The 72,089-nt window shown below is 30.5% G+C and overlaps 1 protein-coding gene across 1 annotated transcript; it reads left to right on the top strand.

Moving 5' to 3' along the window:
• Positions 1-25,275: 25,275 nt before the first annotated feature.
• LOC134690980 (uncharacterized) lies at positions 25,276-37,491 on the top strand. Its single transcript, XM_063551167.1, has 2 exons — positions 25,276-25,373; positions 33,261-37,491. Exon 2 carries the CDS (start codon positions 33,992-33,994, stop codon positions 34,751-34,753), a length of 762 nt encoding a protein of 253 aa, XP_063407237.1. The 5' UTR covers positions 25,276-25,373; positions 33,261-33,991; the 3' UTR covers positions 34,754-37,491.
• The last annotated feature ends 34,598 nt before the right edge of the window (positions 37,492-72,089 follow it).

Raw genomic sequence — 72,089 nt, 5'->3', positions numbered from 1 at the left:
ATATATCTATCCATATTTTCAGGAGTCATGCACGTCTGAATATATTGTTCAAGGTATATGGGTAATCGTGGCGTTTGAGCAGACCTGGTATCCCGGATTGGTCAAACACATTGACAAGGAGAAGGACAGTATAACAATAACGTTCATGCATCCGAGTGGCAAAAACAAGTTTAAATGGCCGGTTAAAGAAGACAGAATAGACGTTGAGAGGAAGTTTGTAATTTTTGTATGTTTACCTCCTTGTGCCTGCCCGGAAGGAGAAAACATGTATGTTCTACCTGGAACTGACTATATAAAAAATATATATATTGCATTTCAGAACAAGTATTTTACTCAATAGATGGGGAGCTGCTCTGTTAAATATTAAGTACTAAATGTTGGCCCCATTGCTGTCAATTCTATCTCATTAAATGGCGTTTTTAATACACCATTATGGAAAAAAACTGGCGTTGTCTAATTTGAGATCGATATCTACACGTGATTATTACGAAATAAAAACGACATGCTTAAACTTATTTTCCTTTATAAGACAGTCATTAGAACCGAGGACGGGAGACCTAAAACAATAAATTGAACTGATACATTTTGTTTTTTAAAATGTTATTGTTTATTTTGATATATATGTAATTTTTGTCAAAGCTCATGTTGATGATTTTTATGGCAATAAAAGTATTTGATTTGATTTGATTAATTTATGTATCCACCAATGATCAAATCAGAATCAGGTTAATAAAACATGTGGTTTCTGTCAACTAACACATTTTTATTGAAATGACAGTTTAATTTGTATTCATGGTATTTTCTTAGTGATGCAAATGCTAATTCCAACATCATTTTGATGTGTTTCTCTGTCTTTGATGCAAGAGTGTATTCCGTAAGCAACTAACATTTTGCATTTACAGCTCATGAATTAGAAAAACCAAAATGTGCCTATTATTATAAAATTTTCACAAATGCAACCGTTAATGAAATCATGTTTTGTTAAATAAAATGTCAAGAAACTGTCAGAAATTCTCCAATTTTATAGTTTCAAATTGTTGGCCTTCAAAGAGCTATTACATGTACATGTGTACCGCCAATACGAACTATTACAATATAGAGGAAAACATACGGTATATGATATTAAAAAGAAGATTTGGTTTGAATGCCAATGAGACAACTCTCCAAAAGAGAACAAAATGACACAGAAATTAACAACTATATGTCACCGTACGGCCTTCAGCAATTAGCAAAGCCAATACCACATAGTCAGCTATAAAAGGCTCCGAAATTACAATGTAAAACAATTCAAACGAGTAAACTTACAGCCTTATTTATATGAAAAAAATGAACTAAAACAACTAGTATGTAACATATAAACAAACGTCAACCACTGAAATACAGACTCTTGATTTGGGACAGTCACATAAATACTTAATCTGACGGGGTTAAACATGTTAGCGTAATCCAACCCCCTTTTTACCTGGGACAGTGGTATAACAGTACAACATAAGAACGAACCATAAAAATCAGTTGATAAACGCTTAACTCATAAGATGGACAAAATACAAATGAGCATTTATAAAAAGCGTTTTCATTAACCAAATGAGACCTGTTTATTTTCTGACAGATCGATTAATCGATAACTTTACTAATTGACCCTATTTTCTTGGTTGCTGCCTCCTTAAAGCCAAAAAACAAAATAATAACATTCACCATCTATATATATAACTGTAATCTAAATCTTAGGTATATAATCGTTCCCGTAAAGACGTTGCATTGATTTGAATTATTACATTAATTACCTAAAAATCTATACACTACATAGATACAATTTGTTTATATTTATTTTTCACATCTCTTAAATGATTATTAAGGTTTGCATGCAGTTGTATTCCGAAAATTTGAGATATCCTTTAAATATTCAAGCGGCAGTGATGTAAGAGGTGTCGAATATGAATTAAAATTGAGTACACTATATAATAAAATGTTCTTATCCAAATGATGTGGTTTTATTGCCAATTAGACAAATCTGCAAGCGATCAAATGCTACAGCAGCTAACAACTATAACATTAAAACGCATAAAAACGTTAAAAAACGCTGCACTTATTTACACCTGTCCGAAGCCAGGACAATATTGTTCGGTGGTTGTCGTTTGTTCGTTAATGGGGGGGGGGGGGGGGGGGCGGAAGATACCAAAGTCACAGTCAAACTAACAGAGTGAAAATAAACTGACAACACCATGGCAAAAATATAACGACAAATAGACAAATAATAGTACAGAACACACAACGTATATAGAAAACTTAAGACAAAGCAACACGAACCCCACTAAAAACAGGGGTGATCTCAGGTACTCCGGAAGGGTAAGAAGATCCTGTTCCACATGTGACACCCGTTGTTGCTTATGTTATTACAAATCTGGTAAATAGTATAATTTGATAGGTCACATTCGTAAAAGTGCTTTCGTTCTTTATATAAATAAGACTGTTGGTTTTCCGATTGGAATTATTTTAGGCTAGTCGTTTTTTCTGGCTCTTTAAAGCTTGCTGTTCGGTGTGAGCCTTGGCTCCGTGTTGAAGGCTATACTTTGACCTAGTGCTTTTAATGGAGAGTTTTCTCAATGTCACTCATTCTGTACGTCATCTTCTTATATCTACAATAATGTCTAATGTCTATCTACATACGACCTTCAACTATGAGTAAAACTCGTACAGCATAGTCTGTTATTAAAGGACCCAAAATGACAAATGATGAACAATACAAACAAGATGGGCCAAGTAAGCTTTTCTCATTAACTGGCGTCTGTCGTCCACTTACTTTAAAAAAAAATCTTCTCCTCTGAAAGTGCTGGGCCAAATAAAACAAAACTTGGCCCTAATCAGCCTAAAACATGAATTCGATGACCCCGCCCATCCAACAAGATGACTGTCATGGCAAAAATTAGAACATGGGGATAAAATGCAGTTTTTGGCATATACATGTATCTCTGACACTATAGCAAAACTTTATATAGCAAATATAATGTGCATTATGCTGCCGCAAAAATTTCGAATAAAAAGGTCCTCCTTTTCAATGCAAATAAATCATTTGACAAGAAAAGTGTTACTAAAACATACATATAATTTAAAAAAACAAAAAAACATAAAGGAACAATTAAAAACGAAAAGACAATGATATAATAGAAAAATCCAAAGCTCAGACTTTGTAAACACGAAAGGAAAACATTTTAAGAATTCATGACTTGGTACAGGCATTATGTAGAAAATAGTAAATGTCCTGAGACAAAATAGACTTCTCAGGAACAAACCACTAACTAAAATAATAAATAAATGATATAATACTACATGAAGCTAACTTATATTCGGTTACTACAGCTGTTCCTCTTTAAAGCCGATATCGAGAAAACTTTACATACATTACTCCTATCACGTGTGTGTGATGGAGTGAACATGCTTTGTGTTGCTTGACAAGAAACAATTAAGAAATCATGATATACTATCATAATAAAGAAACCATGTTGTTTGTTGAAGTACTACACTTAATCGGAAATATATATGTGTGAGAGTGCAGTATTTAAGACTACAGATCATCGCATTAGCAGGAAACAAAGACTACGGCATATCTATTTATGAAACACAATCAGTACATGCACAGCTTAAAACACAAAAAAACACATAAACGTAATAAAAAAGTCGTCTTTAACTGATTTTTTACTACAGGAACATTACTTTACTTTACTTTAAAAAGATGAACTTGTCTACCGAAATATTAGAATTATATGAATATGCAAAAACTCCTAAAAAAGTTAAATACATGTATAGAACATATAAACGATACTGTGAAACTGTTAAAAAAGATTAAAATGAATGTATTGCAATTGAATGTATCATTTTTTTTTAAACCGACCCGTCAGATATTCATGCTTGCATATGTGTCTTTAATAAGGCTTATTATTTTTCCTGGTAAAATAATAAATAGGTGTCAGAGGAAAGACTTGTACTCGAGGGGTCATATTAAAATGTTCGGATTATTTTGTGGACTATTGAAATGTACCCGTACATTATCACGTAACCAAAATACAGCTCAGCTTCTCAGTTTAGTTGACTTTCAAATAAAATTTAGATAAACCTGAGATAAACCTGAGAAAAAAAAGATTTGTTTTAATATTTCATAAGTTTATAGCATTTATTCGTCAATTTTTTAACTTTATAAAGTCCGGAAAATTAGTACATACGAAAAAAAAACTTTAATGAAAAGTGAAACGTTAAAGAAATTAGAAATTACAAGTATCCTTTTATATTTTAAAAATAGTTTGTTCAAATCGTAGTTCTCACTGCAAAACTCCAAGCATTGAACTATCATCTAGTTAGATATGAAAAACATAATACCAATTGGAATTAAAAGTGTCGCTGCTCGAAAATGAATCAAAATAAACTCATACAGTCCTACATTTATTGTGTTTTTGTATTATATAAACTTTTTCAACTGATTAACTTAGTTTTATTTTATCTTGCGCTGTAAGATCATTATCCCGTGTTTCACCCGTCGAATACTTTGTTTTTCTATAGAAGCATTTATTTACAATAAAAAAGTGTAATACGCTTGTGTTTTGTGTTGCCTTGTCAGTTTTACAGTTGGCGATTTATCTCTAAACTTTTATCTCAAACGATTATATATATATTAAAGAGGCAAGTGCAATTTGAGGGACCAATTTAACCTCTGTTTTTAACTTAAGTACTTAACATATCTCTGCAGATTGTAATGTATTTATAGCACACGCACGCATACGTCAATGTGTTATTTATATGTTGATACGGTAGGTATATTTGTAAATCTCTTTGATTTCGAGACCAATTTGTCAATGATTGTTATGGTACATAATAATGTCCTGCAGTTAATATATTTTTTGATAGAAATGGTAATTGGTTGGTACATTTATTAAGACTTATGTTATTGAAATAGATACTTTTGTCAATGAATATGGAATAGGAATGAAGGGTTTAATTCATTTTTCTTTTGTTTAGTATAAGATACACCTTGATTTCGTTATATTTGAAAATAATATATCGAGGGCGTATTACAAAGTCTGTCATATATTTTGTTAACGATGCGAATAGAGACAATCGAATCAATACATTATCATATCGTCTTTCATTGAAAAATTACTGACATATAGACTTTTAAGAGTATGCCTAATATCGTTGCTTTTACAAAAAGAGAACATTGAATGTAAGTATCTATAACCATGTCATATAACAGGTATTTTTCATCAGTTTGATTATGATGTCAAATGACGTACTGATGTATAATAGCCCTAGGCGGATCCAGGGGGTCTGGGGGCCCTGAGGGGCCCGGTCCCCCTCCTTTTGTGGGGAAAATTTGGTTGATTATAAAGGGAATCATTGAAGCATGACTGGAGCGCCCCCTCCCCCTTAGATCAGTCCGCCCCCCCCCCCCCCCCCTTTAGGAAAAGTTCTGGATCCGCCCGCCACTGATTACCCTGCCACGTGCTTGTCCTCTCTGTGATTTTGTTAAGTAAATTTCTTATTCGTATTCATTTGATGAGTTTATACAAAAATAAATAAGGATAATTAATGTTGTATGATTGAAAACGAGACCAACTATCAAACAGTGTTTAAATGTATTGGATGTAAGCAACTATAGGCAACCGTATAGTCTTTAATCATTAGAAAATCCTAAACCATATGGTCGCCTTTTAAAAAAAAATCAAACTGATTAAATATTCAGTTCGTTCATATTTTGTAATGTTACACCACTTTCCAGGTTAGGGGAGGGTTTGGACCCTTCAAGGTTATTTAACCCCGTCAAACTTTGTAAGTACATGGTTCAAGTTTATTTGTGTGTTATTTGGTATCTTATTACCACTATTTAAATCCATGTTTAATTTCGAAAACAATTCTACTTTTGGTTTTCTGTTTGTGGAAATGTCATATTATATACTGTATTTTCCATTGTAATTTAAGAAAATAAAACAGTAAATAAAGTTCATTTGTCTCCCTTATTTTGAGAATCAGTTTAAAAATATAGTTATCTCCCATATGAAATTTACCGTGTTAGTCTAAGGGAGACAACTTTAATTTTCCTAAAAAATTACGGAATACCATAATATTATGGAGTTCGCTAAGTGCCCCGACTGACAGAGTTAGGGAAGGTTGAATTATTAGTATACACGGAATAGCAGTCAGGTTTTGAAGTTATTATTTCCCGTCGGCCGTTGACAACGAGCATACCGAAATAAATCATTAAATCAACCATGTGAAATTCTAATGTTTAAGATTGTAAGTAGCAAGTTCAAGGTTGATTAAGATAATTATTTGTTACTTAAACTGCAATGCAATACCTGAATTAATTGTATATTCGATTAAAAAATGAACTATTTACAAATTAAAAATTACAATCCTATTTATTAACTGAATAGCCGTTTCACAGAACGAAAACGAACAAAGAATTTACACCATATTTGAAGCATAAAAACAGTCTTGTCAAGCCTACATAAGAGAAACAACCATGATGATAATAGTATATCGCTCAATATGGGTTTTCTCAATTGACACATACATGTATGATGCTGTTCAAGCCTTCAAGGCAACACAAATGACTGCTTCATCAAGAAACCATATTGTTTCAGTATAAGGAAAAAGCTTGACATTTATTAAATGCATATCGAAATCCTTATATCACATCAACATTTCAAAAGAAAATTTCATTCTGACAAGCTGTATAATATGGCTATAATGTTATCAATAAAAATACCTTTAACACTGCATACATTTAAATACAGATATAAATTATCCTATAAAGATCTCAAGCCTTCTTATTGACCCCTCAGTCATTGACCACTAGCATAACGAACTCAAAATTGACGCCATATGTAAACAATCGCAACTTATGTCTTTGTCAAGCAGACATAACAGCAGAAATTACTATGTTTATCGTTATTGGTTGATTATCATTAGTCTAAACACAAAATATATGTTGTTGTTCCAGCCGGAAATCCAAGCCAACACAAATGATTGCTTCACCAGAACATAAAATTTCTTTTGTTGCATTAATGATGCGTTTGAAGTTCATTAAAGACATATCGAAATCTTTATAACAAACATGAATAACTTATTTAATAGAATATACCGTTCTGATAAACTGTGCTATATAGCTCAATGTCAAAAATTAAATACCCATTTTGAAATTGATTACATGGCAATACATAAAAAATATAAAATAATCAATGATGCTGAAAAAGACTAATGTAACATTCGTTTTTTTTCAGTCCGTAAGTAGCAAGTTCAAGTTTGATTAGAGAAGTATTTATAATTCAAACTGCAATGCAATACACGTAATAGCTGTGAGAACAAGAAATTGGTTTTCCTTTCAAATATTACAATAACTATTATTTTCTCATTGGCCGTTGACCACGAGCAAAATGAACAAATAACTGAAACCATATTTGAAGCATAAAACCAGTCTTGTCAAGCTTACATAAGAACACCAACTTGATGTCTGTACTATATAGCTTAATATAGATTTTCTCTACTTTACACATATATGTATGTTGCTGTTTAAGTCTCCAAAGCAACATCAATGACTGCTTCATCAAAACACCACATTTTGAAAAGCTCATAGAAATAGCTTAAAGACATTTAAAGACATTTCTTAATCCTGATCACAAATCAACATTACTATTTCAAAAGAAAACTTAATTCCGATAATTGCATAATATATAAATTGTTTGAAGTTCATTAGAGACACATCGGAATCTTTACTGCAAACAAGCTTGTCCTAAGTCAGGAATCTGATGTACAGTAGTTGTCGTTTGTTTATGTAATATATACGTGTTTCTCGTTTCTCGTTTTGTTTATATAGATTAGACCGTTGGTTTTCCCGTTTGAATGGTTTTACACTAGTAATTTTGGGGCCCTTTATAGCTTGTTGTTCGGTGTGAGCCAAGGCTCCGTGTTGAAGGCCGTACTTTAACCTATAATGGTTTAATTTTTTAATTGTTATTTGGATGGAGAGTTGTCTCATTGGCACTCACACCACATCTTCCTATATCTATTAACTTATTCAATGAAATATTCAATTCTGATCTATTTTTCCATATAGCTTTAATGGTAAAATAAATGTATATCCATTTTGAAATTCATTATATGGCAATACATAAAAATTAGAAAAGAATCAATCGTGCTGAAAAAGACTAATGTAACATTCGTTTTTTTTTCAGTCAGTAAGTAGCAAGTTCAAGTTTGATTAGAGAAGTATTTATAATTCAAACTGCAATGCAATACACGTAATAGCTGTTAGAAGAAGAAATTGTTTTCCCTTTCAAATATAACAATCACTATTGTTTACTCATTGGCAGATGAGTGCAAAGACAATTAACAATAAACTGACACCTTATTTGAAGCATAAAACCAGTCTTGTCAAGCTTACATAAGAACACCAACTTGATGTCTGTACTATATAGCTTAATATAGATTTTCTCTACTTTACACATATATGTATGTTGATGTTTAAGTCTCCAAAGCAACATCAATGACTGCTTCATCAAAACACCACATTTTGAAAAGCTCATAGAAATAGCTTAAAGACATTTAAAGACATTTCTTAATCCTGATCACAAATCAACATTACTATTTCAAAAGAAAACTTAATTCCGATAATTGCATAATATATAAATTGTTTGAAGTTCATTAGAGACACATCGCAATCTTTACTGCAAACAAGCTTAACTTATTCAATGAAATATTCAATTCTGATCTATTTTTCCATATAGCTTTAATGGTAAAATAAATGTATATCCATTTTGAAATTCATTATATGGCAATACATAAAAATTAGAAAAGAATCAATCGTGCTGAAAAAGACTAATGTAACATTCGTTTTTTTTTCAGTGAGTAAGTAGCAAGTTCAAGTTTGATTAGAGAAGTATTTATAATTCAAACTGCAATGCAATACACGTAATAGCTGTTAGAAGAAGAAATTGTTTTCCCTTTCAAATATAACAATAACTATTGTTTACTCATTGGCAGATGAGTGCAAAGACAATTAACAATAAACTGACACCTTATTTGAAGCATAAAACCAGTCTTGTCAAGCTTACATAAGAACACCAACTTGATGTCTGCAGTATATAGCTTAATATGTATTTTCTCTACTTTACACTTACATGTATGTTGCTGTTAATGTCTTCAAAGCAACATCAATGACTGCTTCATCAAAACACCACATTTTGTAAAGCTAATAGAAATAGCTTATAGACATTTAAAGACATTTCTTAATCCTGATCACTCATCAACATTACTATGTCAAAAGAAAACTTAATTCCGATAATTGCAGTATATATAAATTGTTTGAAGTTCATTAGAAACATATCGGAATCTATACTGCAAACAAGCGTAACTTATTCAATGGACGATTCAATTCTGATCAATTATTCTATATAGCTTGAATGGTAAAAATAAATTAATACTCATTTTGAAATTCATGACATAGCAATACATAAAAATTATAAAATAATCAATGATGCTGAAACAGACTAATGTACCATTCTTTTTTTTTCAGTTAGTAAGTAACACGTTTAAGTTTGATTAGAGAAGTATTTATAATTCAAACTGCAATGCAATACACGTAATAGCTGTTAGAACATGAGATTGTTTTTCCTTTCAATTATTACAAAAACTATTATTTACTCATTTGCTGATATTCATGAGGACAATAAACAAATAACTTACACCATATTTGAAGTATAAAACCAGTCGTGTGAAGCCTACATAAGAACACCAATTTGATGTCTGCAGTATATAGCTTAATATAGATTTTCTCTACTTTACACATACATGTATGTTTTGCTGTTTCAGTCTTCAAAGCAACACTAATGACTGCTTCATCAAAACACCACATTTTGTAAAGCTAATAGAAATAGCTTATAGACATTTAAAGACATTTCTTAATCCTGATCACACATCACTATTATTATTTCAAAAGAAAACTTAATTCCGATAATTGCATAATATATACATTGTTTGAAGTTCATTATAGACATATCGCAATCTTTACTGCAAACAAGCGTAACTTTTTCAATGGACGATTCAATTGTCAACAATTATTCTATATAGCTTGAATGGAAAAATAAATTAATACCCATTTTGAAATTCATTACATAGCAATACATAAAAAGTATGAATTAATCAATGATCCTGAAACAGACTAATGTAAAATTCCTTTTTTTCAGTATGTAAGTAGCAAGTTCAAGTTTGATTAGAGAAGTATTTGTAATTCAAACTGCAATACAATACACGTAATAGCTGTTAGAACAGGCAATTGTTTTCCCTTTCAAATATTATAATAACTATTATTTACTATTTGGCCGATGACCACGAGGACAATAAACAAATAACTGACACCATGTTTGAAGCATAAAACCAATTTTGTCGATCTGACATAAGAACACCAACTTGATGTCTGCAGTACATAGCTCAATATAGATTTTCTCTACTTTACACATACATGTATGTTGCTGTTTAAGTCTTCAAAGCAACATCAATGACTTCTTCATCACAACACCACATTTTGTAAAGCTCATAGAAATAGCTTAAAGACATTTAAAGACATTTCTTAATCCTGATCACACATCAATATTATTATTTCAAAAGAAAACTTAATTCCGATAATTGCATAATACATACATTGTTTGAAGTTCATTAGAGACATATCGCTATCTTTACTGCAAACAAGCGTAACTTTTTCAATGGACGATTCAATTGTCAACAATTATTCTATATAGCTTGAATGGAAAAATAAATTGATACCCATTTTGAAATTCATAAAATAGCAATACATAAAAAGTATGAATTAATCAATGATCCTGAAACAGAATAATGTAAAATTCCTTTTTTTCAGTATGTAAGTAGCAAGTTCAAGTTTGATTAGAGAAGTATTTGTAATTCAAACTGCAATGCAATACACGTAATAGCTGTTAGAATAACAAATTGTTTTCCTTTGTAAATATTACAATAACTAGTATATACTCTTTGGCCGTTGACCACGAGCAAAATGATCAAGTAACTGAGACCATATGTGATGCATAAAACCAGTCTTGTCAAGCTCACATCAGAACATCAAATTTCTTTCATTGCATATATGATTTGTTTGAAATTCATTAAAGACAAATCGAAATCTTTATAACAAACATGAATAACTTATTTAATAGAATATACCATTAAAATAAACTGTGCTATATAGCTCAATTTCAAAAACTAAATAATCATTTTGAAATTCATAACATGGCAATGCATAAAAATTATAAAATTATCAATGATGCTGAAAAAGACTAATGTAACATTCGTTTTTTTTTTAGTGAGTAAGTAGTTAGTTCAAGTTTGATTAGAGAAGTATTTATAATTCAAACTGCAATGCAATACACGTAATAGCTGTTAGACCAAGCAATTGTTTTCCCTTTTAAATATTACAATAACTATTATTTACTCATTGGCCGTTGACCATGAGCAAAATGAACAAATAACTGACACCATATTTGAAGCATAAAACCAGTCTTGTCAAGCTAACATAAGAACACCAACTTGATGTCTACATGTACGTTGCTGCCCAAGCCCTAATGACAACTCAAACTACTGATACCTCAAAACACCATATTATTAAATTAATGCAAATAAAAATATTTGGACAATTATTACAGACCCTTATAAAATCCTTATTACACATCAACATTACTAATTCAAAAGAAAAAAATAAATGAGATGAACTGTATAATATGACCATAATGTAAATTTTTATTTGGGAGGCAATACCTGTAATATTGTATAGGTTTAAACAGAAATAAATTCCCCTTTAAAGATTCAAAGATTTCTTATTTACTCATTGACCGTTGATCATAGGCAAAACGAATTGAATATTGACGACATATTTGAAGCATAACACATTATCTTTTTCCAGCATACATCAGACCATTATCATGATTATTGGTTGATTATGGCGTTTCTTCACACAACACGTGTTGCTGTTTCAGTCGTCAATTCAAGCCAACCCAAATTAAATTATGGCTTCATCAAATCATCAGAGTCATGTCAATGCAAAAATAAAATGTTTGCTGTTCATTATATAAATTTTGGAATCTGTATAACTAACACGCATAATTTATACGCTAGAAAGTTCAAATCTGATAAACTGTTCTATATAGCTCTAAGTGCATATGTTAAATATCAATTTTGAAAGTTCTGACATAGCACATGTGGCAGTACACACACTTTTAAAAATGTTCAATGATGATGTAACAACACATTTTATTGATTAATTGGCCGTTACCCACAACCAAAACGAATAGAACATGGACACCGTATTTGAAGAATAACACAGTCATGTCATTTTCAAGCATATATAAAATAAATAGTCATGAAGTTCAACGTCTTTGGTTAATGATGATATTTAATTAAATGACACACATGTTGCTCTTCCAGTCGTCAATTTAAGCCAACACAAATAATTGATTCATTAATACATCATAATTTCTTAATTTGAATATATAAATTGTTTGAAGTTCTTTAAAGACGGACGAGTCTGATTAAGTATTCTATACAGATTTAATGTAAAAAATCAAATTTCGATTTTGCAAATCATGTCATTGAAATTTATAGAATTATAAAACATAGTGTAATGATAGTGAAACATTAATGTAACAACTCTTTTTTCAGTGTGTAAGTATCAGGTTCAAGTTTAATTAGAGACGTATTTATAATTAAAACTACAATGCAATACACTGAATTACTCTTAAACAGAAAAAAATCTATAGATTACAACCATTATTATTTACTCATTGACCATTGACAAAGAGCAAAACAAAGTGAAAACTGTAACCATATTTGAAACATGCAACATGTCTTTGTCAAGCAATCATGAGTCCGAAAATCGTGATTTTTTCGTCATTGATTGATTATGAGTTTGCTTCACACGACTGTATGTTGCTGTTCAAATCAAATATCCAAGCCGACACAATTGATTGCTTCATTGAAACATCATATTTCTTGTATTGCATATATTCATGTTTGAAGTTCAATAAAGACGTTTTTGAATTTTTATAACAAACAAGCATAACGTATTTATAGGAAGATTTAACTCTGATACACCATTTTATATAGCTTTAGTGTCAATAATTAGATACACATTTTGAAATTCATTTCATGGCATTACACACAATTATAGAACTCATCAAGAAGGTGTACAACTAATGTACCAAGTTTCTTCTTCAGTGTGTGAGTAGCAATTCACATATGATTGAGAGAAGCATTTATGATTTAGATGCAATGAAATGCAAAAACATAGCTGTTAAATACAGAAGTTATTTCCCACGTTAAATAGTACAATCATTATTAGTTACATAATCGCCGTTGCCCATTAGCAAAACGAACAGAAAGTTGACACCATAGTTGAAGCAGCATGAAAACCTACCTTGTCAAGCATACACATAACCAATAACTATTTAAGAAATAACTGATGCAAAAGAGAGACAAAAGATACCATAGAGACAGTCAAACTCATGAATCGAAAATAAACTGACAACACTATGGCTAAAAATGAAAAAGACAAAAGGACAAACAATAGTACACATGACACAACATAGAAAATGCAAGCTATACTTTATTGTAGTTTAAACATTGATTGGCATTATATTCGTGATAATGTGAAGGCTAAAATAACACGAATATAATGCCTACCCATGTTTAAACTACAATTAAGTATAGCTTGCATCAATTATTTCGATTCTGAAATAGGACAATTAAGGTAATTTCTATCTCCGATAAGTATAAGTTTAAAAGCGTTCGTATGAATTTCTTTCTTTTTGTGTAAAGAAGCAAATGGCTGGAACTGTTCTTTTTCAGATGAAGGAGTTTGAACAGCCTGCAATAACGATTGTCGTATCTAGGTCAAATATGTCAATTTCGGAATGCTACATGTTACATTCATAATAAATGAATTAGTAACATCATTTTTGGATTAGTTAGAGCATTGGTTTGTTAACAAGACGAAAGAAACACGTTATATTAACATTTTATGTAACTTATATTGCTCAATATGGATTGTATGTACTTAACAGAAAAAAAATGTATTTGGTTGTTCTATCAAGGCAATACAAACGATTTATCCATCAACATATCATCTATGCTAATAAAAAGTTATTCTGGACGTAGATAAAGAGCTGATTTTGTTTTCTCATTTGTGTGTCATTTTTGTGAATAAGATCTAGGATTTGAAAAACAAAAGCACAAACAACAGACCGTAGCTTTCACCAGGTCAAATTGCGTTTTCTGTATAGTAAGATGAATATGATCATGATTTAGTATTATCCTTAAAATCAATTACAAAAAAGTATCTCCATGAGAGAGTTGAGTTAAACAGATGGTGGACACAGTATTACAAAACTTAATGCTTTAAAGGTCACTTCTAATGAGATAATATTGTAAATATTTAGATCTGCCCTACAAAGGGCAGTTTCACAAAGCAAAAACAAATGGTTTGGTATCACTTGGAGTATGATGTGTTAGGTTTTTTTCTATGTTTTGTCTTCTGTACTATTTTTTGTCTGTTTGACTTTTTATTTTGAAGCCATGGCGCTGTCAGTGTATGTTTTATCTATGAGTGTGACTCTCTTGTATCTTTCGTCCCTCTTTCAAACATTCTTGTTTTAATATTTCTTTTTTTTTTCAGTGAAATCATTAAGTGCGAAATTTGCAGTGGGTAGGTACTATAGTCTTTTAATATATATAGCCAAGATTTTGCATAAAAAACAGGATTGTATTATCATATTTCATTCGTTGTGAAAATCTATCAGTTAACATTTGTTTGAACAAATGTTCTACTGAGGATCAGTGAATACCTTATAAAACTATATCAAATATAAAGAGAAATTTCATCCTTAAAATAACATTAAGTACAGAACTACAATGTTTTTGTATATCTGTAGGCATTTTTGTTTTTGCTATCAAATGAAGCCAGCATACAGTGTTCGTATTGTTTTTGTTGAGTAATACAATCTTTCACATTTCACAATAATTTCCTGAAGAATTTGCTAAACATTTATAAACGGAAAGTGCTTTATTTAATATGTTTAAACAATATAAAAAAAAAACGCAAATGTGTGTTTTTATTTTACATTTTTCAGTATGACTACAACTTACACAAAAAAACAAAATCAACTATTTCCATCATAATATAATTTTATTAAACGAGTACTATGTTAATGTATTGCAGACGCATGCCCTTTATCGGAGAGGTTTAAATGAGTCAAGAAAAATGTGTAATCTTTCTCCAAAATATAATAAAGATGTTTCCAATGCTGTTTTGAAATAGTGTAGTAACTGATGAGGAAAGTATGATTCAAATGACAACAAACTTATGTTTAAATAAATGTTACTTTTTATTGTATGTTGAACATAATAATTGTTTATCAGTTTTTTCTGTTAGTTGATACCGTTTGATTTTGTCAATCTATATAAGATAATGTTGATTCATTATTATTCGTTGGATACAAATCTTCGTGGGTTTGGTGGGTAAGGGTAGACCACTAAATTAAATGTTCAACGAATAACAAATTTTCCATAAGCGCGTATGCATACTTCTGCAAAACCGCGAAATAAAATATCAACGAACATATAAGTTTTTATGAATCAACGAAAATTGATATCATCGAAAATAAATGAATCCACAATACCTTAATATTGATATTGCGGTCAGTTGTATCTTTGTTTTGTTTAGATCTTAACATTAAACGAAATGCCATATATAAATTTCTATTCATACTACTTAAGTTATAATGTTTAGGTAGAACTGAAACATCGTTTACCCAATTCAAGAGTCTAAAAAACTCATGGAATGGCAACTCATGCCATTGCAAAGCATGTGCTTAGATTTTAATTGATTATTAATGTTACAGCTTTAAAACACAATAATGCTGATTTTTTTTGTGATTCTTGGATTAGACTTTTTTATAATTTGTGATAACTGTGCTTTAGTTTTTATGTTGCTTTTAAATTAGTGCTCATGCATGTGTATAACATATAGTATTTAAATAAGTGCAACCTAAATGTGCATGAAATGCATGTTATATGTCTTTTATATTTTAATATAATAATTGTGTATGATTATCATTTAAATGTATGTATGTGACGGTTATAAAAGCTAAGAGAACTTATGTTTATTTGTTATGTAACTAAATTGAATGTATATTTTTTGATGCTGTATATATTGATTAATTGAGTTGTTTTAATAATCTATTTTAAAACAATAGATAACTAAAATAAAAGTATTGCACGTAAAATTAACACATGTGGCTTATTTATTCTGACTTTTTACCAAATACAACAACATCTTATCATACATGTATGCTCGATGAATATAAGAAGGAATAATACATTATCATGAAAACAATACATTTTAACCGACAAAACAATTTGTTTATTATTCAATAAGGAATATGGGCGAAACTGCAGTTTATATATCCTAACATTAGCATAAAGTGTACAGGATTGCAGGTACAATGCAATGCATCTTATAACATGTTTACACATTATGTGATAAAAGTAAGTTTGTCGCATTGTAAGACCATATAATTTGATAATTTTGTGTGAGTTTATGCAGGTATAAAATTACTTTGAAGCATTTGCTTGTTGTCCTAATTGATGAGAACCAGTTTGCTTTAAAACCAGGTTTAATCCTCCATTTTTTCATATACGAAAATGCCTGTATCAAGTCAAGAATATGACATTTTTGTCCATTCGTTTGAAGTGTTTGAGCTTTTGATTTTGTAATTAGATAAAGGAATTTCCTTTTTTGAATTAATTATTTTATAGATCGGAGTTCAGTATTTTGTGATTTGGATTTTTTTTTTTGGTGAAATCGGATAATGAAATGTTATTTAATCTTTTTGAGACGCAATGACGGATAATTTCAAAAATCAGTCATAAAAAAAATGTATGTAAGACAACAAAGGGACTATCACTTTGAAAACAGATAAATTAAGCATCGAAAACATAAAACAAACTCTTAAAAAACGGGACACGAGGGGGAAATAAAAAGAAAAAGAAAATTCGTGCCAAGACATATAATATATGGTAAATACACAAATATCTGTTGTCTTTAAAATTGATACAGTTTTCTACAATAACCTTGCAAATCTCTAATGTGTCGAGGAAAACCTTTTTTTAAGGGACCGGTCAAAATTTCTTGATGCATGGGACCGGTGCAAACTGTAATGGGACAAGCACTTTTTGCAGTGTTTACAGGAATGGGACTCAATGTTTTTTCATTATTGGCAAGCATGGGACATGAACTTTTTGAAACAATGTCTGTAAATGAAAAAAAATCTCCATTTCATATGCTTTAGAAGTTTCAATAAAAAGGAATGTGGTGTATAAACCAGCCATACTTTTAAGAAAATTGACAAAATGTGTGATTTCCATGTACTTTGTATACAAATTATCTCCCTTGGATTGAAACAGAAATTTTGAAAATGGCCAAGCAATTAAAAGTGCTACTTCAACTATAATTAAACAAAATAAATTGTTTTAATGTTTCTGTTTTATTTTGTACATGTAGACCATAATTCCTTAAACAAAACAAAAATCTAACATGCTCAGAAATGATGTTCAGTGATGACCCCCTGAACTACCTTAATCATAACTGTTATTATCATGATTATGCAAATTCAACAGACATTGTAGAATGAAAACTCTTTTTTTTTATAATACAACCTGGCTGTAGAAAAAGAATGTTTGTGGAAATTTAACAAATACAGTAGCATACTACCAAAAGAAATGATTGGAATATTCCGATTCAAAGGTCACAACAAATCTGGAACCCACACCCAACAAGCTCTGAATAGCCCAGATATACATATATAATCACTCAAGCTGCATGCATGTATATGTTGAGATAGTAAATTTTACTTTTTTCCACTTTTAAAAAAATGTTTAAAATACAATATTGTTGTAAGTGGAAGTTGGAGATGTTTACTTCTTTAATTTTGATGCTATTTTCACATTCCTCTCGTTTTAAATTTGAAAATTTAACTGTCTCGAGATGTTCACTTCTTCTGGTATGACTATTCAAATAATGGGGATAGTTTTATTCTAAGCAGAAAAAAAATCATATTTTTGTAATTTTTGTTTTTGGGAAAATTTACCTACCCACTGTTAATTTAGAATAGTTAGATTCTAAATTAAGCTGCAATTTTTTTGAAAAAATGTATTCTACCATACACTTCATACATGTTAATTGTTTAATATTGCATGTATCATTTATTATAATCAATAACATATTGTCATCTGTTTGGGCTCCTGTGTTGGCAATAACATATGCTTATGTATTGTTTTGTTTACATTATAATAGCAAAATAGATACAGTTCACACATAGTAGCATTATTTTTCAGCTATCCAAATACATTGTAGCATGAAATGTATCCACAACTTGGATCACGTTTTTGTGCTTTAACATGGGACACACACTTTTTTACTAGGTAAAGTGCATGGGACAAGCATATTTTTATTCTGTCAGTAGCCATGGGATCAAGAGAATTATTTCAGACAATTTTCTTTTTGCACCGGTCCCATGCATCAAGAAATTTTGACCGGTCCCTAAGTTAACATATTGGAACAAATGATAGAAAAATACACATAAGTGAAGATTGTCAGCTTGAAACACATTTACTCTTTTTCAAAAGATCTCCAATCAACACACAAAGTAAATTGAAATATATTAGTAACGACTGACGTGGACAGTGTTTCATGATTAAGGAAGCAGTTACCAATTAACACCTTCCATAAATGATTTAAAAAACACAATCAAATAAGTTAAATTGCCCTTTAACTGTTCATACTCATCACCCGAACGTATGATACAATATTACTTGAAGTTAACGTCTAATACACAATATGGTGCCTAATCTAGGTACGATCACCATTGACTAAAAGTTGAAGTTACCTGGTGTTACCCATAATTGCAGTGCTCTTTGAATAGTAGTTTGAACAAGGTTACATAATTAAAATAAAAACATGTAATAAAAACGTCATACTAGTCACTGTTGTATTATACAAACTTTATATTTAAGAATTTCACACATCACAAATAATCAGAATACTATTTACATTGATGACACATGTGATCATAAATATAATAGTTTTATACCTTAGCTGTATTTGGAAAACTTTTAGAAATTTTGGCCCTCAATGCTCTTCATCTTCGTACTTTATTTGGCCTTTTTAACTTTTTTGGATTCGAGCGTCACTGATGAGTCTTTTGTAGACGAAACGAGCGCCTGGCGTATATACAAAATTTAGTCCTGGTACATATGCTGAGTTTATTTAAATCAATACACAGAGTAAGGATGATTGAATAGGCGACAACTCTTTATAATAGACCAACAGCTATAGATCACTGTACGCTCTTAAACAATGAGCAACACTCGTATCGCATATGCAGGTATAAAAGTTCCAGAAATGACAATAGCGGAATCTTTAAACAGGCTACAAAGCAGTCGAAGAACTCTTTAATTATATTTAAAACTATATTGAACATGCCGATATAATCATGTTAGTATTAAAAAACATATGATAACCACTTCATTGACCATATTGATTACACGATAAATCATAACAGTATTTGCAATGATAATACAAGTACTCTTTTTACTATTAGCATTGATGAAACAAAAATATTTTCAACAAGGATATGATTTTTTTTAAGTTAGCATCAACATAACATTCTTTCAGAACGTCAAATTTCCGAATGTACATATTTACTTGTATATGTTGTATGCATATTTTATATGATAAGACACATTTTAAAACTATAATATTTTCGTATTTTTTTGTATTTCATTCTAATTAAAATATTATCTGTATTGAAAAATAACAACAACAGTTGTGACAATAATTGTGTTGATCTTTACTAGATAACCATTTATTATTAATACTGAATACTTGACATGTTAAATTAACAAAACATTAACAGAATTCACAATGTACTGTTACACGAAATCACAAAATGTCTAGATAGAATATGTTTTCAAAGGCAATCATTTTTTAATGTTCATGCAACATTTAAACTTAAAATGTAGAAATACTGTTTATAGCAATCGCTCATCATTCTTAAAAAAAGAACCGCAAAGACGCTTTTACAAATGTCGTAGGTGTGGGTAAGTTATTCGAATCAACTTGTCTTTCATATTATTATACGTACAACATAAATAAAATACAAAATATCAAGATACATCCATTTGTTCAAGCTACAAATGATTGAAATGAATGAGAAATTAAACATAGCGTGCACAATAGATAATAAATTATAGTATGATATAAAACTATAGTCATTATATACCTACGTTTGACGTATCGCTTTACAGTTACTACACGTGCGAATAGTTTAAAACCGATTTTTTTTAAGACAATTTTTAGATTGTGTTTTGATCATTTTAGCCGGTTTAATGGCTGTACCATGGCAAATTTTTTAAAGTTTTAAATTGTTAATTTATAAATCTAAAGATCAATGTGTAATATTTTCTCAAAGATTGATTTTTGCGATTTTTTTTCAACCATAGACAATTTGTTAAATAGTAAAAATATGGTTGTTAACAGTATTTCAAAATATAACTAGTAAAAGACACCATGCAGAAAAAAAAATAGAACACCGTAAGCAATTATTACATAGCAATCGTTTTTTTTAATTTTTTTTTGGAGGGCGGGGAAAGGGGGTAATACCGATTTTTAAGGGATCGAAATGGTCGTCTGATTAAAATAATCGAAGAAACAAATTGAATAGAACTTAAACAAAATGTTTATTTTAATTCTTTATCAAAAGGCACACAACCTTTTATTCAAAGTTTTAAATGTTTTAAATGACTAGATATTGTTCATTACATTGCGTTACTATTGGACATGAATATTTACAAACTTATATATATATATATATATATATATATATACATACCAATAAAGGGACTTAAAATGTACAATTGTTGAAGACCTGAAAAGAACACTAAATCCCCCTCAAAGGAAAACATAAACATTTATGCACAAGGAGAAATTGGGAAGGTATTACAGTTACATATCTAAGAAGATTTGAAATGCTAAACCGATTTTTAATTGCATTAAAATTATGAAATGGATAAATATACTCATCATAGATACCAGTACTAAATTATGTATATACGGCAGACGCGCGTTTCGTCTACAAAAGACTTATCAGTGACGCTCGAATCCAAAAAAGTTAAATAGGCCAAATAAATGCTGGTGCACAAATAATGTTATAATTCTATTTTTTTCAGTGAGTAAGTAGCAAGTTAAAGTTTTATTCAGAGAAGTATTCATAATGTAATTTGCAATGTGATACAATGAATAGCTGTTAAATAGATACAAATATTCCTTTTAACATTACAATCCTTATTATTTAATCATTGGCCTATGATCATGAGCAAAAGGATTATAGAAAATTGACACCATACTTGAAACATTAAACCTTTTTGTCTAACATACATATTGCAACAACTATGATGTCTAAATTTAACGTTTGAATATGTTTTTTTCACTACATGATACATACATATATGGTGCTGTTCAAGCCGTCAAGCCAATACAAATGACTTATTCATCAAAACTACATGTGTTTTTTAATTCAAATACCAAAAGTTTTACATTTATTTAACACATTTCGTAATCCTTACTACACATCAACATTACTTTTTCAAAAGAAAACATAGATGATTAACTATACAATAGGGCGATTATGTTAAAACTTAAACTGCAAGGCAATACCTTCAAAATTGTATATGGTTAAATACAAAAATGAATTAACCTATACAGATCACAAGCCAACTCATTGACTCATTGGCTGTTGACCACAAGCAAAACGAACTGCAATTTGAGAATACATTTGAAGCATTACAAATGTATCTGTGAAGCATACATAAAACTAAAAGTCGTTATGTTAAACGTCATTGTTTGATGATGGTGTTTCTTTACAATACACATAACTCACTGTCAAACGTCATTTCAAGCCAACACAAATGATTGCTTCAGAGAAAACATCATGATGTTTTTATTGCATATATGTACATTATTTGAAGTTCATTAAAGACATTGTGGAATCTTTATAACAAACAAGCAGAAACTGTACTATGAAGCTGTTTTGTCAAACATTAGTAAGGGAACATATATTTATTCTTTCGAGCTTCCCCCAGGCATGCTTGGGGGATGCTTGGAGCCTTTTAGAAAAGCTTATTTCATTAAAACACCATTAAAACCCCATAAATGTCAATCAGATTGAGAATCCACGCTGAGTTCAATCAGTAAAAAGCTCATATGAGCCTGTAAAAGATGCTTGTTTATAAATGTGATGTTTAAAAATATATTGGCAATACGTCTTTATTCTGTGTAGTTATTAATATTTTGCAGACATTTCAATGTCTTGGTAAAATGCCTTTTTCAACTTTCTGGATTAATTTACACTGCAAGCTATCAAACTGTGCAATACATTTGGGGGGGGGGGATATAAAAGAAAACTTTCGATATGTATATGAAATTAAGAAAATTAAATCTATATATTAACTTTATTTAAACCGAATAACAGTTAACATAATTATTCTGTTTTCAATTCTACAACATTTAATGTCCCATGGAATGATGTGCATTTATATTGAGCTTTAATATATATAGGGCAAATAAACTGGTCTTATGAGCTTTTTAGAGAGCATTTGTAAATCTTATTAGAATATATCGCCATGCATGTTCTATGATATAGTATTTCGCACTTTTTCTTGAATGTATTAAAGTGTACTATGAGTGAACTCTTACCACCGGAATTGTGGTTAATTGTATTTCGGTATTTGGAAGTAGAAGATTTAGTGCGACTTCGTCAAGTTTGTATTTTTTTTAAAAGTGTAACATTAAATCAACATACACTGGGATATTTTCATTTGAGTAACATTCACATTACGGACATTGATTTGATTAATATTACAGAATCTGTTTACAGATTTTTGGACTTTGATATATTTCATTGTACATCTATAAATGGATCCTTTGCTAATGAAACAGGATTTTGTGAAAAATTCAAGAAACTAGTAAGTCTTAATATAGGCCATACTTCAGTTACTGACACTATTCTAATAAAACTTCTGGATTCTGCAATAAATTTACAATCATTGTACATAAATGATTGCTTGAATATCACTAATAGGTCTTGTTTACAAATATCATCCTTGAAATATTTGCGCAAACTGGTTATTGGATCCATAAACAACTTGATAACAAATGTAGGAATTTTGCAAATAGCAAATGGGTGTAGATTTTTAAGTATGTTAGACATATCAAATGGAATTATTATTTCTGGTGAGGACTTCATAGCAATTCTTTCATACCTGTTGAATCTTGAATACTTTGATGCATCATACTCTGTTATTTCTGATGATGTCCTTATTAATTCTTACAAGACACTGGCAAAATTGACAAACATTAGAATTATTATTTTGTGTTACACACTTGTTACTTCCAATGGAAAAAACTATATAGAAAATAAAATACAGAATGTCAAAGTTCTTATAGATCCGAATACACTTGGGTAAATAATGGATAGTGTATCAAGTGACGATGAAATTGACTGGATGTTCGATAAATCTAACCAAACGCCAGTCAAGCAGTTGGAGGAAGCTACTTCTACAGAAAAATCAACCCCATCTGCTTGGATTTTATCTAGGTCTGGTAATACACCAGACACGCCATATAATCTTAAATCAAACACTGTATCATCGCTCAAAGATCAGCGAACTGAACCTGGAAAACGTGGGAGAAAATCGCTAACTTCAATGTTTCCAAATATCGTACCAACTGCAAAAGATTTCATTGAAGAACATGGTTACCAGGCAGATTCGCGTAGACGTTGTGATACAGCCCGATCTTCCGGTGTTACATTAGATCAGATAAAAAATAAACTTGTGGATAAGATTCCAGGTTTAAAGGAAAGAGGAATCCACAAAACCACAGTTCATCATATGTTAGCTCCCCCAGATAAAAGATTAAAATCATCATCGACAGTTTATAAACAAGAGATAGATGCTATTATAAGGTAATTAAATGATGACTAAAACTTGTATCAAATAAGATAAATCTTTTCTAGTATAAGCATCAATGAGATTACAACTTTGAAGAATCATAATAGTTCCCACTATACATAATGTCTGTCATCGTGCACCTCGTTTTGACGACTTTCTTCACAGAAACAAAACTATAAATATGTCAGCCATTCTAACTTATCTTAAATCTCTTAATGTTTGTTTTGTTTATCCCAAAACTTTAGTACCATCAGGAATGAAACTGGAAGCTTGAAATTGTATTATTATGTATAAATTTATATCGTGACCCTTAAACCCATGCTTAATAAGAATAAGAATAAGACTTGTTGTTATTAAGAGTTGATGTACTGCATTATGTGCTTCACTTAGAAATGGGTAAAAAGTTACAAATTATTTGGTTAGAACCAAAAAGTGATCTTTATGTTAAGAAAAAAATCATTGACACTGTTGCTAGAGAAAGAGTTCTATCCGGTAGTACAATAGAAAAGGATGCTATTGTTAAAGTTCTATTCAGGACCAAGTATTATAATGCAAGGATTGTTTCAACAGATGGTAAGTGATTTTGATATAACATATTAGACCCATATTACTGTTGAGTATCATTTTCAGCTTTGAAACATTTTCCTAAACTTTATGCTCTTTATGTGAGTTTTCTCGAATAAAAAATAACTTAAATAATAATTTAATTTAGATATATTATTTCAAAGGTTTGAGTTAAATTTTACATTTAAGGGAGGCTATGGTTATTTTTTTCTTAGTCAGAGTACAAATTTTATTTATTTTTTCAACGCTATCAATCAAATTATTTTTTTCAAAATTTAACACTATAAGATATAGAAAAAATCTGGTATCAAAATATTTTTATTTGTCATCTGCTTGAACAGAATATTTTTTTCAACAAATTGGGAATCAGAATATTTTTTTAGAAAAAAAAAACATAGCACCCCCCCCCCCCCCCCCCCCCCCCCCCCTTTTTGAAGTTTAATGGTCGTTCCCCAAATACAACTTTTTATGCACAACAACTCAAATATCATTGTTTGGCTTTAAACTGACGGGTGAAAAAAATATTACCCATAAAAAAATTGTTGTTTGGTCGGTGTCGGGTCTGTGATTACAATTTTAGTACATTCCTGCGAACAAGACTTTTGTAACTTTGTAAGAGAAGATTAACTAAACGTGTTTATTACATTTTTGTGGGATACAAATAACAGCAGGAATACATAGTATCTACAGTTAAAACGGTATGTACAGTGAAATTCAGAATAAGTACTGGCAACCTGATGACTGATAACCATCATAGCCATAGGTACATGTATCAGGGTACCCAAATCGCCCAGTTCGGAGGGTGGTTTTCGACCATTGCAGAGAAAGAGTTGCAACATCATTGTTGATTTTTATTTTGGAACAAGTAGACTACACAATTGTTTTTCACACAAACATTTCGCATGTATACATTTATAAATTTCCTGCATTTTTTCAGGGACCTATATAAGTTATAACTTTGAGTTATACATAGGTCCCTGATTTTGTGTTTCAAAATATTAAAACTACATGTAGTCTATATATTTTTTTATATAATTAGCATGCAGATCTAACAAGTAAATTAAACAGAAGGAGTCAAATGTTTGCATCTTAAACACAATTTAAAAACAAATGAAGACTTTGATGAGGTTCTTGACTTGGGAGAAGAACATGAAATGTGAACCCACTAAAACTTTTTAGGGAATAACCATCACCATTTATAATACCAACTTTACTTCCTTACCCATACTGATTATTTTTTAACAGTTCCATGTATTTTAAATTTGAATGATTTGTTTACATTACTTGTAGGCAAGTCAGTAGAATTTTAAAGAATGCAATTTCAACATGTTCAATGTTGACTTATTTCTTTGGAGAACTTTAATTAAGCACTGATTTTGCCTTACAAACAGCTACAGCCTTTGAACCATGTCATTGATTGTTTTGCATTAGTTACACTCAGTTGGGCTATTAAAGCCTGATTAAATGTAACTAATTTTACTCCATTATACAAAAATTAATGGTTCAATCTTGATAATTTAGTAGGATGTCTTTAGCTATGCAATATAACCTTAATGCATGATACATGTACATGTAGTCTATAAATTACATTTAATGGGATCATAGTGAAAAACAAATAATTAAATGATGATAAAATGTGCCCTTCTTATAGTGTAAGACTGCTGACAAAACTACCAACAAACACAGGTGTGTTCCCAAATCATCTAAACAATTAAATAATTATTTTATAATTATTTAATATTTACAAATTGCATATTAGTGCAGTGACCATTATACTAGTTTTTTCCCCTTTAACATTTTTATATTATATACTGTTGTACAGTACAGTCTAAGAAAGCAGATGACAGGGGGATCTCATATTACTACATTGATTAGTTCCACAGTTTGAATAAAGTAGATCATTAGTCTGACTGACCCCCAGATGTGAGTCATTGATAAAATGATAATAGATGACATGGAATCATTTATACCTGCTGATAGTCTTCATATTAATTATATTTCTAAGAGAGAAAAAAAGAAAAATGTAAACATTGAAAATTTAAATAACTTGCTATAATCTAAGATAAAAAAAAACTTAAAAAGCAGAAAATGACAATAATGCAAAAACATGAAAAAAAATCAAAGAAAAACAAAGTATTCACCATGTACAAATTATAAAATGTGTGCATATTAGACAGCATAAAGCAATCTTGAAAAGCAATATTTTGCAAGTAAATGGAGAGATACAAAAAAACATAAAAAGGCAATTACCTACATGTATATATATAATAATAAAACTAAAAATAGCAATATTTGTTGTAATTATATAACTAAGGCTAACTGTATGTTCTCTTGAAAAAAAAAAAAAAAAAAGAAAAGAAGATGTCTAGTAAAATACTACATGTAAAGTTACTATCTACATCTGACTTGTCTCCCATAGGAATTGCCATGCGTCCTTTTATATTTTGAACTCCATAGAAAATTGACCCTCAGGCTCAAAATACCCCTATGGTAAATTAAACCCCCTGCCCAATGGAAAAATAAACCTTGTGATAAACTGACACTGTATTTTTTCATTCTATATTCTTACTGGAAAATTATATATTATTTAAAAGCTTACTATAGATTGATATTCAGACATCTTAAAAAGTGGTAGGGGGTATGCATGGTATGAGGTGAAAATGCCATAACGCAGAAAAGAAGTAATTCCATATACCTGTACTAATTATTGAAGCATCATACATGTACCTATTAGGGTAAAAAAGTTTAAATTTGTTTTTAAAAATGTTAAATTATTATCAGTAACCTATTTAAACAGTATTTCATGTATACTTTGTTAAACTCACTAGTTGGGGACTTTAAATAAATATACATACCACATATAGTTTGAATTTAGACAGTGAGTCCTTTACTGTTCCCATTTAAAACTTGGAAAATTACAAAGCTTGGAGAATTTGTGGCATCTTCCTTGACTAAAAACTTAAACCTGATCCTGGACAGAAGGGCTGCCCAGTAAACATAATGCCCCTGTACTATTGGAGGTGGTTCATAAAAATAGTTCATACAAAAATCTAGTTGTCTTGTGGTGTAGAACCACTAATTAGGGCCCGGTAAAAAAGAACCTACCCAAAAGTAGTACATATTTGAGAAAAAAAAGTTCCTATGCATAGCTGTAACTTTGTTAATCTGTAGAATATTTGGTAATTTCTCTGTATCAAATGAAGCTTAAAAACCTGGGATCACTACTGAACCATTTTAGACTGATTATTATGAATATTAAAAAAAAAGATATGTAAATTTTATTTAAGAGGGGTCATTTTGCCCTTTTCTCAGATCTGAAGTACCTGTTTTGGTACTTCCAATGTTCTGGGAACCAGTTCGCTCTTATATACTGTTTTTTTAAGCACCAGTCACAAAAATATACTGCTTTGACAAAAACAGACTGTCACTTTATTTGAACTTAAGATGAATGAGCCACAAAAGCATAAAGTTGACTCATTTAACATAGAGAGCAAGGGGGATTTAATTAGTGGTGTGATACAATAAAAGTAGTTTTTTTACCAAAATTCTCTTTTCTAACATAAGGAAAAAAAGGGGGATGGCAAATTTTTGATTTATTTGATATATGAACTTCCGTATATTGATAGAATAATTATTCCTTGGTATAAATATAACAAGCAGGTGGGAACAACACTTTTTAAGTATAAATTAACAAATGGGGAGTGGTCACACAAGAAAAAGTCTCATTTTCTTCACTAGAAATACCCTGCACAGATTTTATTGTACCAATCATATATTACTACAAGTTCAATTTCAGCTTCAATTTAGTAAAAATATGTTTGGACTAAGGGTTCACATGGTTTTTTATGCTAGGAAAATATCATAGAATAAAATGCACTAAAGCAAAAGTCAATATGGTGAGTTTTGTTCTGTTATATGTGTTGAACCACTAAGTAGGGCCCCGTAAAAAAGAACCTACCCAAAAGTAGTTCATATAAATTGAGAAAAAAAAGTTCCTACACATAGCTGTAACTTTGTTAATCTGAAGAATATTTGGTAATTTCTTTGAATCAAATGAAGCTTAAAGACCTGGAATCTCTACTGAACCATTTCAGACTGATTATTATGAATATTAAAAAAGATATGTAAATTTTAATTAAGAGGGGTCATTTTGCCCTTTTCTCAGTTCTGAAGTACCTGTTTTGGTACTTCCGATGTTCCGGGAACCAGTTCGCTCTTATATGTCATTAAAGGTATACTGTTTTTTTAAGCACCAGTCACAAAAAGATACTGCTTTCACAAAAACAGACTGTCACTTTATTTGAACTTAAGGTGAAAGAGCCACAAAAGCCTAAAGTTGACTAATTTAACATAGAGAGTAAGAGAGATTTAATTAGTGGTTTGCCACCTTGTGACATGAATAATAATACTGTTGTCAATTTGTTAAACAAAAAGCAATCCTCACACAGTATATGCATATGATTTTATTTTACAAAAAAAGTTTGAAAATTATACACTTTAAAAATAGTAAATTTATGTTAAAATTGCTGAAGATAAAATTTAAAAATTACTTTTTCAATATGAGTTTATTCATTTATAAATAGTTGTATATTAAATATGAAAGAAATTAGTGTCATTTGTGCAGAATTTCAAATATCAGAACAGTATTGTAGATCAAAACATAGTTTACTATGTTAAATCTTGATAATTAATCTAGAATATAAATTATCTTGTTGGGTAATCTTAATGTGTATGTTGCTGATTTTATCAGTGGTGTGTGAGACTGTAACACACAGTGAGAGAAGCACTTATCCTTATCATATAAATTACATTATTTGCATAAAATCAACAACTGTTTGAATAAATAATATATCAGTAAGTTGTAAATTGGATAATGTTCTGGCTATTTAGCTAATTATGTAACCTAGAATATGTTGTTGATTAACTGTACAGCAATTTAATTATACAAATAGTAGTTTATTACTATTAAATACACTCAGGCACACAATGTGTACAACAAGAGCATTATGATTTAGTATACAATATAAAATAATAAATATTAAAAAAAAAGTATGAAAATTAAGAGATACAAAAATGAGATATATTTAGTTTTAATACTTGATTTATAAGATCAAATTATTTCATGGGCATTATGGGGAATGCCTTTAAACAAAAGAAAGAATACATATCGACTTTTTTCTTAAAAACAAATAAGCATGCATTTATACAAATTCCAATATATATATGTATGCGTGTCTGTCAACTTTCAAATTAAAAATTGTGAATTTTTGCTGCATAATTAATTTCTCTTTAGGATATTTTTTCCTGAATCTCTCTGTTCTAGTATTAAATGTTCTATTTAATACAAACATAGGTTTATAGATGATAAAAATGTCCACATAGCAACATTTAAATCAATTTTATCCAAAACTATAACCTGGCCTGTTCCTAATTGTGTCCAACATTAATGATACCATTATCATAATGGTGATTTTGATTTGTTCTATAATTTAATACTTTTTTATTTAAACGAAGTTATCATTATGTCCTGTCCCAGTATAACATTGAAAATTAAAAGAGTGTGAATCTTTACATATTTTTTCAAGAGTTTAATTTCTAAGTATTTGCAGGGGAGGTATGAGCTAATGTTTTGTAGAGATATTATTTAAAGGGAACATATATTTATATATATATATATGAATTTCATTTTGTACTAACCCTTTTATTTGAATTAATGAATAATTATTTATGACATCTTGGTGCTCCAAATATATATGAAATCTTATATTAAAATTTTTTAGACCTTGTCGCAAATTAAAATTCAGTTCAAGAGAAGTCTGAGTCTGCTGTCAGAAGATGTAACCAAAGAAAATAAACAAAATGACAATAATACATAAATAACAACAGACTACTAGCAGTTAACTGACATGCCAGCTCCAGACTTCTATTAAACTGACTGAAAGATTATGATTTCATCATATGAACATCAGGCACAATCCTTCCCGTTAGAATATCACCACTTAAAAATTATGGCTTGAAGATGTTATCAGATTATTAATGACTTGAAATTAAAGTTGACCATTTGGAATAAAGATCTGTCTATGTAGCTACTAAAAAATCAAACGAATCTGAGGTTAACATTATTTCAGAGCTTAAATCCCCAAAAGATTCATTTAGCTCAAATTTTATGCTGATTAATAGACTCATTTTTGGTAAATACCTAAACAAATGTTATATTGACCTATAAATTTTTTCCAGTGATTACACAGCTGTGCTAAGTTACATTCCCTGCTAATTTTGTTATATAAAGATAAAATAACAACTCTCCACTCAGGATATACAAATGTAAAGCAATTAAAGGTAACCATATAGCCTTCATCCCAAAGCAAAAGCCAACTCCACAAAGTGAGCTATAAAGGGCCATAAAATAATCATGATAACCAATTTAAGATAATTAAAACAAAAAAAAAACAAACTGATAAATAACTTGAAACTGGCACATATATTATGTGGCAGATTGCAAGTCAAATCCTAACCTGGGACAGTGATGTAACAGTACAGCATGATATAAGAACCCGCTTAACTCATCAGATCAATGAATATCTAACACATACATGTAGACCAGCAAGATAACATGAAATTGTATCACAAGGTTCCATACCACAAAAGGAAGGTTGAGATAAATTCCTCCCCACCCCCTTCCTGTTTGATAAATTGTAAACGGATGAGATCCCCACCCCTAAACCATATATATTATTGTAGGGGACAATAAAACAAATCAAATGAAATATAGGGGGGGGTCACCCCCACCCCTTCCTGTTTGATAACTTGTAAACGGTTGAGATCCCCACCCCTAAACCATATATATTCTTGTAGGGGACAATAAAACAAATCAAATGAAATATAGGGGGAGTCCCCGGGGTCACCCCCACCCCTTCCTGTTTGATAACTTGTAAACGGTTGAGATCCCCACCCCTAAACCATATATATTATCGTATGGGTCAATAAAACAAATCAAATGAAATATATGGGGAGTCCCCGGGGGTCACCCTTACCCCACTCCTGTTTGAGAACTTTTAAACGGTAGAGATCCCCACCCCTAAACCATATATATATATTCTTGTATAGGACAATAAAACAAATCAAATGAAATATAAGGAGTCTCTGGGGTCACACCCTCCCCCCTTTTTTTTTTTAAGTCAAGATCCCAACAAAACTCATCAGAAAACACAATCATTTCAAATTTTCATTGTCATCAAATTCTTTATAAGCAAGTGAGATCGGACAGTTATAATGGTGAAAATTATAGGGGTAGTACCACAGGGTTTATTATCACAGGGGTTTTGTTTGGGAGACTTTGTAACAGCATCCTGTTACAATTATGTATTTTTTTTAATTTCATTTTATGCGTTTGGGATTTATGGGACTTTATTCGAAAAAGGGGGGGATTTTCAACACTTTGGACAATAACTCAAAAACGCTTTACCAATGTCCATGAAACTTTGGTGAATTGTTTATGTCTATTGATGTAAACTCTCTTTCGTTTTTTTTATTATTTCATTTTATGCGTTTAGGATTTATGGGACTTTATTAAAAAAGGGGGGGGGGATTTTTCAGTTTTCGGATAGCTCAAATTCCTTTTAACCTTTCCCCACATTTTAATAACACATCATTAGGATTGACAGAAGAAAGCTCCCTTTCAATTTAGAAAAAAAAATGGCCATGTTGTTTCAGGGTAGTAGTACTTTAACCATTTGAATTAAGGCAATTTTTCACAATTTGTATTTAAGGAAATTATTAATGCCTTCTTTTCCAATTTCTCTATGCCCAATAAGGGTGTATCATGCGCTCTAAGCCCAGCTGTTTATTGATATTTTTGACCAGTTTTCAAGTTGGTCCAAATCTGGGTCCAAATTAAATTTTGTTGATTTCAACAAAAAAATTGTATTTTTGTGGTTCTTTGATATGCTGAATCTTAACGTGTATTTGGATTTTTAATTTTGGGCCCCATTTTCAAATTGGTCCACATTGAGGTCCAAAGGGTCCAAAATTAAACTTTGTTTGATTTCATCAACAATTGAATTCTTTGTGTTTTTTTTATAAATTATATGCTGATACATACCATGTATATTGGACCATAACAAGTATGTTATGTCATTGATGTTTGTAGACAAAACGCTTGTTGGGTGTGTAAAATTATACCCCTGATATCTTGAAATACTTTTTTATTTGTGTGTCTTGAATGTGTAAATGGGGTCAATCCTGACATTATTGTATTATCTTAAACACTATAATAGAGAAAACAGCAACACATTTCACCTAGATATATGCTACAAATGAGCAAATATAACTGATCATGACTGCAAAAAAGGTGAACATGAATATCAACATAACATTTTGTTAGAAGAGCATTTCATACTGTTAGTAGTCTCTTGCTCTATTGAATTTTAAATGTTTTATATAGTGAAGGAAAAACTTACTTCACATTTGAAATTATTTGCAAAAACTCAGTATATATATACAAGGGACTCTACTCAGTACAAGGGGGAGATATTAATTTTTCCTGCAAGAATAATTGAATGACTTATTTTTTTATTGTATTTCAGGAACTAAGAAAAATATATCAAATGATGAAGGTGAAGTTGATAATGAACCAATTGCAAAAAAGTCAAAACATGACAAACATTATGCAGAACTTGAAGGGAATGCTTCGGATAGTGATGATGAACCTTTGTCAAAATTAAAAATAAGTAACAATGGTGAAACCGGTGGATGTGAAAATTTTATACCTCAACAGCAAAGACAAATCGGTCAATTAAGTCCAACTCAAGAAAATACAAATACATCTGTGTTTGCTGAACAGATAATTTCAGCACAGGAACAAAATGTGAATAATGAAAGTGGAAAACTTGTTCTAAATTCATGTCTATCATCTTACACAGATAATAAAACCACACTGAAGGATTCTACAAATGTCTCCATATCAGCCATTAACAGCAGTAATACAACTGATGAAAATACAATTACAACTGTTGTTGCTGAACAGATAATTTCAGCACAGGAACAAAATGTGAATAATAAAGGAGAAGAACTTGTTCTAAATTCGTGTCTAACAACTGACACAGATAAAGTTTACACCACACTGAAGGATTTTACAAATGTCTCCAAATCAGTCAGCAACAGCAGTGATACAACTTTGAAGACACCACTAAAACCTTTGATTTCTCTGTTTCCAAATTTTGATGAAGATCCATCTTTCTATGGATTACAAGATCATGCACAATCTGCACTTGACCATGATTACCATGTTCAAGTGGTAGCAGAACCATATGAGAATATGAATTTCTTTCAATCATCCATGGATTCATGTACATATACCAGCAAAGAGCAAGAAATAATTCAAGATCCTATGCCCAACCTGACCTGTCAAACATTGCAACCACCTGATCAGGAATTTTCAAAACATCAGACATTATCTGAACAGCTTGATTTCATTGAAAAGCAAAATGGAACCATACTAGAGGCACAGAACATTGCGTTTGAACAAATATCAAATATTTCAATATCTATGGACACTGTACAATCAAATTTACAATATTTAATAAACCTGATCAAATGTAGGAGCACGGTTAAAAGCAGTAATAAACAAACACCTGTGACACCAAGAGGAGATAGTGTTCACCTAGAGAAGACATTAGATATCAACTGTCAGATACCAGTCGTTGTAAGATCAACAATAAACCCAGAGAATATCAGGATAGGCAACTCAAATTTTGAGATGAGCTATGATAAGTACTGCAAAATTTTACAAAGAAACAGTAACCTTCCAACTACATTTGCAGTAAAATTACTTTCTGTTTTGTTCACTGATAACGAACTATTTGAGAGAAATGTCACAGGAAGGGTCATACACGATAATGTCCAGAGGTCAAAACTTAACCCCATAAAGTTAGATGCTATTGAAAACCAACTTCGTTTACAGTTTCCACAATTTATGGATTCTAAGGAGAACAATGACAAAATATGGATTGCAATAAATGGGAAATGCAGAAAAACAACTGCTAAACTTAACAAGACTGTGTTTTCAGATCCAATCTAAAGTTCAATATTTTTCTTAATTAGTTCATGCTTGTTTAACCTCTTGGCAGAGTTTCATATGATCTATTGTAATCATTTTGTTTCAATTTCCAACATGAGCTTTATCTCTGAATTCTTATGGTCAAGTTTAAACATAATTGTCAACTCTGAATTTGCAAGGTCAAGTTTAAACAAAATTGTCAATGTCTGTATTTTAAAGAATCTTAAGAATTAATATTGAAAAAATTCTGGCTTATTTTTATAGGTTCCTGAAACCTCTTATTGGCTGTCCCTCTTTTGATATCTGATCTGAAACACTTGGAGCAATTTGAACTAAAATTATTATTAAATTCCCTGATTGGTTCCCTTGTATTTAAGCACAACTCGTCCTTAACAGCTTGATAGATATTAATGAAACTTTACACAGTTGAAGGACACAACCTGAGAATGTGCATGAAGGAAAATAATTCTGGTCTGAAATATTTCAACAGAGACAATTGAACTTACTTATTTTATTAACTATGGGAGGGGGGGGGTATCCTTTAGTTAGTTGACTCACAGTTCTAAATTCCTTTTTTCACATATATATATATATAACAAATAAGGAGATGAGATATATATATATATATGGTATGACTTCCAATGAGACAACTTAACTATCAACTAGAGTAGAGACACATTGCATGGATTTGATCAACTTGGGTAACCATAGGACTTTAAACAGTGAGCTATAGATTTTTATTTTATTCAAAATATTAGTAGACACAATAATCTGTAATGGCAGATTCTTGATCCTATGAGTTAAAAGGTACATTGTATTTTATTTGACCTGATGCATAAGAACCCAATATACCAATATACTTCTTTCTTTAATTTAAGAAGCATGTAATGATGGGATGATTCATTAATATTTTGATATTTTTAATGATACTTGTACATGTAATAGTGATTTTAAAGATAAAAATGTTGGAACATAAGGTAAAATATTTTATTTTTGTATCACCTTGAAGGAGTCAAAAAGCAAGACATAGGTATATAAAAAAGAAGATTTGGTTTAATTGCCAATGAGACAACTCTTCACAAGAGACCAAATGACATAGAAATTAACAACTATAGGTCACATGCTGTTTATGGCAGCGGTGTCAACAATGTATTAGTTTGGGATTAGGTCTAGTTTATGGTGATTCACTAGTGATAGGTCAATGATATTTGGTACGCAGTTGTCTTAGCTTTGGCACATCTCATTTACATGGAGATTATTTGGCCCTGCCCTCTCAGTTATGGTCTATTGACTCTGAAACGTTTGCTTAAGATACATGTATTAGTTTGTGATTATGTCAGTTTATGATGAACCATTAGTGGTAGGCCAATGTTTATTGGTATTCAGTTGTATAAGCATTAGAACATATCACTTCCATGGAGAATATTTGGCTTCACCCGCTCAGTCATGGTCTATTAACTTTGAAACTTTTGCTTAGTTCACATGTATTTGTTTGTGATTAGATCAGTTTAAGATGAATCGCTAATGTTTAGTCAATGATATTAGGTATGCAAATTTATTGGCATTTGCAAGTCTCTTTTCCATGGTGATTATAATCATGGTTTATCGACTTAGACACTTTTACATAGTTTACAAGTTTATTAAGTGTTTAGGTTTGTTTAAAGGCATGGACTTATGATAAGTCAATGGTATTTGGTATGCAATTGAATTAGAATTGGCACATCTTTTATACATCTCATTTCCATGGGGATTGTTAAGCCATGTACCTTCAGTAATGGTACATTGACTTTGAATATTTGAATAACTTACATGTTAAAGTATTGCTATTTTGATTTCAAAATTTGCATTATTAGAATTACAGAAAGGCGAGACATATTTCTGTGTTAACAGTAAAAGAAATGCCAGTTATCAAATATAGCTCATCATACATCTTTGAAGATGGTGAATTATTTCTTTGCTTTTTCTTTTGTACATAAAATGTTGAGTAGACTTTTTGTTTGTTTAGCTTTCATTATTTTATGCATGTCTTTTCTGAAGATTTATGGAATATCCTTTGATATTGTTCAAAATAAAGGCATGTTCAGAATATGTGGATATTTTTAGAGAAATATAAAGTAGCATAATTGTTCAGTAGTTTTGAAGTTTATATCAACAAAATTCTTTATTTTTTGTTTACATTTTTGCTCAGGTGTTTATCATTGTGCAACAACTTGTGTTTAGGAATATTTTTGCAGACATTTCAAAAGAGTTCTCTTTTTCATATTTCCTAAATTAATTCAAATCAAATAGTTATTGAATTACTTCATTGTTTTATGAAGTGAATTACTTCATTGTTTTATGAAGTGAATTACTTCATTGTTTTATGAAGTAACAAATTATACTCAAAAAGGGAACTTTTCCAGTGTGACAGTACCAGCCATCAACTGGTTGAAAAAGTAAAATCCACATTTAATAGATAGAAAGATATATGTAGTGTGCTATTTTCATTTGCATGTTTCACTTTACTCATTTGGAGTACTTTGAATATATATATATATTCTGAATTCATTCTTGAGATTTTTTTAAATTAAAATATTCATAGTTTTGCAAGTACATTTGAAGGAGATATATTTTAGTGGTAGATGTACATTGTTACAGGTGTTGGGTATTATTAGAAGAATTAGTCAAGGTTATTAGATATATGTAATTGATTTTGTTGTTTATTTAAGAATTGAATGCTTCTTTTTGTAAATTTATTGGGGTGTAAAAGCGTTGACCGAAGTACCTTTTGTATGAAGCGTGTTACTAATTATAATCAGTATGTATTAAAATGACAACTGGTTAGATTGTATCTTCTCTATAGAGTACAGAATATTAAAAAGTAATTTTGATGGTGAAATGTTGTAAAAATGGTTTTTGCAACCTGCTACCCAAATACAAATTTACAAGAAATATATTGATTAATCTAATGGTTTGTACATGGAGTTTAAAAGTTAATTGTGAAGAATATAGGTAAGCTGTACAACATGTATTATTATAGAACTGCATGTGATATGAAAAAGCTGAAGTTAAAAAATGAACATGTATATGCTATGATTGTATCTTGGAAATAAACAATGAATATGAACATGAATATCAGTTTTTTATTAACCATTGAAAAAAAATAAATAAAAAGCAGTTTGTATAAAAAAGAAGATTTGGTGTAATTGCCAATGAGACAACTCTTCACTAGAGACCAAATGACACAGAAATTAACCACTATAGGTCACCGAACGGCCTTCAACAATGAGCCAAGCCCATACCGCATATATAGTCAGCTATAAAAGGCCTGAAATGACAAATGTAAAACAATTCAAATGAGAAAACTAACGGCTTAATTAATGTACAAAAATATGAACGAAAAACAAATAATATGTAACACAGCATCAAACGACAACCACTGAATTACAGGCTCCTGACTTGGGACAGGCACATGTATCACTAGCGGATTTAGGGGGGTTTAGGGGGGGGGTTCGGGAAAACCCCCCCGCTTGGAAATCGTAAAAATGTTTTGACCAAAAATTTGTGAACTTACTGTACAATCTTTGTTCAATATCGATTTCCTTCAAACTTTGTATAAATTAAGCTAATTAACAAAGTGGCATGTTATCATAAGACTCTTGTTATATACACAATATCATAATCACATTGACCCCGGGGTATACCTGTTTAATGAGTCCTGGCTACAAATTTAAAGGATTAATGTATGTCATAATTTTTTTTGGTAAAAAAGGGGGTGTTTTTTTTCAAATTTCGTGCCGTATCTCTATTGCTTAAAACTTAACACGTTTATGTTGCGACTGGTTTCCATATACATCTTATATTTTAAAACTTCCTATTGAGCTGGAATAAGAATGAGTCTGGATATATTAAGCATGACATCTTGTACAACCCCGTGTTATGCCAAAAACATTTATTACGGTTTTTCACAAGACTACGGGCGTATCATGCGCTCTTGGCGCAGCTGTTTATTTTGTTTGTTATGGGTGACGTCTACTCTCTATTAAATTCACATACTGCAGTTTACATTTGTATTTGCTTCTTCTTCATTATCTACTTATAAGAAATGTTTAAAATATTTCGTTATCAAACAATTTTTTTTCTATCATTTTCCCTAATTTAATTCCATTCTAATATGATTATTTATTTATATGTATGATTGTCGAGAAGGCCATATGTTAAGTTAAATTGTTAGAACTATAACAATCTTTTAATTAGTATTAAATAGAGTAGAGATCGTTTGCACACTATTATTAATTGCAAGTAACTTTTACAAATTTATCCTGTTGTGATCTTTGATCAAATCATCGTCTGCTAATTTTTGACATGAATTAATACATGTCTACGTAAACAGTTTACTTAAATTGTATCTCTATCATTTACTGCGGTCAAGCAAAGTTCAATCCTGTATGCATCGCAGCTAGTTGATGAATTACTTTTATTGCTTATGTGGTTTAGATGTGTTAAATGTAAAATCAGCTGCTACTTCATAACTAATCAAAACATTATTAAATGGTATATATATACATGAAATGATTAAAGAATATAAAAACTATTATAAAAAAATTCTACTTGCATGTAACAATAAAAGCGCATTTTAAACTTATTGAATTAGTTATCAAATCTTTGTTTTTGTAATAAATATAACTTGATTGTGCACTAGCATTACATTTTGGAGTGTACGAATCATAAAATATTCTTTGTAAAAATGAACATTTGCAATTTCAAAACAATTCATATGCAGCTTATGTTTACTTAATACTATAAATAACAAGCTTTTTTATGAGCTTATAAAAGCTCTTATAAAAGCTCTTAATAGTCAACTCACAGTTGATTTGCTTTTTGATTGACATTTATTGGATTTTGATTGCTACTTAATGGAAGAAGCTTCTCTAAAAGGCTCCAGGCATCCCCCGAGCATGCTTGGGGGAAGCTCACTAGAATAAATATATGTTCCCTAAACATTTTGAAATTCATGATTCGATAATACACAACATTATAAAATTCATCAATGAAGGTGAAAAAAACTAATATAACAATTCTTTTTGTTCAGTCAGTAAGTAGCTTGTTCAAGTTTGATTAAGAGAAGTATATTTATAATTGAAATTGCAATACAATACACGATAGAGCTGTAAAATAAAGAAATTGTATTCGCTTTAGATACTACAATAATTATCATTTACTAATTGGCCGTTGACGAAACTTATCAATGTCACTTTATTTGAACACAAAACCTGTATTGTCAAGAGATGAGACCAACAACTTTGGTGTCTTAAATATATAGCCTACTATGGGTTCTCTCTACGTGACTCGTACATGTGTGTTGCTGTTCAAGGCGTCAAGGCAACACAAATGACTGCTTCATCAAAACAAAATACTTTTTAATGCAAATGTAAATAGTTGGACATCTATTTAAGACATTTTGTAACCCTAATAACGCATCAACATTACTATTTCAAAAGAAATCCTTACTGTAAACAAGCATAAGTTATTCAATGGACAATTCAATTCTGATCTATTATTCTTTATAGCTTTATTGGAAAAATAAATTAATACCCATTTTGAAATTCACTACATAGCAATACATAAAAAATATAACATAATCAATGATGCGTAAGTAGCAAGTTCAAGTTTGATTAGAGAAGTATTTATAATTCAAACTGCAATGCAATAGACGTAATAGCTGTTAGAACAAGAAATTATTTAATCATTGGCCGATGACCACGAGGACAATAAACAAATAACTGACACCATATTTGAAGCATAAAACCAGTCTTGTCAAGCTTACATCAGAACATCAAATTATTTCATTGCATATACAGCCCGTAACAGAGAAGTGATCAATTGATGTTTCTTTACCGTCAAAATTAGCTACGTTATCGACAAACTTAATTGAGTAGTGACCGAACTATTGATACTTTAACGTTAAACGATTGAGAATGCTGACAAACTTTCATGTGTCGATAATCAAGTTAAATACCGATAATATTGAAAATAATTCTAATAATATGAAACAAAATATGTCCATGCACAATTTCGATTGGGCGAAAAGAAGTCATTTCTTCAAAGTCAGAACAGAAAAAAAAAGTTTTATGGAAGGACATCTTGATAGTATTATTTCCTTTACAATTTTACCAAAAACTAAAAGAAATATACTGGTAAACAATTAAAAAGGTGTTTGATAGGAATGAAGTCCTTTTTTTTTCGGACTACAATGTACAATGTGTACTGTTTGTGTAATGGATTTGAATGCAATCAATAACTTTGAAATGTTTTCTCATATGTATACACAAAAAGGAGGACTGGTATTTGTTCTTCTGTTAGAATATGTCTTCGTCCGTTTCACATGCCAAACTTTTTTCTAGTATAGTTTAAACGGGAAAATTTTGTTGCGAATTTTTTTTAATATGACAAAATAACGAGCAAAACTATTTCTTGCAATGGCACACACAGAGAATATATTTTTTAGTAAAAATCAGTAAAAAAAAAATTCTCCAAAATATACCATGGCCAGGACCTGACAGTTTTTAGCAGAGTACAAATGAAAATCGTCCGGAAAACTGCGCTTGCTGTCATTTTGAGGGATCATGCAACATTTCACCTATTACCCATAAACAACATAGGTTCTCAATTACTAAAACAAGTTCTAAAAGATCATTTCAAATCAGAGTAAACATATAAACTTCCTTATATACAGTCGAATTTGTCTAATGGTTACACAAAGCTGGTTCTTAAAACGTTTGTATCAGGGAAAACATTTTTTTACTTTTAAAACATGTAGGGGAAACGGATTTCCTAACCATTCACATATAATATTCCGTATTTCTGATTTTTTGTTCGATAACGTAAACTATACGACTTTTTTTATGACTACGTGAACTTGTGCCATTTATTTTTGCTGGTCTTTAGGAAGACAATTTACAATTTTGCAGTGAACGGAGGCACTTATACATAACCTATATGATCATTGTTGAAGGCCGTACGGTGACCTATAGTTGTTAATGTTTGTGTCATTTTGGTCTTTTGTGGATAGTTGTCTCATTGGCAATCATACCACATCTTCTTTTTTATATATTATAATTCTGTTTGGAAACAAAAATATATTCCCAATATATAAATATACATGTATGTATATACATGTATTATATGTCGTGTACATGATTGAATTTTGTAGATATAACTACCGCAAAGTATCATGGATTTCGAGGCTTTCTATTCAAGGTTTTGAATTCTACCCTTGTTGAAAACCGGTGGAGACCTCTACATTTCCTTAAAACATCATTTTTTTTGGTAAATTGAGTGCCGTCTCCTTGAACATGCTAACACTTAAGTCATGTCTTTTCATTTTCATAGTTTATTCCCTGTTTGTCTCTGTTGTCTTGATTGTTTGAACGATTAGTGGTATCTTACAATATTTACGAAAACTTTCTGAGAATTATGAATATTTCTTCTCTGTTAGATATGGATCATTACCAATGATAAAATGAAATGCCGTACATCACATCTTATGGAGGTTTAAATTTAAAATATTCGTCAATAACTTAAGATATAGAGCAATTTTGTCTTCAACATTCCAAATGTAAAAGGGTACATTTGTATTTTTTACTTCGATTTGAAGGAAATTTATTTCAGTTTTTTCTGTGACAAAGTACAAGCATGTCGGTATTGCAACAATGTATGATTGACATAATCCCGGGGACATAATAAACAGATAGGTATGAACAAGAAAAGATATGGGATATTCTGTATCAGACGAAAGAAAAACTATTACAGTGTGGAATCCCATAAATATTCACAGTGCAAGCAGTATATAATATCTACATTGAGCAAATCGATGAGGTCATGTTTATTGTAGAAACGATGGATGCGACCCCGATATTAAATTGATAAAGATTTTATCGAGGTCGCACCAACTGTTTCTACAGCTAAGATCAGTTACATGTAACATGATCTCGTCCATTCGCACGACGAAGCCATTGTTTATCACAGAACACACATTCTAGATTGTGTATTTTTGTTTCCGTCCGTTCGAAAGTATTTGATCATTTCAACTCCTTTGTATTTCATAATATGTGTCATGAACAAAGACATATGTTCGATTTAATAATGATTTCCTCGTAACAAATGATAGCAATTTCGGAGATCCCGTATTTGATCCTTAATCGTTAAAATGAAAATGACAATAACAGAGGATGATTATAAAAAATGTTTTACTGTGTTAAAAAAACTTCAACTTTAACAATGAAAACTTACACGTTGGACATGCAACATTTTGTCGATGAAGAAAATTAAATTATGTCGCTTCTGAAATAAGTTTGTCGATAACGTAACTTATTCTGACGGTAAAGAAACGCGAATTCGATCACTTCTCTGTTACGGGCTGTATCATTTGTTTGAAGTTCATTAAAGACATATCGAAATCTTTATAACAAAGATAAATAACTTATTTAATAGACTATACCATTGTTAAAGACATTTCGTAATCCTGATCACACACCAACATTACTATTTCAAAGAAAAAAATAATTCCGATAATTGCATAATATATAAATTGTTTGAAGTTCATTAGAAACACATCGGAATCTTTGCTGCAAACACGCACAACTTAATCAATGGACGATTCAATTCTGATCTATTTTTCCATATAGCTTTAATGGTAAAATAAATTTATATCCATTTTGAATTTCATTATATGGCAATACATGAAAATTATAAAATAATCAATCATGCTGAAAAAGACTAAGGTAACATTCGTTTTTTTTTCAGTCGGTAAGTAGCAAGTTCAAGTTTGATTAGATAAGTATTTATAATTCAAACTGCAATGCAATACACGTAATAGCTGTTCGAACAAGCAATTGGTTTCCCTTTCAAATATTACAATAACTATTATTTACTCACTGGCCGATGACCGCGAAGACAATTAACAAATAACCGACCCCATATTTGAAGCATAACACCAGTCTTGTCAAGCTTACATCAGACCACCAACTTGATGTCTGCAGGATATAGCTTAAGATAGATTTTCTCTACATTACACATACATGTATGTTGCTGTTTAAGTCTTCAAAGTAACAGCAATGACTGCTTCATCAAAACACCACATTTTGGTAAAGCTCATAGAAATAGCTTATATACATTTAAAGACATTTCTTAATCCTGATCACACATCAACATTACTATTTCAAAAGAAAACTTAAATCCGACAATTGCATAATATATAAAATGTTTGAAGTTCATTAGAGATATATCGGAATCTTTACTGCAAACTAGCGTAACTTATTCAATGAACGATTCAATTCTGATCAATTATTTTATATAGCTTGAATGGAAAAATAAATTAATACCCATTTTGAAATTCATTACAAAGAAATACATATAGATTATATAATAATCAATGATGCTGAAACAGACTAATGTAACATTACTTTTTTCAGTTTGTAAGTAGCAAGTTCAAGTTTGATTAGGGAAGTATTTATAATTCAAACTGCAATGCAATACACGTAATAGCTGTTAGAACAGGAAATTTTTTTCCCTTTCAAATATTATAATAACTATTGTTTATTCATTGGCCGATGAGTGCAAGACAATTAACAAATAACTGACACCTTATTTGAAGCATACAACCAGTCTTGCCAAGCTTACATAAGAACACCAACTTGATGTCTGCAGTATATAGCTCAATATAGATTATCTCTACTATACACATACATGTATGTTCCTGGTTAAATCTTCAAAGCAACATCAATGACTGCTTCATCAAAACATCGAATTTTGTAAAGCTCATAGAATAGCTTAAAGACATTTGAAGACATTTCTTAATCCTGATCACACATCAGCATTACTATTTCAAAAGAAAACTTAATTTCGATAATTGCATAATATGTAAATTGTTTGAAGTTCATTTGAGACACATCTGAATCATAACTGCAAACAAGCGTGACTTATTCAATGGACGATTCAATTCTGATCAATTATTCTTTATAGCTTCAATGGAAAAATAAATTAATATTCATTTTAAAACTCATTACATTGCAATACATAAAAATTATAAAATAATCAATGATGCTGAAACAGACTAATGTAACATTCCTTTTTTTCAGTTAGTAAGTAGCAAGTTCAAGTTTGATTAGAGAAGTATTTATAATTCAAACTGCAATGCAATACACGTAATAGCTGTTAGAACAGGAAATTGTTTTCCCTTTCAAATATTATAAAAAACTATTATTTACTAATTGACCGATGACCACGAGGACAATAAACAAAAAGCTGACACCATGTTTGAAGCATAAAACCAATTTTGTCAATCTGACATAAGAACACCAACTTGATGTCTGCAGTACATAGCTCAATATATATTTCTCTACTTTACACATACATGTATGTTGCTGTTTAAGTCTTCAAAGCAACATCAATGACTGCTTCATCAAAACACCACATTTTGTAAAGCTCATAGAAATAGCTTATAGACATTTAAAGACATTTCTTAATCCTGCTCACACATCAACATTACTATTTCAAAAGAAAACTTAATTCCGACAATTGCATAATATATAAATTGTGTGAAGTTTATTAGAAACACATCGGAATCTTTGCTGCAAACAAGTTTAACTTATTCAATGGACGTTTCAATTCTGATCAAATATATAGCTTTAATGGAAAAATAAATTAATATCCATTTTGCAATTCGAGACATTACAATACACAAAATCATAAAATATATCAATGATGGGAAAAAATCAATGGTATACATTTATAAAATATTGTTTTTCTCTACATGACACATATAAGTACGTTGCTGCTCAAGCCCTAAAGACAACTCAACTTACTGATGCATCAAAACACCATATTATTTTAATGCAACTAGAAATAGTTGGACAATTATTACTGACCCTTATAAAATCCTTATTACACATCAACATTACTATATCAAAGTTTTTTTTTCTCAATAAACTGTATAATATGACCATAATGTTAATATTTTTTTGGGAGGCAATACCTGTAATATTGTATAGATTAAAACAGAAATAAATTCCCTTTCAAAGCTCTCTTCTTTACAGATTGGCCGTTGACCATGAGCAAAACGAATTGAATACTGACGACATATTTGAAGCATAACACATATCTTTTTCCAACATACATCAGACCATTATTGGTTGATTATGATGTTTCTTCACACAACACGTGTTGCTGTTTCAGTTGTCAATTCAAGCCAACCCAAATTATGGCTTCATCAAATCACCATAGTCATGTCATTGCAAATATAAAAGGTTTGCTGTTCATTATATAAATTTTGGAATCTGTATAACTAACACGCATTACTTATACACTAGAAAATTCTAATCTGATAAACTGTTCTATATAGCTTTAATTTCATATGCTAAATATCTATTTTGAAATTGATGACATGGTACATGTGGCAATACACAAACTTTTAAAATTGTTCAATGATGATGAAACCAAACTTGTTATAGATTCATTGGCCGTTGCCCACAACCAAAACGAGCAGAAAATTGACACCATATTTGAAGCATAACACATGTCATTTTCAAGCATATATCAAATAAATAATCATGATGTTTAACGTCTTCGGTTGATGATGATATTTAACTACAGGACACACATGTTGCTCTTTCACCCGTCAATTAAAGCCAACACACATAATTGATTCATTAATACATCATAATTTCTTAAATTAAAAATATAGATATAGGAAGATGTGGTGTGAGTGCCAATGAGACAACTCTCCATCCAAATAACAATTTAAAAATTAAACCATTAAACCATTATAACCATTGAAGTTCATTAAAGACGGAAGAATCTGATTAACTATTGTATACAGATTTAATATAAAAAATCAAATTTCTTTTTTGCAATTTATGTCATTGACATTTATAAAATTATCAAAAATAGTTTAATGATGGTGAATCATTAATGTAACAACTCTTTTTTCAGTGTCAGTGTGTAAGTATCAAGTTCAAGTTTAATTAGAGACGTATTTATAATTAAAACTGCAATGCAGTACACTGAATTAACCTTACATAGAAAACAATCCTTTCTATAGATTACAACCATTATTATTTACTCATTGACCATTGACAAAGAGCAAAACGAAGTGAAAACTGTAACCATATTTGAAGCATGCAACATGTCTTTGTCAAGCAATCATCAGTCCGAAAATCGTGATTTATTGATTGTGAGTTTGCTTTACACGACTGTATGTTGCTGTTCAAAGCAAATATCCAAGCCGACACAATTGATTGCTTCATCATTAAATCGTATTTCTTATATTGCATATATTCATGATTGAATTTCAATAAAGGCGTTTTTGAATCTTTATTACAAACAAGCATAACGTATTTAATATATAGTCTTTATAGTTTATTGTCAATAATTATATACCCGTTTTCAATTCATGTCATGGCAAAACACACACTTATAGAACTCATTAAAAAAGTGTACAGCGAATTTACCAATTTTCTTCTTCAGAAAATTGACACCATAGTTGAAGCAGCATAAAAACCTGCCTCGTCAAGAAAAAAATAAAAGCAAAAACTATTTGATAATTAATTGATGCAAAAGAAACAAGAGGGACAGTCAAACTCATGAATCAAAAAAATAAACTGACAACACCATGGCTAAAAATGAAAAAGACAAACAGACAAACAATAGTACACATGACACAACATAGAAAATGCAAGCTATACTTTATCGTAGTTTAAACATTGGTAGACATTATATTAATTTTGTGATTATTTTAAAAAAAATATACCAAAATGTTACTAGATATATGGGCAATTGAAGTTACACTTTGGTCTATAAATATGTCATATTGTTTTGTTTTTGTGTTATAAGCATATTTGATTTGAATTTTTGCACACATCATAAAACTGAACTGGTCAGAATCTAAATATTTTAGTATACATTCATTTTGCAAGAACAAGCTTATTTCAAATGTTTCCAATTTCTTTGAATTCTAGCGACTGTTGGTGCGACAAGTGCGATATGTAAATGCTTTAAATATTCACAGAAAATATTTATTATCAAAATCAAAAGGATTGTATAATCATATTATAAAGAAGAGTAACATAAACTCAAAAAAAGGAATGTACTACTTTTCGGTACATAGGCATTTAAATGTTTTCTGTGTGATATACATCACCTGGCAAACATATGTTTATAAGTCCTGATAACCATATCACACGAAGCCAAGATACAGTTTTCATATTGTGTTTTTTTATATTTAACCATTATTTCCTGAGGTATTTGCTAAAAGTTAATAAACAGAAAGTGTTACAATTAATATGCAAAAACAAACAAAACACACATATTTTCGCGCGTAAAACAAACAAACTTCCATATGTGTTCAGACTTTCTACCAGATAAAACAAATTTTCTAGAATTGTTTTTGCAAAATTGATTTTTTGTTTACTTTTTAAGTATCGTTGTCTCGTATTTTACATCTAAATGTTAGATGATTTAATACATTATTAAAAATGCAACCTACTTGAACCGACGATAAAAAATTCAGCTGAAAAAAAGCTAATACTGTTTAAAGTGTAACTATCAAATTATATAACATATTTTAATTTTTCTGCACTGACATTTTACATACAGCTTGAATCGACTTTACAAAAAAAGGTCCATGTCGTTATTTCGATAATGAATTTGAAATCATGTACAATGTTGGTCTATTATCATATTGATGTTTGATACATCTTTTTTTCGGGTTCAACATTTCATGACTACGGAAATCTTCGAAAATGATTTCTCTGTATGTTACATATGGACAAACTATTGTAATGCATGCGTACCTCTAGCTTGTCTAATGGTCCTGCCTTCTTCTGATTATTAGTAGTCTTTCTTCGTCAACTACTACTGGAAGGAAATATTAAACAATTATGATGAAGTGACAAATGAATCTCCATGAATTACATTTCCAAAACTAATAATAAAAGATAAAGTTGATCAAAATGTGAATACAATCATGTGATAATTCGAAACGCTGAAAGAGGTGACAAATTTAAAATATGCTAAAAATTGATAGGTGTTTTATACTTCTAAAATTCAATACATTATTGATTAGTTTGCAATCAGTTTATTAAAATTGTCATTATCAGCATCTGCTAACCAATCCATAGGACCTGAGAACCTTCCGGTTTTATGTTGGGTTCGCGTTGGTAGGTCTAATGTATTCTGTTTCGTGTACAGCTGATGGTGTATATTTTGTTGTGAGTCATGTTGTCAGTTTATTTTCGATTAATAAGATTGAATGTCCCATAGGTAAATGTTGCCTATCGTTTATATACAAATCAATAAAATAAAAGTAAAAAGTAAAGCAATACCTAAAACTTCTGAGTTGTAGGCCGATTAAATTGTTCGACATCGCAGCGACATTCAGGTGGTTTCCCTGCAAAACCGAACAAAAAACAGTGCAGGAGTTATTTCCCCTATCTGGATCAAAATTCATAATGGCGGGTGATTTTTGACGTTTGCAGACACAGTAATAAATGTAGCAATAGGTAAGGTACGCGCATCTCATAATTGATGAAATGTATCGCATATGGTGCCTTTTTTTCTATTATAACGTATTTTCTAATCAAATAATGGAAATAATTTGAGATAAAGCTTTATTATCAAAAGAAAATCGCAAGCAAGCTCCGTCCACTTTTAACCTTTTTTGGAAATTCTATGTAGTCGCGAAGCTTGCAGTTTGAAAGTCGGTTAATTGGAGCTAATTGAAGCAGCCGTGCACTTGTTACTTGTGAATTGAACGACCTGGTGGAAGAAACCAATGGAAACAAATCGAAAATATTATTCAATGATAGGAGAAATATGTTTAGAAGGATACTCTTGGTTTATTTTATCGGTTTAATGTATTTTAATAATGAAGATATATGCTGAAATACAGACAGTAATGTACTTAAGATAGGACATCTGAACAGATTATAACCACGTGCTGCATTTTTTTAATTTTAGCCAAGGCCAATACTGAGTAGCCATCATTTCATATGGATTACACAAACACACTGGTTTGTAAATCCTATCGTCCCCATTTAACTTCCATCTTCACCTCTTTGAGGAAAAATCAAGTGAAAAAAATAAAATAAATGCTATGGCTGTGCTTATAGTTCCTTACCTCCTTTGTAAACCTGCTGTGTTGAGAACAAAAACTTCATTTGCATTATTAATACAGTAAATAAACCTGATGGTTCGTATAATTTTAGTGCTTATGGTATAGTAGCTTTAAGATACACTCATATATTTCATTATATTTTATTGTAATCGTAATATTATTTGTCTTGAAAAATGACAACAAAAGTTTTGTACATAAGTGTGTTTACCTGTACTTTTATCCGTAATATTGAATAGTTAACAAAAAAAAAAACCAAGATTTTACATAATCCTTTTACATGCAATCAAATGATTTCAAAATAAACTATTTATTCAAACATTTAAAAAAAAATAAAGAAATCTTTTCCTTTTGATAGCAATTCTGAACCAGTCTTAGAAAAAAAAGAGCAACGCCATGGATACTTGTACAGATGTTCTCGTTGTGGGTAATCATAGGCCGTGTTCACACCAAACGCCGTTTAGAGTAAACATGTTTACAATTAGTTTAGTGTAGTGTATACTGGTTTCACATTACATTTGTTTACATCTATACACCTTGTTTAGCTACCTGTACATAAGATTTGTTCCCACTTGTAAACTATATGTCATTTAAATGTTCATTACGTAGAACTGAATTCAAAATTTTTGGACAATTTTTCTAGCGGTAAGGGAACAACCATTTGACTTCAAAAGGGGGGTGGGGTGGGAATGGAAATATTCCGATCCCCAATTTGATAAAAAAAAAATATGGTCATACAGATGATAAAAAAAATATTCTGAATCAAGAGTTTCTCCGTACATTATAATGTTAAATATTGAAAAAAATGTATTTGATCACCAGCATCGAAAAAGATAAAAACATACGCGCGAGAAAAGAAATCTGACTCAGATAAAAAAAAAATAATCCTCCCCCTTTTTTAAGTTAAGTGGTTGCTACTATATGAAAGCCATTTTTATAATTTGCAGTAGTTTGAATATACTAGAGATGTCTCGATTACGCATTAGACAACGTTAGCTGCAGCAGCGTGCTTACAGCCGAAAAAAAAAGGATTGAGATATTAGGGATCATTACATTTTTATCTTTTCTGTTTGTTTCAAATGGTATTTCTGCTCCAAGGAGTATTGGTAAAAGAATAGGGTAACGTTTTTTTTAAATCTATTTTAAGTGTTATTTAACGGATCTGAGATACTAGACAAACATATCATTTACCCCACACTTGTTTAGTCGTGCATTTCTGCGTGAATCGTTGTTTGAGTAAAGACCAGTGGCGAATATTTCTGTGTACGTCAAGTCGATTCGGGAAGACCTTTTCAAATAAATTAGGCAGCAACTACAAACTTCATTTTTTGAGGAGCGGTGAGGGGGAGGGGCATGGGCTATTGATTTTTTTCAGGACAAATTTTGGTGACAAGTCGAAATCAAATTTAGCATTATATATAGTGGCAGCTGAAGGTGAAACAAACAATTTTTTTTCAGGGCCAAAAACTGGAAACATTTTTTGTTTCCAAAACAAAATCAATAGCTCACCACCCCCACCCCATTGCCTTTATGTTTTATACTCAACTATAATACCCCTCCCCCGAAAATCATTTGGTTGCTGCCTTATGGGTTCGGCAATGATGCTGCTTTGAGTCTTTAGCAGGGGTTAATAAAGTACGTGAATTTTTTTTAACAAAAAAAATCTGTAAATATTTAGATAACAATTTTTTTAAAGAACTATACTAATAATTATCAAAAATATCAATTTTACTAAAAAATAGTTTCCTCCTTAAATATATACACGGTAAAACTAATGTTCTAAATGCCTAGTTTTATGTACACTTAACCTACACAAGGCCTACATTGACTATCGACTGTGTGTAGATAAAACATGATTTAAACTACATGTAAACATTGAGTTTTATCAATGGGAACGCAATTGTGTTTAGTTTACGTGTGAGTTAAACTAACACAACACCGAATTTAGGCCAATGTGAACACGGCCATAATCAGCTTATCCTTTAGATTATCATTCATACAAAATAAATATATACAAAATAACAAGATACAGCTTTTTTTTCAAGTAACACATGATTGAAATGAACGAGAAATAAATACAACATGCACAATCTGCAATAAAGTATAGTGTAATATGTTTTTACTTTTATATGCCTTAGTTCGAAGTAGTATTGTTCAGGTAAATACCTTTATCAAGTGTGTAACTGAAAATAGTTTTAATACCAATTGATTTTTAAAGTCCTGTCTTACATTTGTACAGTTACACAAATGTCCAATGTAAGGAAGAGGGTTGGAGTTCCGATAACATATTTTACCCCGCCACATTATGCATGTATGTGTCTGTCCCGATCCAGGAGCCTGTTATTCAGTGATTGCCGTTTTTAGGTATGTTACATCTTGGATTTTCGTTGATTTGTTTCTATAATAAAAAAGGCCGTTCGTTTTCTAGTTTGAATTGTCTTACATTCCATGCATTTGTGATGTCGGGACCTATTGAAGATGACTATGCGGTGTGTACGTGCATGTCCTTTGCTCGTTGTTAAGTGCCGTTTTGGTGCTCCATAGCTATTCATTTCGGTGTCATTTGGTCTTTTGTGGACAGTTGTCTTATGCATACATAACGCATCTGCTTTTGTATATTTATTTTTCAAGTTTGTATTTTGATCTTTTCAACCGGTGTTAAGGTTGTTTAACCATTTTTGTTAACTCCAACATGTTATTGAGTTTAATATTGTGTATTAATCCAAGAAAAGATTAATGTGTACAATTTTCTGAAAGATTGATATTTATGTTTCATTTTCCCACTCTAGAAATGTTTTGCTAGTCAAAATATTTTAGTAAATAGTATTTCAAAATATAGCTAGTATAAGCCACAACGGTGAAAATATAAGATACATCGCGATCGCGAAATCAATCAAATAGATAAGAAAAAACATTATTTTGTACATTATGAGAACGGTGAGATGCAGTTGATATAAGAGGATGCTATCAAAGACTTTGCCATATTTCAAAAAAGAACAATGTATTGACTTTAAATGTGTTTAAATGTGTTATAAAAAAAAGAAAAAAAAAGAGATTTTTTTAAAAAGAAAGAAAAAAACATATTGTATTTTATATACAATGTATGAACAAGAGTGGGTTTGTGTGTTGGGACGCCTCAGTTAATTTGGGAGTAATGCCATATGATGACACTTGCACATTTTGTTCTTATCTCAGTTTGGTATTTAATTGCCTACATTAATTTGTTATGGTCAAGCGTGTTAAGAATTTTTAGACTTATTGTTTTCATTAACTTTAGCATACTGTCTAATTGACCGTATAATTTATATTTCCGTTTGTTCATATTCTGTCCTTATACATACGTGATTTGGAGATGAATGACGATTTAATGTATGAGAAAATCATAAAAATAGCCATGGCCTTGGCGATAATAAAAATTAGTGTTTGTTGAGACTCGGGAGAATTGAATTAAGTTAGTGATAGATTATGGACTAGTCTTTTTATTGGACAATGTTATTTATTAAAAGTGTATATATATGAACTTGTACATAACAAATATATTTCTCTAATTCTTCGTCAATTTATCCCTTTCTGCACCAGTTTTTTTAACAAAATAATCAACATGTGGTTCGTTTAAGCTCAGTTCTTCATTCATTTAAATCCGATTATAACGTCGAATTTTCTTGTTTTCCTCTGCATTTCCACTTGTGACTGCATGAACAAAGGCTACCATGCCTGATGACGTCACATAGAAAGAACACATACTTGTGCTGATCGGTCGCAAAGAAGGAATAACTTTGCTGGCGTATTGTTTGAAAATCATTAGAGAAACAGATCCCACCACCAAATCTCGTGTAATACGATATGTATCAACTCTCGACAGTTAAAATCCTTTAAAATATTTAAATCGCTTGGCGAACCTCGAGTTTAAATTTGATAATTTAAATGTCTCGAGTGGATCAATATCGTATCACATACAAAATAACAAGGCACACTATGTGTTCAGGTTACAAATGATTGATTGAATGAAAAATTAAACGAATTAAACGAATACAATAAAAAAAGAGGGTCATATATCAAGGAAGTCATTATCTACCTTAGTTCGATGCATTTTTGTTCAGGCATCGATTAATAGTTAAAACCGCTATCAAGGGTAAAATTTGCAAATATTTTTTTATACCAAACCATTTTTAAGACAGTTTTTTGTTTGTGTTTTCAACTTTTCAGCATGTTGCATTCTTTTATTACAAGATAGAAAAAGAGAAAGTTTGAAGTTTTGTATTTATACCAGAAAAGATTAATGTGTAACATTTTCTGAAAGATTGATATCAACGTTTGTTTTTTTTCATTCTACACATTTTTAGCTCACCTGGCCCAAAGAGCCCAGTTAGCATTTCCCATCACTTGGCGTCCGGCGTCCGTCGTCGTCCGTCGTCCGTCGTCGTCCGTCGTCGTTAGCTTTTACAAAAATCTTCTCCACTGAAACTATTGGTCCAAATTAAACCAAACTTGGCCACAATCATCATTGGGGTATATAGTTTAAAATATGTGTCCGGTGACCCGGTCAACCAACCAAGATGGCCGCCACGGCTAAAAAAAGAACATAGAGGTAAAATGCAGTGTTTGGCTTATAACTCAAAAACCCAAAAATTTAGAGCAAATCTGACATGGGGTCAACATGTTTATCAGGTCAAGATCTATCTGCTCTAAAACCCGTTGTTAGGTGGCTACCCCTGAATTGGTAATTTTAAGGAAATTTTGCTGTTTTTGGTTATTATCTTGAATATTTTTATAGATAGAGATAAACTGTAAACAGCAATAATGTTCAGCAAAGTAAGATTTACAAATAAGTCAAATGACCGAAATAGTCAGTTGATTCCTTTAAGAGTAATTGCCCTTTATAATCAATTTTTAACCATTTTTCGTAAATCTTAGTTATCTTTTACAAAGATCATCTCCTCTGAAACTACTGGGCAAAAATAATCCAAACTTGGCCACAATCATCTTTGGGGTATCTTGTATAAAAAAATGTGTCCGGTGACCCGGCCATCAAATCAAGTTGGCCGCCAGGGTTAAAAATAGAAGAGGGGTAAAATGTCGATTTTGGCTTATAGCTCTGAAACCCAAGCATTTACAGGAAATATGACGAGGAGTTAAATTGTTAATTAAGTCAATATCTATCTGCCCTGAAATTTTCAGATGAATTTGACAACCGGTTGTTGGGTGGCTGCCCTCCAATTCGTAATTTTTAAAGAATTTTGCTATTTTTGGTTTTTTTCTTGAATACTATTATAGATAGAGATACACTGTAAACATCAATAATGTTCAGCAAAATTATATCTACAAATGATTCTCCATGACCTAAATGGTCAATTGACCCCTTAAGGAGTTATTGCCCTTTATAGTCAATTTTTAGCAGTTTTCATTAATTTGGTAAATTTATGTAAATGTGTACCAAATAATTTTCTCTGTTACTAATGGGCAAAGTTAATTATAGATACATTGTATAATTGTAAGAAGCAAGAATTTCAAACACATCACCATCATCAACATACAATTTTGTCATGAATCCATTTGTGTCCTTTGTTTAATATGCACATAGACCAAGGTGAGCGACACAGGCTCTTTAGAGCCTCTAGTTTTAGTTACATGTCGGAATTTGCGCGCATAAAAAAGATATATGAAACCATAAACCAACTGCCAAGTAGACATTAGCTGCATACGTCTATTCTGTTTGGAGACATTTCAAACATATTGCTTTCCAAGTATAAAGGAGCGAATAAAAACTCAGCATTCAATTTGCGTGAGTTTTCTGGAAAATAGGAAATACAATCACGAGGCAGACACAAAACAACTCTTGAAATGTTGATTACACAAAATGTATGTAGTAGTTTGCAATCGCTCAGTCATTATTGATTGTAATATATTTTGTGTCCTTTTTTAGCACATGCAAACAAAAAAAGAATGCATCAAAAGTAAATACAATTCACAAAATGCGATAAGACATAGAGAAGTGGAGAGATCTTCAAAATTGTGCATCTGAATATGTTATTTCGTTTATGTATCAGTCAAGTTCAATAATAGTATATATTATTGTTTAAGGAGTATGCGAATTTTTCCATCTATCGAGATGTAAGTTTTTATATGTATACTTGCATATTGAAATATAAAGGTTAATTCCATTTGTCTAAACACAAAAAGCAAAACATCTGTGTCTTTTTTTTTTAGGAGTCTCATCTTTACTTGTGCATGCTACTATTTCCATAACTCATTGCAGCAGCAACTTTTATGTTGTTAGGTTTCATTTTGTTTTAACGATATGCTTTTGTGTCCTGGTTTAGACAAAAAGAAAAAAAAGGCAAAGTCACATATATCTGGTAGAATGTTTTCAATCCTTATATATGTAGTCTACAAGTTGTGATTCTGTACAGGTTATAAAATATACAAAAATGTTGTATATGTTATAAAAGAGGGACGAAAGATACCAAAGGGACAGCCAAACTCATAAATCTAAAACAAACTGATAACGTCATGGCTAAAAATTAAAAAGACAGACAAACAACAGCACACACGAAAACTAAAGAATAAACAACACGAACCCCACCAAAAAAGTAAGGGTGATCTCAGGTGCTCCGGAAGGGTAAGCAGATCCTTTTCCACATGCAGCACCCGTCGTGTTGCTTAAGTGAAAACAAATCCGGTAAATAGTCTAATTCGGTAGGTCACATTCATGAAGGGAGAAGGGGATTGTAGTTACGACGTAAGGAACATATCCGATAACGGTCAACCAACTCGTAATGGCGTCCGTAAAATTTACGAAGGGATGATTTCAACTTCAGCATTTGGAACTTTCGGTTTGATAGCTTCCTTGTGAATTGTATAATACAAAAATACAAGTTATTACATGTACAGAAGTACCTCATACATGTTATAACAGATGGAATTTGCAGGGGATGGGAAAACCGTTAAGCCATATGCTTCCAGTTTAAATATTGTTGCATCTATTTAAACGGTTAATTTCATTTTCTTGAAAGAAACCAATTTGTAACAAATACTGCACTTCTTATGTTGTAAACCACTGTCCCAAGTTAAGAGGAGGGTTGGGATCCCGATAACATGTTTAACCCCGCCACATTAGTTATGTATGTGCCTGTCCCAAGTCAGGAGCCTGTAATTCAGTGGTTGTCGTTTGTTTAAGTGTTACATATTTGTTTGTCGTTAATTTTTTTTACATAAATAAAGCCGTTAGTTTTCTCGTTCGAATTGTTTTACATTGTTTTATCGTGGCCTATTATAACTGACTATGCGGTATGTGCTTTGCTCATTGTTGAAGGCCGTACGGTGACCTATAGTTGTTAATGTGTGTGTCATTTTGATCTTTTGTGAATATTTTTCTCATTGGCAATCATACCAGATGTTGTTTTTTTATATACAGGGTTTCCCCTGGGTCAACTATTATTTCTACGCCTCTTATGCCAAAAAATATACTTTTTGCCACTTTATTTTTCATTCACAAAGAAACATATACATATTGTTTGTTTGAAATTTTCCATTTTCAAACCCCTATCCCTCCCCCCCCCCAAAAAAAAAAAAAAGAAGAAGATGAGTTTGAATCATTATTGTCTATGATGTGTCTCTTAAACTTATCTTTTATATAAAAAAAAAACCCAGAAGATGTGGTAAGATTACCAGTGAGACAACTCTTTTCAAGAGACAAATGAGCAAAGCCCATACTGCATTGTCAGCTATTAAAAGCCCCGAAATGACATTTTAAAACAATTAATATAAAAAACTAGCATTCTTATTTATGTACAAAACATGTCTACATTGTAATGAATAAACACTAAACATTTACTTTAAAAAAAAACTTGGCTTTGTGAACTAAAGGAAAGCAAAAACATTATATTTCGAATAACTTTTTCTGAAAGAGGAGTCAACTTACTTTTAACTTAATAAAACATTTGTTGACAATATAATACCATATAGACGTATAGTTTTTTAGAAAAAAAATCTTCAAATTATATGAATATGTGCCTTTTCTACATGTGTTCTATAAAGAAGTGGGTTTTTTTTTACAATAAAGCAATTTATTTTTTATACCGTTATTGTTAGCTATGTTTACCAGAGGTCTCGGCTTTTTGTAAAAGTCCAAATAGAAATGGTTATGATCAGTCATTTCTTTATTTAATAAAATCGTCACAGCTTCTAAGTTATTTAATAGTACAGCGTAATGGAGGACTGTCAATCCACTGTCTGTCTTTGAATCAAAATTCCAAGTTGGATTATTCGATTCTAATTTGGATATGTCGTTATTGCGGACTGCGTTATGAAGCTCTGTCTGGTTTTTATCATATTCAAGAATCAAACTAATTAGTTGTTGTTTGTTTGAAGTAACAGCTGTTTGCATCTTCAAGTGAAAATGTGGAATTAATACTTGTAGGTTTACCTGTGATCCTTTTTTCAACAGTAACCGTACAATTGCATAATTACCTGTCTTAACTGATATATGTAAGGGTGTTTCAAAAAATTCGGAAAAGCAATTAACATCTGCACCATAATCAATTAATTCTGTAACAATATTTAAGCTACCCCCAAGTACAGCTAGAGGGAAGAAGGACTCAACTGAGGGTAGGAATGTACCATATCTACCTAGAATCAATTTACGCTCAAAAGATGTCAGTTTGCTCCATGCATATTGGAAAAATTCATAGCAGCCAAATGCCACTATCCAGTCCATAAGTGTACTCCTTTCTTCTTGAGCCTCTATAACTCGACTTATTGCATCTTTGTTATATTGGAAATTATCACTGGACAAATTCTTTAAAGCTTGTTTAAAGACTGACTGGTCCTTACTGTGTCGTCGTTCAGAACTAGCCTTTAGCAGTGCAGAATGAATGCTTCTCTTATCAACAATATCAACGTGTTTTCCAAATTTACTGACGAACTTGCTATTCTTAAAAAGATGACTCATTAGCGAATTTGAAAATTTCCCGTTTTTTATGTCAGTCCACAATCTGTCATACAATGGTTCAAGACAATCTTCGTCTAAATCATCTTCACAAATAACTATAATATTTTCATCGATGTTGTCATCATTGTTTTCAATAGACATAACTTTGACTCGGTCTCTAATGAATAAGATATCACATTCTAAAAACATAACTCTGGGATCAAAGGTGTAGAAATGATAGCCAATAGTCTCTTCAAGAGCATCGTGAATGAATCGAAAACTGTTACTGTCCTGTGTGAAATATAATCCTATAGCAGAAAGAGCGTCATTCTCAAGTTCTTTCTTAGACATGTTTCTTTGAAGTCCGCAAGTTTGCATTATTCTATATATTTTCTCATCACATTCTTTTGAAGCAAAGTCGAATATTCGTTTACTCAATGAACCATTGAATAACATACAAATCACCAATATGCAATATAGATTCTTATTTTCATGACTCAATTGGTCAAGTTCATCACTTAACACTGATAAAGGTTGTCTAAAGAATTCGATTCTTTTCCTGAATCTTACCTCGTCATTTGCAACTAATTTGCAAAGAAGAGGAAATGCATAAGTCGTTTCACACATCATTTCAACCTCCTCTGTTTTGATTTAACTTTCTAGACTTCTTATACTTAGGTGTTTAATTAATATTTTCTTCTTTTCTTCTTTCGAAAGAAAATTAGACTTATCCTCTAAATTGAAAACCTTTGTGTTTAAAATTGTAACTGCATTCTGAAATCTTTTTTGAGATGCTATTTGGGATCTAAGTGTACACAATCATTTTATTGAACCCAGTTCTTTGTCTAAACAGCTAAGTAGCTTTTCGTTAATTCGTATCCATTGTTCCAACAGGATTGGACTTAAGTTGTATTTACCAAGAACATCATCAATAACAAATACTTGTTTTTTATTGGTTTTGTACTTGATTATATCCTCGGGGTATTTTATAGGATTAATTTCAAATCCTTCCTGTTTAAATTTTAATGCGATATGTCGGATGGTGGCTGTCTTTCCAAAACCAGAACTGGATGTCAACAAAATACAACTGCAATGCTTTATTTTATCATAAGCTTGAATTGATCCCTTCGTTTCATAAAAACTCTCTTCATCAGTTTGCCATGTTTCAACGAAAGCTGCATTTGTTTCTGTGAAAATAATACATATATATGTTATCAGTATAATCATTTATGACACATTAGACAGATACATCTATAATCGAGTCAAATGTCATACAAAATTTAACGAAAAAGCACTATTAAGTAATAATTACATTTCTCACAGTATCAATGAGCAGACCTTTAAATTGCAACTCAAGAGAACAATAAAAGTCTTCTGAAGTATTATGAAGGATGACAAACAGAAGTTAAAAAATAAAATGTACGTTGTCAAGCTTTTTTTGATGCACGTCAAAACATAACAAACATTTTAAAATCATCCTTATCTTACGGTAAAAAAAATATGGATGATAATCATCAATTAAACAAAATGTTTGTCATATATATTAGAAAAAACAAAATGTAATAAGTTTGCAAATGAGACAATTCTTCGCATGAGACCAAATGACACAAAAAATTACAATTATGTGTCACAGTACTGCCCTAAACAATGATTGAATCCAATATCGCATAGTCAGCTGTATATGCCCTCTGTAAGCCAAAGGTAAATCAATTCTTCAAGTAGAGCTACAATGGGACCTGTGTTTAGGAGGCTCGAGGGTATAAAAATTTCGGAAAAATATTAAAGTTATTTTTTATTACAAATTTAGTTATTACCTTTATTAGTAATTACCTTATCAGATGGTACAAAAATCATTTTAGACTTATATAATAAAATGCTTATATGGTAAATTTTGGTTGTTGCGGACAATTAATTTTATTATATGAGTCAGTCTGAGATATGAAAACTATTGAATTGTGTTTACTATTCAATATTTTGAATACAAAAAGGACATGTTGGCACTCTAAATTGATGCAAACAAAATTTTTTAGTCATAATATTCAAATATGGCTCCCTATTTTATTATACAATCAATCCTTACATGAAAATATAACTCATTTACTATGCAGCTATATAGATTTACATAATAAAATGCTATTATGGTCAGTTATGAGTGATGTGGACAAATAATTTTATAATACGAGTCAGTCTGATGTATGAAAACTACTGAATTTTGTTTACAAATCAATATATTGAATAAAAAAAAAGACATGCTAAATCTCTAAATGGATGAGAGTAAAATTTTTTAGTCATAATATTCAAATACTGCTATCTTTTTAATTATACAATAAATCCTTACATGAAAATATAACTCATTTACTATGTGGCTATATAGACTTACATAATGAAATGCTTATATGGTCAGTTTTGAGAGTTGCGGACATAAATTTTATTATATGAGTCAGTCTAAGGTAAGAAAACTATTGAATTTTGTTTCGGATTCAATATTTTGAATAAAAAAGGACATGCTGCCACTCTAAATTGATGCAAACAAAAACGTTATGTCATAATATTCAAATATTTCTTCCTTTTTTATTATACAATCAATCGTTATATCAAAATATAACTCATTTACTATGCAGCTATATAGATTAACATATTAAAATGCCTATATGGTCAGTTTTAATTGTTGCAGACAGATAATTTTATTATATGAGTCAGTCTGAGATATGAAAACTATTGAAATTTGTTTACGATTCAATATTTTTAATACAAAAAGGACATGCTAGCACTCTAATTTGATGCAAACAATTTTTTTTAGTCATAATATTCAAATATTAGTACCTTTCTTATACAATCAATCTTCACATGAAAATATAACTCATTTACTATGCAGCTATATAGATTTACATAATAAAATGCTTATATGGTTATTTTTTTTTGTTGCGAACAAATAATTTAATTCTTTGAGTCAGTCTGAGATATGAAAACTATTGATTTTTTTTAAGATTCAATATTTTGAATAAAAAAAGGACATGCTAGCACTCTGAATTGATGCCAACAAATATTTTATTATACAATCAATCCCTACATGAACATATAACTAATTGACTATGCGGCTATGTAGATTTACATAATTAAAATGCTTACATGGTCAGTTTTTGATGTTGTGGACAAATAATTTTATTATATGAGATATGAAAACTATTGAATTTTGTTTACGATTCAATATTTTGAATAAAAAAAGGACATGCTGGCACTCTGAATTGATGCGCACAAAATTTTTTAGTCATAATATTCAAATATTGCTACCTATTTTATTATACAATCAATCCTTACGTGAAAATATAACTCATTTACAATGAGGCTATATAGATTTACATAATAAAATGCTTATATGGTCAGTTTTGGTTGATGCGGACAAATAATTGTATTATATGAGTCAGTCTGAGATATGAAAACTATTGAATTTTGTTTACTATTCAATATTTTGTATACAAAAAGGACATGTTGGCACTCTAAATTGATGCAAACAAAAATTTTTAGTCATAATATTCTAATATTAGTACCTTTCTTATTATACAATCAATCCTTACATGAAAATATAACTCATTTACTATGCAGCTATATAGATTTACATAATAAAATGCTATTATGATCAGTTTTGAGTGATGTCGACAAATAATTTTATAATATGAGTCAGTCTGAGGTATGAAAACTACTGAAATTTGTTTACGAATCAATATATTGAATAAAAAAAAAGACATGCTAAAACTCTAAATGGATGCGAGTAAAATTTTTTAGTCGTAATATTCAAATACTGCTATCTTTTTAATTATACAATAAATCCTTACATGAAAATATAACTCATTTACTATGCGGCTATATAGACTTACATAATGAAATGCTTATATGGTCAGTTTTGAGAGTTGCTGACATAAATTTTATTATATGAGTCAGTCTAAGGTAAGAAAACTATTGAATTTTGTTTCGGATTCAATATTTTTAATACAAAAAGGACATGCTGGCACTCTAAATTGATGCAAACAAATTTTTTTAGTCATAATATTCAAATATTAGTACCTCTCTTATTATACAATCAATCCTTACATGAAAATATAACTCATTTACTATGCAGCTATATAGATTTACATAATAAAATGCTTAAATGGTTAGTTTTTTTTGTTGGGAACAAATAATTTTATTATTTGAGTCAGTCTGAGATATGAAAACTATTGATTTTTTTTTAAGATTCAATATTTTGAATATAAAAAGACATGCTGGCACTCTGAATTGATGCGAACAAATATTTTATTATACACTCAATCCCTACATGAAAATATAACTCATTGACTATGCGGCTATGTAGATTTACATAATAAAATGCTTATATGGTCAGTTTTTGTTGTTGTGGACAAATAATTTTATTATATGAGTCAGTCTGAGATATGAAAACTATTGCATTTTGTTTACGATTCAATATTTTAAATAAAAAAGGACATGCTGGCACTCTTAATTGATGCGTACAAAATTTTATAGTCATAATATTCAAATATTGCTACCTATTTTATTATACAATCAATCCTTACGTGAAAATATAACTCATTTACTATGAGGCTATATAGATTTACATAATAAAATGCTTATATGGTCAGTTTTGGTTGAGGCGGACAAAGAATTTTATTATATGAGTCAGTCTGAGATATAAAAACTATTGAATTTTGTTTACGATTCAATATTTTGAATACAAAAAGGACATGCTGGCACTCTAAATTGATGCAAACAAATGTTTTTAGTCATAATATTCAAATAGTAGTACCTTTCTTATTATACAATCAATCCTTACATGAAAATATAACTCCTTTACTATGTGGCTATATAGATTTACATAATAAAATGCTTATATGGTCAGTTTTGGAAGTTGCGGACAAATAATTTTATTTTATGAGTCAGTCTGAGATATGAAAACTATTGAATTTTGTTTACGATTCAATATTTTGAATACAAAAAGGACATGCTGCCACTCTAAATTGATGCAATTTTTTTGTTTATGTCATAATATTCAAATATTGCTTCCTTTTTTATTATACAATCAATCTTTATATCAAAATATAACTCATTTACTATGCGGACTATATAGATTTACATAACAAATTGCTTATATGGTCAGTTTTGGTTGTTGCGAACAAATAATTATGTATTACGAGTTAGTCTGATGTATGAAAACTACTTAATTTTGTTTACTATTCAATATTTTAAATAAAAAGAGGTCATGACTGTCAGGCTGATACAAAAATTGCTGTCAATTGTATTATATGGTCAATTATGGCATAACAATATAACTGAATTACTTCTATATAGTAAATAAGATATCTAATGATATCAAATAATTTTGTTTTACGAGTCAGTCTGTCTAAGATGAGAAAACTGTTTGATTTTGGTGAGGATTAAATTACATGTATTTGAATAAACATACTAAAACTATTATTTGAGAAGAACGAGAAATTTACTATAATTATTGTTCAATTAAATACAAATGTTTGACATTTTTAAATATCCGTAATCGTCAACATGTCAAGCGGGAATGACTAGTTGGTCAATTAATTTTGATGTTCCTTATCATTTCATATTTAAGGTCAGTGTATCCAGGTTACGATGACAATCTGCGTTAACGGGCGTTTACTACAAACAGTAAACGCGCGTTTACTTATTACGAAAATAGAAGACGCGCGTTTTCCCACGTTAACGCGGAGGTAAACGGGAAAGTAAACGCCCGTTTACTCTTTAAAAAATTAGAAGACGCGCCGTTTTTTCGTTAACGCGGAGGTAAACGCGAAGGTAAACGCCCGTTTACTTTTAATGTCTACTGCAATTTCAGAGTTAACGCACAGTTAACGCGTCGTTTACATGAAGTGCTCGCGAGTAAACGCCGCGTTAACTTTTTCTGCCCGTTTACATGTAATGCTTGGTCTGCACCCAACTGTAACCAATTTGTGTTGGCTGCAAATGAATTTTAAAATGTATGTAGCATTGAAAAATCTACAACTTATCTCCCTTTGATTCATAAATGCTATTTTTTAGCATTACAATTGAAATATCTTTTTTAACTCATCGGTGACCAATATGGCTCGCGGGTCTAAATCAAAATGTTTATTTAATATAGGATTTTGCTATATTTTTTAATAAATAAACTTTATCTTATACTTAGTAGAAAAATGAAATAAAAAAATGAGGTCACCGATCATTTACGCTCACAATCTGCCTTCGAAAGAAGCATACATTTTTGTTAATGTCCTTTTTTCTGTTTAACTAATAGGAGAAAAAGCGGTAATATCGGAATTTAAAAAGAAGTAAATTACAGAAATCGCTTAAATTTAAAAATTATTTAGATTATGTACAGCTTTTTCGAAAACGACAATAACAAATATAGGTCACCGATGAGTCAAAAAACATATTTCAATTTTAATGCCAAAAAATTGCATTTTTGCACCAAAGGGAGATAATTTGGAGCTTTTTCAATGATACCTACATTTTAAAGGTCACCTGGGGCTAACACGAATCGATTTTTTTCGAATGATGTCTGTACCATATGATAAAGTACCAACTACTTTAGGTAATTAAAAAAAATTGTAATGAAAAATAAAATTATTGTTAAGTAATTGTTTCTGAAAATCTTATACCCGCGAACCTCCTTAAACTAAACTTTTGTAAAATATGAGCGATTTCTGTAATTTAGTTCCTTTTTTATTTCGATATTACCTTTTTTTCTCTTATTAGTTCAACAGAAAAGAGCCGTGGTGTAGTGGTTAGAGCATCGGACTACTAACACAAAGGTTCCTGGTTCGATTCCCGTTCGGGATAAAAATTTCAGGATCTCAATTTTCGGATCTCCCTTGACACCATTTGCGAGTATGGTCCTCAGGAAACGATGATAGTCCGTCGGAAGGGGACGATAAATGACTGACCCTTGTTGAGAGAGAGCCATATCACTTGCACGTTAAAGACACCCTTGTAGATTTCAAAAAAGAGTATGCTAATGCCACTACAAGACAGGACTCGCACCCGCAAAGTGGAAAGGGATTAATATAAGTTGCAAAACTTGTTTCCCAATCCACTATAAATAAATATGTTTCAACTAAACTAAGAAAAGAAAGTACCTTTACAAAAATGAATGCTTCTTTAGGAGGCAGATTGTGAGCGTAAAAAAACGGTGACCCAATCTTTTTATTTAATTTTTCTGTTAAGTATACGATAAAGTTCATTGGTAGAAAAAAATAGCGAGCCGCCGAAAGTCCATTTAAACTTTAATTTGGTACTGCACATACATTAAGACAAACCTTTAATGTTTTTCGGAAGATTTCCTTCCTTGTAATAGGCCAATTCACTGTCGATGTGTTCTTTTTCTTTTTCACAATCTGTATATTCCTTTTTCAGTTGCTTCAGTTCTGCATCTGCTAATGATTTTGCAAGTTCTCCATCAAGATCGTAATTTAAAATATTAGCAATCTCGTTTGGTTTTCCACCGTTATTCACAGATAGTAATGCCTGAAAAATAGTTTACAACTGATTAAAAACACTACTTGAAAGACAATAATCTTTTTTAAAAATACATCGCTCAGATTCAGTCGGTTTTTTAGAATCAAAAAGAAATTTAGAAATTCTTCGCTTTGGTGTTATATTGTAGTTAAAAATATTTCCATTTTCGAAGTTCATGTCACTTTTAAACATGTCGTCAATTTCATACCTTGTATAACATGATTTAGATGCCTACAAAATATAATTATTTTGCGCCTGTCCCAAGCCAGGAGCTTCTGTTCTTTGTAAGTCTTGTATGATTTTCTATTTTAGTTTAGTATGACGTCCTTTATCACTGAACTAGTATAAATATGTTTTAAGAGGCAAGCTGAATGACACCTCCGGGTGCGGGAGTTTCTCGCTACAGCAAAGACCTATTGGTGGCCTTCGGATGTTGTATGCTATATGGTCGGGTTGTTGTCGCTTTGACACATTCCCCATTTCCTTTCTCAATTTTCATTATAATAATAATTGTCAAATATATCTGATTATACTTAGCTTCGTCAGACGCCAGTTTTGTCTGCATAAGAATCATTTGTAGCGTACACATACGGTATTAATTTATATTAAGAATGTAGTCCAAATTAGCTCTGATGAGGTGTGTGACATTAATGTTGACAGCAAAAAAAAAGTTTTAATATGTCCATTCCCCTAGAGATTCCAGTCAGTTTTTCAAATAGTTCATATTCTATACGATGAATATTGCACTTGTCTTATTAGAGTAATCAGGAATCAAATTACTAAGGCACATGCAGTCATTGATTTATGATATGCAAATACCCATATGACACCACCAAAATATGCGTGCTTGAAAAAGTAAAATCACAAAAATACTGAACTTAGAGGAAACTCAATTTGGAAAGTCCATAATCACATGCCAAAACCAAATAACAAAACTCATCAAAAACGAATTTATTTGACTAAACCATGTTCAGAGTGGCAACATTGAGTCTGAAATATTTTTGATAATATACTTACTAAGTAGTAATAGTATCAAAGAAATCTTTTCAATTGTTTTAATTGTACATTTGTAATGATAAGGAAAGTATTGCAAGGTAATCCCTCTGTATTATTCAAGTGTTCAATGTTTTCGTTTTCTATAATTGCTATTAAAAACAACAGATCTTGACTGCCTACATTAGCAATCGGGTATTAGTCTATAAAGACCGTTCACTTATAAAATCACCTTACAAGAGTGAACAACAGCGTTTACGTCATAGTATGTCAAAATTTTCAAATGTGTTGTCTGTAGTAAATTCAGTACATTGTTGACAATATGCTTGCAGCCAATTCAGTACTGACCAACAGTTTTTCAGACAATTTAGTATATTGGGGGTATGTACAGGTAAACAAAAACTACTGAAGGTATAATACTACCATTGTTTTACCCTTTTAGTCCTTGTTAAATTTGCACTTCTAAAAAAAATGTGTAGATTTTATTTGTGTTTAAAAAAAGAAATACTTGAGACCTTGCAATTTTAATTTTCCAAAATATTATATGGACACATAAAAAAAGCACAGTGTTTTTAAATACCAAAGTTATAGATTATGACTCAGAAATTTTAATATCCTACCACAACTTTATTAAAGGAACTATTTTGTCGAACATTTATCGTCTGTAAATAGTTGTGACGTACTATGATTCGGTGGTATTATATATATAAGACTAACAAAGTAATATGTCTGTAAGTCAGTAGAGCAAATTAAACTGAATTTAACTTTAAGTTTTTTTCAGGTTTAGTTTTAAACTGTACATTTTTAGCGTTACAACTTTTTAATAAGGCTGACGAACAAAATATTAAAGTATAGTATAAAGTCAAATAATATAAGAGATAAATTGCCAATTGGAACTTATTTGTACTTATTTGTATTGATGAAAGTCTTTTTATTCATTCGCTCTTTATTTAATGTCAGGACTGAATGTTTATGACGAATATTGGAACATTTGCTTCAATTGTTACAACGAACCTTTTCAACATGGTTCCATTTGTCTGTAAATTCATTGTTATCCATAGAAGAAACAGTCGCATGGGCCAACTGATTTCTATACCACTTCATCGTAGCTAGCCCCGCTCCCGGTAATGTGTCGTTCGGATTCGGAAGTTGGTCCCATCCATTTGAGGGTGTTAATAAATTTCCCAAATTTCGCAGTAAACATATCATCAGTGTCAAATCAAAGTCCTTGGAAGTGGTAGCTAGAAAAGACAATACATTGTTAAATGATGAAGAGTTCTTCTTCCATCTAAAGTTACAAGTGTCATGGATCTAAAATATATTCATTTTGGTAACAGATGTATACTTTAGTTACGTTACACTTACTCATTTACAATATATCATGTTGTCAAGCGCTTTAAGTTGGTAACCGATTTTTTTAATATAACCTAAACTTTCTTTTTTGTCGAAAGTCTATCTTAAAATACTATACTATATGGTTTTGCTTATTTTTCAAGGCTTGCAGCTCTAAGATAGTGGATATATTCAGTATTCATTGAAGACCTGTTGGTGACCTTCTGCTGTTTTCTGTTCTATGCATGGTCGGGTTGTTGTTTCTTTGACACATTTCCCATTTTCATTCTCAATTTTATTTGATTGATACTTGTTTCATTTGTTCTCCGTATGTCTATATTTAACATTGGTTATCTAAAGATCATCACAAACTAATGATATAAGAAAGCAAGTGTAGATTCGTTCAATTACAAACATATTTTTGTCAAATTCAAGAACTATTACCTCTCGCTATATTCAGACTTTAAGAAAACTGAATGTGTATGCAAAAAAAAACTATAGCTATTTCATAAATGTTAACCTTGTGTTCCCAGAGGCAGTAGACGAAAACGTAGTGGCCATATCGTTCCTGAGACACCTCGAAGTAAATTAAATTGAATTGAACTGATTTGTTTTTCTTTGTATAACTTGATAACATTAGACACATTACTGTTAATAGTTTGAGATAAGTGTGTTGGTGGAAACAATCCATCAAAAAAACGTCTGACTATGTCAGGTGATACTTTAAAGTTGAGTAAGAAAAACCTGACGAAGTTTTTTTCTTCCTCTGTAAGTTGTAACATTGACGACATTATTAATCTGTGATTGGCCCATTGTTGATAAGTTCGTATCCAAAGATTTTTTGTAAATAACTGTCTTTTATTATCTTAGCCAGAATTAATTACCTGTTAAAAATATATATTACATTTCAATTAATATATCATTGTCCAGGTTATGATTTTCACTTGTTTTTCTTGTTTACTTGTAATGTGCTTATAAATATTTGTTTGAATCACAACATTTTGTTCGACAACTGAATTATAATCTATTCTAGTAAACGTCAATTCCGTTATTTTACTTTATCGAAAAAAGCAGCGTTTCTTTAAATAGAACATACCGTTTGCTATCCAGTCAATCTTCAGAAAATGATAAATAACCAATTTGAATGCATTTGAAACATTTGCTGCTTTTAATTTCAATATGGTTTTATGTTTTGGAACTTGAAAAATAAAAAAAATAAAAATGTTTACGAGGATAGTGGGAGAAAATTATTAATATTTGCATAACTCTTTTTCAATTGAAATTTAAGAAAGCTTCACATTTTTTTTATGTTTTTTACATTCTAATTTATTTGAAATTTATGGCACATGTGTGTACAAGAATATTGACAAAATTACATAAAAAGAAGCATGTGAGCCAAACATGTATGATTTGTTCATTACATTTCCACAACAATAAACCAGTATCAAGTATGATGCATATACAACCTTAAGTTTTTGTGTCATTATTATACAAAATACACACTGAATCAGTTGAAAAACTTTACACAACCCTTGTCAAATATTTTCGTAAAAAACAAATATTCAAAAGTTGGAAACTAGAAGCAGCATAATATTCTCAGAATTATAAGATTCTTTGTTCCATTATACCATTTTCCGTCTAAAAAGTATAACTTGAAATCAACTATAGAACACGAATCTGTTATTATTTATTAAGAGTTAACGAGTTGCTTAGATTACACTTGCTGGTCTCTTTTTACTAATATTTTAAGAGTTTTAGTGTCTTTGGGGATATTTATTACCAAGTTATTACCAAGTTTTTGAGACTTCATATTTTTCATTGTTTTTGACACAAAATACTAACTTCTGGTAATGACATGTTGTAAATGTCCTCTTACAAACATCATTGTCAACTAGATTTACATTACTCTACAAAATTTCCTAAAAGCTATTGTATGAAATGAAGATAAGAACAAAGATAGATGTTGTCATTTTCCAGTATTATAATTGGATTCATTTGAACAGAAATTGTGACAGAAGATTATATATTTCAAATTGTTGAGTATCGAAATGCAGAATTTTAAGAAGAAAATGCCTTGTGAAATATGCAAACATAACAGCAATTAAACGATAAACACAGAGATACACTAAACGTAATCATTGGTCATTTGTTGGTCATCCAATGATAGTCTCTATGCAAATGTACCAATAATTCATAAATATCTTGCGTTCGAAGCCCTCTTGTAGATTTACCTTCCATTATATTCGACTTGGGTTTCTGTTTTTAAGATACACGCCAAGTCGAATAACTGACAGTCTGAAATTTGTGAGAATCGAATTAATTGATGACAAAAAAAATCTAAAATATATCTAATAACCTTATTTACCTCACGTCAAATTTATTTGATGGACACTTAACGTTCAAATCGTATTTTCTAGTACTTCTTCATATAATTATAATTTGAAGTATTGTCCATCTGTTCAGATGTTTTCTGTTTAATTCGTCAACCTCTTTTTTTTTATAAATTGAATCGAATTGTAAAAAATGCAAGCTCAAATTCAGTTTTCATATATAAATATATATATATATATATATATATATATAACATACTGTACATATAATCAGCAAAGTTGTGAAGACATTGTTGAAATAGAGAAAACAATTATGACGAGACACGCATACGACTACATACAATGATTATTTAGCATTTAGAAAATATAATGTAGAAACAATAATTATTAGCACTCAAGACTGATATTAAAGACCATGTTATATATACACAAATTATCCAATGTATAATATTGCATGCAGAGCAAGAATAGACAAATAAATAACCAGCATGATTGCACTTACTTGAGATACAATCATAATCCTAAACTTCAAATTCTTAACATTATTCAGCAATACATAACACGCTATATTGAGTTTTAAATAGCGTAATTAATTATAATCCTGGTATCTTTAATAACTATCTCTCCATTGTGCTGCTCTTCATCATTTGCAAAAAATAAATGAAAAAAGATTAAATAGGTAGTTTTAACAACAACATTCCTGAAATATCAATATAACAGTATGGTACTAATAACGATCATTCAGGTGGAAACAGGTAATGTTGGTGTGGTCATATATCAGTCAAGTCATATTGCAAGAGAAAAAGACGTTGCAATTATGTCAAATTTCAGATGCCGTTCTTGTCGTTAGTAAATGAAAAAGCTTCGTCCTCGATTTTCTAGCGTTTAACTTTTATGACGGTTTATGACGAGATCAGACAAAAAACACAACGGTGACATTTGTCAGATCAACAACACAAGAGTAATGCCTTGTCGAGTGGTTGATACTTTACGAATAAAAACGACAATATCACTTTGGTGCATGTGTGTTCATTCATTTATTTATACTTCAACCGTTAACATGGTTAACGTGAAAAACTGACCATTTGAAGAAAAAAAACATACATGTAT

This window comes from Mytilus trossulus, chromosome 11 (assembly GCF_036588685.1).
Source record: "Mytilus trossulus isolate FHL-02 chromosome 11, PNRI_Mtr1.1.1.hap1, whole genome shotgun sequence".
In the NCBI taxonomy this organism is placed as follows: Eukaryota; Metazoa; Mollusca; class Bivalvia; order Mytilida; family Mytilidae; genus Mytilus; species Mytilus trossulus.
The sequence above is the reverse complement of the archived record's forward strand: the minus strand, read 5'-3'. Positions and strand labels throughout refer to the sequence as shown.

What these genes read in the sequence shown, in the direction of transcription:
- LOC134690980 (XM_063551167.1), top strand. Translation starts at nt 33,992, where the DNA reads ATGAATTTCTTTCAATCATCCATGGATTCATGTACATATACCAGCAAA.